General features: G+C 35.0%; 3 protein-coding genes across 5 annotated transcripts in view; 1 reads left to right on the top strand and 2 right to left on the bottom strand.

Moving 5' to 3' along the window:
• The window catches only part of arhgap29b (Rho GTPase activating protein 29b), a 76457-nt gene extending 37071 nt beyond the window's left edge, over positions 1 to 39386 (bottom strand). For 2 of the 3 annotated variants that reach the window (XM_056474165.1, XM_056474172.1), the window contains exons 1-4: positions 39269 to 39386; positions 34009 to 34359; positions 11481 to 11624; positions 1 to 4 (exon numbers count right to left, since the gene is read on the bottom strand). The exon at positions 1 to 4 is cut by the window's left edge and continues 93 nt beyond it. In XM_056474165.1, coding sequence (XP_056330140.1) covers positions 1 to 4; positions 11481 to 11624; positions 34009 to 34279 — 419 coding nt within the window. In that variant the 5' untranslated portion in view covers positions 34280 to 34359; positions 39269 to 39386. Of the gene's footprint in view, positions 5 to 631; positions 961 to 11480; positions 11625 to 34008; positions 34360 to 39268 lie in introns of those variants that run through there. The other variant, XM_056474180.1, reaches the window with a different exon arrangement.
• A 3747-nt stretch (positions 39387 to 43133) lies between these two features.
• abcd3b (ATP-binding cassette, sub-family D (ALD), member 3b) lies at positions 43134 to 61940 on the top strand. Its single transcript, XM_056474153.1, is given in 24 exon segments — positions 43134 to 43408; positions 43600 to 43636; positions 43947 to 44045; positions 44166 to 44254; positions 45182 to 45251; positions 45609 to 45706; positions 48126 to 48249; positions 48377 to 48433; positions 49851 to 49993; positions 50073 to 50142; positions 50509 to 50578; positions 51139 to 51150; positions 51153 to 51235; positions 51543 to 51634; positions 51768 to 51859; positions 52908 to 52977; positions 53130 to 53193; positions 54863 to 54940; positions 55060 to 55125; positions 55212 to 55301; positions 57040 to 57159; positions 57252 to 57356; positions 60177 to 60233; positions 60323 to 61940. Coding segments are annotated over 24 exon segments (1971 nt in total). The 5' UTR covers positions 43134 to 43301; the 3' UTR covers positions 60401 to 61940.
• Positions 61941 to 63813: 1873 nt separating this feature from the next.
• f3b (coagulation factor IIIb) lies at positions 63814 to 71648 on the bottom strand. Its single transcript, XM_056466197.1, is given in 6 exon segments — positions 63814 to 64286; positions 66739 to 66907; positions 70133 to 70314; positions 70406 to 70596; positions 71157 to 71280; positions 71488 to 71648. Coding segments are annotated over 6 exon segments (870 nt in total). The 5' UTR covers positions 71558 to 71648; the 3' UTR covers positions 63814 to 64152.
• Between the last annotated feature and the right edge of the window lie 441 nt (positions 71649 to 72089).

The raw sequence follows: 72089 nt of genomic DNA, 5'->3' as shown, positions 1-72089 counted from the left end.
ACGCCTGTGGGAAGTGATAAACCACCATGAGAAGTGCAGCCAAAAGTCACCAAAAGCACAATTCTTATTAGATGATGATGATGACGATGAGCAATGGGGCGTAAACATAGATCTCAATGCATTCGTGGAAATGTGAATCCATCAACAGCAAGGAACCCCTGCATAGCTATTAAGAACAGACAAGCAGATACAACACATACATATAATCCATTCATTCATTAATATGCAGACTTGTTCTCAACAAAATAGCACACAAAGAAAAGGAACTTCTACAGTTTCTTCCTTATTTAAATGCTGCTTTGTACTCAGGATGTGCTTCTCTAGAGTACAAAACAAACGCTGAAGAGTTTGCATGTAAATAAATCACGGGTTGCTTTACTTCCTAAATTGATTTCATTGTTTTGAGAAAAGGATGACCGGCAAGTTCCATGTTTTTAGCAGCCAGAAAGAAAGTGGACATCTTAATAAATCTTCATTTAAACACTCAGATTTGCAAAACCTTAGAGCGGCTATGAAACTTGCATACACCAAGAGCTTCCTGTCTGCTAGCCGCGTCTCTCCTTTACAGGAAACACTGACAAAACTCGCAAAACATCCAAAAGACGTTCGAACAACTTTCGCTGCAACTTACCAACTCCTTTGACTTGCACTTGCAGTGATATCCAAGCTCGATAAGGTAAAGCACAGATTGACGATAGTTAAAACTCCCCCAGAATTTCAGGAACTAACAGCACAGCCTAGTTTGCAATGATTCAATAGAGCCTGACTTCCACTTTTTTTCCTGACATGCAAGAAAAAGTGACGAGGCCACAAAAAGCAACATCTTCAGCTATAGTTTCCAGTTCCGCATAGTCTCTTTTTTTTGGTTGGTTGAATGTCACGCAAAACGCTCCGACTGACTCAACTGAAATCCATACTGTTATATAGATGAGCCGGTGCTGAGAAAGAAGTGCGTGGCTCTTGGTGCATGTCTCTCTGCTTTTGAATTCAGCCGTGCGACTCGATCGCCCCTGCAATGGAACGCTGACTTCTTCCTCAGGACATCCTGCAGCTCCACAACAATGCTTCCACTTCTGCCCCCTTCACAGCTCAGATACGGGAATGGCTACTTTTGGAAAGCAGGTTCTCTCAATGAAAAAAAAAAAAACCTTGAAAGCATGTTCTTGTGAAGAATTCTTTACAAATGCGTCATTACGTGGTCATTTAGATTTTTTTTGTCTTAAATCAGCGGGTTTTTGATGGAATCAATTTATCTTGTGATTAGTTTCTAAAGCTTTTATGACAGAATTATGGTATAATCATGATATTGAGCTAAGCTGCAAAAAAAGTTACTTTAACAGGAATGATATTGCTTTATTGTAGATGAATAGTCAGGGTAAACAAATGTTCCAACCAAATTAATGTAATGTAATGTGTATTTATATTGAGCATTTTATTGTGTATAGTCATACACCCAAAGAGTTTCAAAATCATTAGGAGGGGGTCTTACCACCAAAAGTTTGGAGCATCCAATTGGAGGATGTGACGGCAGCCACAGGACAACAGTGCAAGTGCGCTCACCACACACCAGATATAGGTGGAGTGGAGAGACAGTGATAGAGCGAATTCGGTGGATGGGGATGATTAGGAGGCCATGATGGGTAAGGGCCGATGGAGGTAATTTGACCAGGACACCAGGGTTACCAGAATTTGACCAGGACTAGGCATAGGACGATAACCGTTTTCAAGGTATACCGAGGTTTGGAAAAGTCAAGGTTTTAAAACAGTCAAACTTTTTTGCTCTCTCGTTCCTAAGGTATGTGTAAGATTTTTTATTTATTTATTTTTTTTTTGTTTGTTTTTTTAGGACAACAGTGTGTCCAGCATAGATATCCAAAGATATCCAAAGATGCCGGTTTAAATTGTAAAGAAATCAGTGTTTTTGAAACTAATGAAGACAGCAGGAGCCAATGATTCATTTGAATTATTTAGCTTGACATGTTTAATGTTACAAAATATTTTAAATGTTTCTCAAAGTAAAATATATTGTGTTCAAAAGGGAAAAATGTTTTTGTTTTTTACCCAGACATTTAAAAGAATATATTTTAGAGCAGTAAACACAATACAGAGAAACCATGATATTATTATGCAAGGTTATTATACCATCAGAATCTTATACCGGCCCATGCCTAAGCACCTTTACGAGAAAGCCATCGAATTTTTAATGACCACAGAGAGTCAGGACCTCAGTTTAATGTCTCATCTGAAAGTGCAAATTAAACTGCTCAATGGATTATAAAGTACAATAGGTAACACTTTACAATATAATAAAGTCTCATCATTAGTAAATGTCAGTTATGGATTTAAATCATTATTACAGCTATTGTAATATTAAATAAAATAAACAACTGAATTATATCAGTTAGTGGCAGTGTTGGAGGTAACACATTGCAAGTATGTCATAATATTACTTTTCTAATTAAGGAGTAAAGTAATGCATTACATTTAAAAAATTATAGTAATGTTAGAGTTACCTTTTTAAAAATGTAATGTTAATTAATTAGCTTTTAAAATATAAATTGCTTAATTAAAATTAATAAAATGACCATACTGAATTAGACACTTAGTGAGAGAATGCTCTTCTTGAGGTATAGACACACTGTAAATACGAGTAGGGTTTACTTGAAAAAAGCTAGGAAACTAATTTTACTCAGAAGAGGCTAGTGAGCCTTCAAAGGTTTGCCATATTAAAGACTAACCATAATTATTAGTACATTTAATTAGATGTTAAGTTTACTTGGGAATTCCAGGTAAATTTATTTACTTTTTCTAAGTACAATTAAATATTATAATGTAGTGATTTTGTTTTATACAAGAGTCCTGGTTACCTTTTTTTAGTTATCTTGAGTAAACTTTACTTTAAATTGTTAAACAAAATTTTATTTAAACCAAGATAGCAGAGCCTTATATTTCTGCGCTGGAAGTATTCTTATTATTCTGGACGCATCGAAGAAAAGTGGACAGTGACTTTACATAACTAATAAGACAAAAAGTACAAAAGTTTAATTAATCATTCATTAAACTTTCATTAATCTGTATATACTACATGTATAGCCATCAGGAGGTTCTCAAAAGATAACATTATCATAATTTATTTATTTATTTTTGATGTGTGTGTTTTTAAAGTAAATTAAGGTTGTACAATGTGTAGATAATTGCAGAGCTCCTCTATAAAAAAGAAGAAGAAAAAACCTGCAAGTTCTGAAAGATATCCATAGATATATACACTAGATAGCGCATACGGACCCTGAGCATGCGTCAATAGTGCTGCCACATTTGTACAGTGCTCCCAGGACAAAAGTCATTCAGCTGCACTAGTCAAGACCAAAGCAAATCTGAAGATGCTGGACTTTTGCGCTGCATACAGGTGTAGTAACAAGCAAAAAAAAAAAAAAAAAAAGCATAAAGGCAGAAGGTTTCATAAGTAAAATTTCATTATTTTTTATGATTTTGTATGTTACAAACTTTTGTGCTCAACAAGTAACGTTATTGATGATAATACAGTCTCTTACTGCAACAACGAAGTAGCACAAACTTGCACTAAATTCTAGGCTTAATGCTTGTTTTGTTGAATAAAATTCACAAACAATGTAAATTAAATTTGAAAACAAGACGTTGCGGTGCTAGAAACTTATTGTCAGCTAAATTAAGTAACAGCTAGTTTTTGAAGTAACTTATAAGGGTGTCTGAAAACATAACAGTGCCTGCACCTCAATATGCATACTTTCCACCTTAAATTATTGAATATTACATGTGCTATATACCATTTAGAGCAGAAACGTGGAAATGCACATTGAGATGTAGGGATATCAGCGTTTCACACAAGTCGTTCATAACAAAAATCCATTTACAAAAGAATCGCTCGATTCGTTAAAAGTAGAAGTAAAAGCAGGAGAGGGGGTGTGTTTCAGAATATGGACTAGATCAAATTTAACCAGGAGGGAGGATCAAACTTTTCCATGCACACAAACACATGCTCAATGTCTGCAATGCCCGTGCGGTCACTTATCCATCAATTTAGAACGGTGATGTAAAATTATAATTTTCGTGATTTAAAAAATATTTGCATACTGACCACCAGGAAAACTCCTGATCATGAAACTCTATGCGCACGCAGGCTGATAGGTCACCTAATCTGCTCCTGCATCATGAATGGTGCAGGAGATTGGTTGCTGCCACCTCGGCAGCCAATGAGCTTGCTCCTCATCAGTTTAAATGGTCCACATTGTTTTACGCTGTTAAGCTGCGGAGCGTTTTTGGAGACCCTCCTCACCCCAGCTCCACCTGTGTTAGATCTACTATGAGGGTTACATATTTTATGTTTGCAGCAACAGTGTGCTATATTTTCAAATGGCATGTCTGTGTATATACTGGCAGAAGCAGGTCTCAGTACTTGCTTTGCCCTCATAATCAAAGCAGCAGCAGCAGCAGCGTAACAGATCTATACCACCAAGTAGGGTTGTCGCGATACCATTAATTAATCTTACCATATTATACTAGCTAAAGTATCATGATACCAAGTAGTATTGCGATACTGTAATTCATAACTCAAATTCTAAAGAAAATTGTCAAAAATACTATATTTTATGTTATAATAAGCCTACTTGAATTTTATTTATAATTCCCTTAAGGCCAAAAAGTTATTATTTGCACGTCACTTTACCTAAAATGTATTCTTTTTGTTTATTTTGTAGATAACTGACCAACTAAAAATACATTAAAATAAAGATACAAATTATACCCAATAAAATGTGTTACAAAAAGAGCATTTTTTCTAACAAAATTAGGCTATATGAAGTGGTCAAAAAATGTTTAAATGTTTCCTGTTGCTATTTTGGGGTCTTCATTTATTTATTTTTTCAGTCTTATCAGGTAACAATTTTAAGTAATTCAAAATTTCACTTTGTGAGTGGTTCTTTTACAAGATTGTTGTGGTTGTTGTAGCTACTAAATCATTTTTGACAGGAGCAGAAATGAACCGATTGACATGTGTCGAACTGAAGCGTTAGAAAACATGCAATAGGTTTCCATAAAAGGCGCAAATTCTACACAGTTTTGCAACCCTAAAGAGCTCCACACACTATTAAAATAAAATGGTCTATTGTTGTACAAACTTGAGCATTTTAGTGACTTTTCCACAAGCAACATTATGTATTGCATATAACCCATTAATGACGATACTACCATTTACAAACTACTGTGGCACCGCCAGTATTTTGGAGCAATAGTACCACGATACTACAATAGTACCAGTAAATCGTGCAACCCTATCGCCAAGACCAAATACATTAACATTGCCATATAAATATCCATTACTATACTAAATCCCGAGAGTGTTCATGACAGAAATAGATATATGTGTATATATTTTGGGCTCCGTGTGGCCAGTGCTCCACTGCACCTTGGTCCCACATTCATTTCAAAGGAGTGCTACCCTGTACTAAAATGGTAGCTGTATTGACGCATACCTTCCAATATTCAGCAATAGCGTAGGTGATGTCTAATGAAAATATCTATAAAAGATATCAAGTAACTCAAAAGTAATGTAAATCATTACTTACCATAAAGAGTAACAAAGTAACGTAATTAGTTAGTAATTTGTAGCTTTTGGGAGGCATGCATTACTTTCTAAAGTAACTTTCCCCAACACTGTTTATTAGGCATTAACAATAAAACTACCACAGAATTTCCAGTCAGTATTTAAGCATGTAGTAGACCACATTACAGTCAAAAGTTCATGTTTTAACTATTAAGCTAAACTTTAGCTTAAAAATAATAAATAATAAAGAAGTCCCCAAGCATAGTGCTGTTAATGAAAATACATGTGAATGTTCTTATAAAAGCACTCTAAAAATGTATATAATAAATAATTATTCAAGGTATTTTGAAGTGCTTATGATATCAATATTGTGCTTTTTCATTTTCATAATATATTGAATTCTGGAATATTGGCATAGGTCCACAAACAAGAATGATTCTTACCATTCTTACTTTTTGAAAAAAAAAAAGTAACACATGCAGGCTTGAGTTTATCAGGTGCAATGAGTCATAAGATGGGACAAAATACCTGAGATAACAGAGTCTCATCCAGATCAGAAGCAAAGATAATAATACCGCGAGTCGGATGCCACTGACTCGCTCTAGACGTAGGCGGGGGAAGAAAGAATTTCAATAACTTGAGACACTTGACACTTTTATTGCTGCGCCCCTGAGAGATTCCTCGGCAAACTATGCAGCATTTTTCAATGTGACAGAGGAGGGGGAAAAATGTGCATCTGATTTCCTGATGTTCACCGCATTCTATCAAAAGAAAGACAGACGGCTGACATGGTTGCAGGGTGTTAAAATGGACGCGAATAGTGGAATGTCGGCCTTGCAGGTAACTTGAGGCGGGCATCTGAGGCGACCGGCCTTTCTACTCCACTTCCCCATTGAAAAAAGGCCTCGGCGTGTCAGAAAAGACACAATCCACATTATCTTCTGCTGTTAAGCTCTTCAGACATCCCTTTGACAGAAACAATGAAGAATCTGGCCCTGTCCGGGACACATGGGAGCTCAAGAGCGGTCACTGGCCCTCTAGTGGCAAAAGATGATACTCTAGTGACCACTTGAAACTTTAGAAAACAGCACAAATTGTGTGGATACCCAAAAAGAGACACTTTCAGTAAGTCAGTTAAAAGCAGAAGTCATCTGTTCCTGTTTTTAGTCTGCAAATCTGGCTGATAGGCACTGATGTGGATATTCCTGTGCTTGAGCCAGACAAATTATCATGATATTTTAGTCTGGGAGTGGGTGGTATGAGCCAAATTAATATCATGCTTTGAGTATATATTATACAGCCATGTAGAAATGTTGATTTGTTTTGAATCTTCAATCTTTAAACGTGTAAAGAATTTTCACTTTTTTCTGTTGTTGTTTTGAAACTTGATGGGTGCAAAAAAAGGGAATATTAATAACAAATGGATAATACATCTGCCATCAGAATAAAAACAACTGCTTCGCATTATATTACCCTTGAGATCAAAACATGTAAAAAAAAGATGATGGATTTATATAACCGACTGCTTCTGAGGAGGTGGGGAAACAATACTTAATAGATTAAAGGGACAGTTCAAGCAAAAGTGAAAACAGAGGAGACTTTTTTTTTTATCAGGACACAAATTTGTAGTCATTGTTAAAATTGTAAAAAATAAAAAAATCCAGTTTTATAGGGGCTGATTACACTAAACATGCTTTTTGCGTTGAGAGGCGCATATTTTGGTTTGGTTTACTAACGGCTGTGTGCTTGTGTGCCCTGCAATCCTTGTGTTTTAACCACCTGCCTCACTTCACATTTGCACTGCTGCGCGCTGTACGCTGGCAGCAACAAAAAAGCTTCACATCAGTCGCATCTTTCTTAATCCAATTAAATTTGTTGAGGTGTAATGAGGTGACAGCAGTGTTTGTGTTGTCAGGACGACTACAGAGATTTTAAAGATGGAGGAGAGACTAGCAGTCACTATTTCAAGTTATCCAGAGCTGTCTCACTTTACAAATCTTCATTCATACATTTTATTCTCTGCTTAGTCCCTTTATTAATCCGGGGTCGCCACAGCGGAATGAACCGCCAACTTATCCAGCACATGTTTGTGCTCTGGGATACATCCATACACACTCACTCACACTCATACACTACGGACAATTTAGCCTAGCCAATTCACATATACCACATGTCTTTGGACTGTGGGGGAAACTGGAGCACCCAGAGGAAACCCACGCGAATGCAGGGAGAACACAAACTTCACACAGAAATTCCAACTGACCCAGCCGAGGATCGAACCGATGACCTTCTTGCTGTGAGGCGACAGCACTACCTACTGCACCACTGCGATGCCTACTTTACAAATGTTAAATATCATCATCACAATTTTAACATGTTTTACATGTGTGTTTGGTGTGATCGGCCCCTTAGAGAGTTTAAATGTTTTACTTTACAAGGCGCATAACGCAATGTATCCTCAAGAGTCATGGGTATGAATTTTTCTTTTGCTTTTATATGATTGGTGAGTATTAAAGTGGAAACACTCATTCACTCAAAAATATTTTTCAATGCTTGTTCAAACTACTTATTCAAAATGAGTTGAATCAACACAATTCTTGTGGTATTTTTTGTCAGTTATTTTTGTTGTTGTTTTATGTTTAATCCAATAGAATTTGTAAAAACAATTAAAATAACTTAATAGATTTGTTTTGGAGCAATATGAAGGAATTGTGTGGAACCCAGCATTTTTGCAGTGTGGAGTTTCTTTTTTTATGAATCTCAAAGCATCACTGGGTCAGCTAATATTGTAATATTATCCAATTGACTCCTATTTGATTTGTTTAGCCGTTTATTTGTTTCCAAACCCCTCCTTAGTACGATGCTAATCTGCGCTAATTAGCTCAATGACCCAGTCTATTGCGATTGGTCGACTGCATTCACCACGAGAGATAGCCAGAGTGCATGCAGAGTAAGTGTGAGACCAGTGGAGGTGTGCATTGCTCTATTCTTAACCATAAGTAAAAACAGTGACACACATTCGGTATAATTCACACAGCGGTAAAAGCTGAACTATTTTGAAACTCGACAGCCGCAAGTAGGTAGGAACAGCTGCTGGTGCCATAGCAAAGACAAATGACAGCGGATCGCGAGCTCACAAGCGCTTTTATATCCATAAAGAAAGCGGCACGCGTCAAAATACAATTAAATACATAATTTGCAAGCTAGAGAAAACAAGGAGGCAACCATTTTAATCACACTTGAGTTACTTACACTTGTGAAATGGGGGAAGAAACTGATCCATGAACTATGTACTGTAAAGTTCCTGTCAAGCTCCCATACAACAAAAGTCTTTTCTGATCCTTCCTTTAACAAACGGCTTACAAATCCTCCGTTGCAGGGTAGATTATTGCATTAATCACCAGAACGTTCACTCATAACTGTTAACTCATCTTCACTCCCAAACACACCCACACTCTGATAGTGTTTGAAGGGAAAGGTGCGTTCACGTTTTACCGAATCCGGCACTTCATATTTGGTATTGTTTCATGTCGACGTTGATACGAACAGGTAAAAGATCCAAACAAACAACGAATCATTTAAAAAAAACGACTCTGAGTCAAATCTTTTATTTAAAAAAAAAAACAACAAACAATATTTTTAAACAAGGTGCACTTTCAGATTTAAACCACAGCTGGATGTTTCCATTCACTTACAGCTGTGTTACACACTGTACGGAAGGTCATTTTCAAAAACCCATAACAGGGGCTCTTTAATATAAATATTTAATTTTACTGAAAAAAGTGACCTATATCTTAAATGGCCTGAGTGGAGGTAAATTAACAGCAAATCTTCCATTTTTGGTGGTCTTTCCCTTTTCACGCCAAGTGTTATAAATAGTCTCATTGTTTTTGGTGATTGCAGCAATTGCTGAGATATAACTGGTATTTAGACCACAAGTGTTCAAAATGTGCAGCTTGTTCACATATCTTGGTTTTTCTTCTTTTCAGTGGGGATATTCATGCCAGATGGGAAACTCAAAGAGCTGTGCAGACGTTATGGTTTATGTAGAACTTTGGGTAACACTTTACTTGAAGGGGTGTTTATTTATTTTTTTATGGGTTTTTCAACTTTAATTTGTATAGGACAGTGGAGTATTCGGAGCAGAGAGAGGGGAAGGGTTGGCAAAGGACCTCGAGCCGGGAATTAAACTCAGGATGCCATGAGCACCATGGTGCTATAAAGTAGTCAACATTTGAAGTGGATCATTACCTTTCATCAAAGTTGTCCTAAAACTATTAAACAATACTCATACTTTTCCTAGGACAATTTTTAAAAACATATTTGATTCAATACTTTATGTTGGCGCACTTAACCACTAGGCTATTGGTGCCGACTTGAAGGGGTTGTTTAATAAGGCTGTCACAATGCCTTTATAATCATAACTTGTGAATAACATATGAACATAAAGGACATTTTGTTTATTCATGCTTATGACAGCTGTCAATAAGTGTTGTTTGCACAGTTATGGCATTTTAAATGCAAAAGGGACATTGTTTGAAATTTCTTTGCTATGACAACTTGACAATCAAACACAATGAGTTTATATATGTGTGTATATTATTTGGTTCTCACCTGACTAATCTAATTTAATGTTCATTCATCAATGATTATTTAGGATTATCTTTAATTGTAATGGAAATGGTTTGTGAGGTTTGGGGTTTGAAAGAGCTTCTGTGTTGTAATTGTTTGTTTTGCTTTTGCCTTTTTTCATTTTCCATGACCCCTTTGAAAATAAAATGTTGCATCTCAAGGGGTTATACTTTTAATAAATCGAAATGCATACCATCACGTCTTTTTCATGACAACTTGACATTACAACATATCTTGTCATAAATTTGTCATAAGCATTATTGTCATGAGACTATTATATTTTTTGTGGATATGCTGTGGATATTTTTCTGATCACCTTTTTCAGTGGAACAAACTGAATTTATCATAGAAAAAAGTGTCAATTTTCGGTCAAATAATTTTAAAACAGCACTATTCATATTTACTGTCATTTTAATGACTAACTCAGAGTCACAGAAGTCAAATGCCAAATTCCCTGACTTTTCCCTGATAGTCACAAACTAAAAAGCTGAATTTTCATGAACTATACGCCTTATTTTACACACAAGAATCTTCCTGTCTCGTTCTTTTCGATTCAGTTTTAGCAAAACAAAATAATTTAAGCTGCTTGATATTATAAACTGTATTTTTTTTATCATATTGTTTCAATATAATCGATTGACAGTTAACAAGCAATAAAAGAAAGGAACAAAATGGCATGAGAATCATGACAATAGACAAAACATGGCAAAAAATACTGTGTAGAAAAATTACATTTTAATAAATGTAAAGTAAAATTTGATGAACATCCTTGATATTCCATGACTTAGAAATAAATATTTCCTGACTTTTAATGTTTGGAATGAACCTTTCAAACTTCCATGACATTCCAGAACTTCCATGACGCGTCAAGAAAGACGTTGATGACACTCTTAAAACAACACAGTTGTAATGGCCTCATGACAATCATGTTTATGACAGATTTATGACACGTTATATTGTGTTGAAAATGTCAAGTTGTCATGAAAAAGACAGAATACGTTGTATTACATCAAGCTGCCATAAAGACAACTGAAACAATGTCACATTTTTAAAATAACATAATTGAGCGAATGACAGATGTCTAATTTATATTCATGACATGTGTCAAGTCATGATCTTAAAGGTTTCATGACAGTCTTAGGGACACTCCTTCAAAAAGAGTGTTAGCGAACTTTGTTCTAGCAATGTGACTGAAAACTGTAAATGCAAAAACAATGTAAGAGATTTTTCAGTTCTGAACAGTTTCTTAAATGAGAGGAGGAATGCTCACCTTTGACTTTAGCTATAACAGTCCCTGCGGCACCAAGGATTTCGGATGAGTTCAGTGCCTGGTGTTTGCCAATGACGGCCTTCAACACGTGGACCAGCTCCCCAAGACGCTCATTCACCACGTGCTGCGAGCACTCTTGACTTTCTGTGGGTGACAAAACAAACAGTCAGAGACCACAATCTCATCAGCTCAACTTCCTCATATTTTAGGGGGGATGCACGATTTTAAAACCATAAGGGAGAAACAGCAAAAGTAAAATCTGTTGTGGAGTCAGTTTTAATATACCCCTGTAAACTTCCCCGAATTGCACATGATAAAACGGTCATCGGAACATCTTAATGTTTCTTTTGTTTTTCGTTTCGTTTGGAGGCATGTGACAGTGCAAGCTAAGAGACTAAGAGATTATGTGCAGTGGTGTGGCTGAGATGCAGACGATGCTCCGTGTACTCGAGAGACGGTGGATGTTAAGATAAGAAAACAAGTCTGAGACAGACATGACAACAGCTCTGCACACTAATCTAGACGTGTAATAACAGATTTTATTTTTACTGATGCCGCAGTGTTATTGCAGTCACAATAAATGAGTTCAGAGAAATCCGACTTGCTTCTCTCCTTTTTTTTATATATAATTTTAAAGATTGCTTTGGTGAAGAAAGTGGATACTTCTACTATTTTGAGATGCAAAGGAATCAAAAGTGACAAAGCCATTCTGAATTCAAATTCAGTGGATGACAACATTATTAGCCGTTCTATAAAATTAATTATTTTTAAAAAGTGATGTTTAACAGAACAAGGACATTTTTCACAGTATTTCCTATTATATTTTTCTTTTGGAGAATGTCTAATTTATTTTAGTTTAATTTAATCTTATCTTAAATTTACTTTAGTTTAACTAAATTTAATTTTGTTTTGTTTTTTGCTTTTTTTATTAAAACAAAGCACTGTTGTCCAATGACTTGTCTAATAAACCAATCTTGCATACACTGTAAAAATTGCTGTAAAATTTACAGTATTACTGGCAATTTTAGTTGCCAGGAAAACTGAAATTTACAACAAGTGCACTGTACATCAACAATTACAATAGTGCTGTAGTTTTTACAGCACAATTGTTATTATAAATTTACATTGCACTTGTAAAGATTACAGTAAATTAACAATTACAACTGTGCTGTAGTTTTAAAATTGCCAGTAATACTGTAAGTTTTACAGCAATTTTAAAATGAACTTACAGCTCTGCACAAGAAGTTTGGCCAGAGGAGAAATGGTCATGCCTAGCCTGGTTGTTCTCGAGGTGTTTTTCCTTCACTTTCGTCAATTAGTAATGTTCGTTCATCACCACAATCGTCACTGCCTTGCTTGGTTTGGGACTTGTGAAGCTGCACATTGATGGATTTGCTCTTCAGTGTTTGGACTTTCAAGCAGTGAAATTTAAACCACACTAAACTGAACTAAACTGAACTTAAACTCCGAAAACTGGACTTACACAGTTTCAATTTACTAGAACTTCTGTATTAAGCTGCTTTGACACAATCTACTTTGTAAAAGCGCTATAGAAATAAAGATAAATTGAATAGAAGCTCTTAAAAATCTTGCAAAATAGATAAAATTAAAAGTTAAATATTATGTACTGTCATTATGGCAAAGATTAGTTATTCGAAATTAGTTATTACACCTGAAACTTGATGGAAAAAAGTGTTCCATTAAACAGCACTATTTAATATTTGAAATATTTGAAAAAGAATAAACATTTCACAAGAAAGCTAATAATTTTGCCTTGAACTGTATGTGTTAAACTCTATTCACCACAAAATGGTTTCCACAAAGATATTAGGCACTTTTTAACTTTCAAAACATTGTACTACAAAATTCAGTGTTACTATCATAGTAGTCACTCACATTTTAATTGTATAAAAACCAAAACCTTTATTTTAAATATTTCACAAAATGAATGGATTACTTTAGTTTTAATGGAATAAATGAAATCTTTGTGAGTTTCTCAGACAGAAACATTTGAAAAATCTCTCCAGCCTCACACTTTTGAATAGGAGTTTGTTTTGAATGCAGAGTGAGTCCAGTGGTGGAGCTATCTGAATGTTTTTGGGAAGTACCGAGCAAATGTGCCTTCCTCTGTCTTTACTAACTTCCATGTTTCTAAAATAAGCAGAAGTGAGTACACAACCCTAAAACTCAATGTAAATCCCCTTTAAACATTAATCTACACTACCTGACAAAAGTCTTGTCGCCTATGCAAGTTTTAGGAACAACTAATAATTTGAGTTCTAGTTGATCATTTGGTATCAAAAGTGGCTTATATGAAAGGCAAAGGCCTCTAGATTACACTTATTTTACCAAAATAAAAAATTATCAGGACAGTAAGGTCTGATTTTGCGTAGAAAAAAGTCTTGTCACTAAACAGAAATAATGTACAGTAAAGAATTTAAAGTCATGGTGCAGTGGAAAAAGAATTAATATTGTGTATGACTCCCATGAGCTTGGAGGACTGCATCTTTACATCTCTGCTTTGACTCAAATGACTTATTTAAAGAAACATCTGGAATGGCAAAGAAAGTGTTCTTGCAGTACTTCCAGAGTTCATCAAGATTCTTTGGATTCATCTTCAATGCCTCCTCCTTCATCTTTCCCCCAGACATGCTCAATAATGTTCATGTCTGGTGAATGGGCTGGGCAATTCTGGAACACCTTGACCTTGTTTGCTTTCAACTTTGATGTGGAGGCTGAAGTATGAGAAGCAGCGCTATCCTGCTGAAGAATGTGCCCTCTCCTGTGGTTTGTAATGCAATGGGCAGCACAAATGTCTTGATAGCTCAGGCTGTTGAAGTTGTCATCCGCTTTGCAGATCTCTCGCACACCCCCATTCTGAATGTAACCCTAAACCTAGATTTTTCCTTCACCAAACTTGACTGATTCCTGTGAGAATCTTGGGTCCATGCGGGTTCCAATAGGTCTTCTGCAGTATTTGTGATGATCAAGATGCAGTTCAACAGATAATTCATCTGAAAACTTTGCCACTTTTCCAAATGATCACCTACAAGTCAAGTTATTATTTGTTGCTCTTATAACTGGGATTGACGCCAAGACTTTTGTCAGGTACAGTACATGTCTTATGCGAATCAGACATTAAACAACATTAAATGAAAAAAGAAAATGCAGGGTGGGAACTGCTTTCATCCAACGCAATTGTTCAAAAAAAGTGGGCTTTTCATACCAAAATGGAGCCAGATTAAATGTTGGCTGCAGCACTGACTTAAAAAAGCTGTTTATCTTTTAACAAATAGCATGATAAGGAATGATTAAACACCAGAATCACTTGCAGCCAAAGAGAAGGTCAACTGTAGAGTAAATATTTTAAATTTGATGTTTACTTGAAAAGACCACCATGTTTTCTATACCTAAATGACAACGAACTTTTGCAAACTATTCATACCATTCTTAAAAAAAAAAAGTAAAAAATGTGTATAACTGTTTGGCATCCAAACAAACACCAAAAAATATTAATTTGAAACATTATCAAGATTTGTAATATTATTACACAAGCTATAAATATTTAGACTGTATGAACAGACATTTATGTTAAAAATCAATACTTGTCAATGAATGCCACTGTTGTTTGCGTCAGTATGAAGTGGACAGTCATTCGGCTGTGTGCAGCAGATGACTTCATATCTAGCTGAATGTTGGAGTTTTGATGGCAGAAGCATCTGTTTTTTATCCTCACTGCACAGATGTACATCATGCCACAGAGATGAGACAGGAGCTTTATGAGTGCACAGTTACAACGTGGAAGGTATGTGCGAGTTTGGCGGAAGAAAGAAAGGGGAAGAAAAAACTAGGAACCTCAAACTGTTCTGACAGTTCAGCATCTTCAGTTTATCATTCTGTATTTACCACCCGAAATGTGAAAACACATGGAAATCATACATGAACGTCGAAATCAGGAAAACAAAGTCGTGATTTTAAGAGTAGCACCAAAATGATAAGTAATGGATTGTTTATTGCTTGACCTCCTCGGCTGTTAATCTCTATTATCTCCTGTTTCTCCAAGTCAATTCCACGAATACATGCGTATTTATTACTAAGCAATGACCATCCATCCCAGGGCTTTAAGACTCAAATCAGTCACTTTTATTTATGTTTAAGTCAAAGTTAGGACCAAGTGGAAAGTGAAGACCTATTTTGGGAACATTTCTGAAATTCTCCAGAAATAAAAGAGGAAGGGTCAATAAACAAACACAAAAAATTGTAAATGGTATATTTCTGCATTTTCATTGGACAAAGGTCTGTTCTGTTTTCCAAATGAACACAATAAAATATGTGCTTATATTTGTTTTCAGGTGCATTTTTGAACATTTAACTAGTGTTAAGTGGATAATGGTAAATACAGATGGGTTCTGAAAAGCATTTTTTGGGCTTGTCCAAATTTATCTACTTCCAGAAATCATTTAGCCAGTACCCAAAGCCTCTCTGCTTACTGACCTTACTAAGGGTGTCAAAATAAATCGCTTCTATAATGTATCATGATTCAGTAGAGGGTGAATTAGTATCAGTTTAGTAACAGTCCATAACTTGTAATGATACAGATGGTTTTCTGACCATTCGTTCTTGTAGTAGCATACTATAGCGAGGGATGTGAGACACATGCGAGGATAATGAAAATGAACCAACTATTTTAGAAACCTCAATTCCAAGAACCCAGAGAACGGACTTGTGTTTTCGTGGAGACTGGCAAAGTTTTTGCCAGGTTACCTCGGAAGAACGTACTCGGGAGACCACGAGAACCAGTGTAAGAGCAAAAGTCATATGAGTTCTGTGAGAAATGAGATGCTGCGTTTTTCCAGATGGTCACATGACCTTCACTGCGCTTCCCCCCCTCCATTATTCAGAATCAGCCGCAATGACTTCTGGGACTTCTCGAGCAAGTTTTTTGATCAAGTCTGGATCGATGCATCCTTGATATTAAGAACACATCCGGGAACTTTTACACGTCCTTCGTTCTTGTGGTCTTGAGTTTTGAAATTGAACTATAGCAGTTGATGATGATGTTACACTAGAACACAAGGACGCAAGATCGCTGAAGAACGCATATTGAAAAACAGCCCTACATCTGGACACATTTCCTGCTTGTGAGTTTGCTGACACATTGAGTCTGACATTGAAGGTACAATAGGACCCAAGATCCCTTGCACACTGTAAATAAATCTCTACCACTTGTAAAACACAATGCTAAACCTGTAATTATCACTCGATTCATGTTTGATACATTTAAGAAGCAAATTTTCTTTCTGCAGCTAAATAAATTGAGGATACAGCATATTGTCAACGCATTGTAATATCGAATTGAACCCAAATCGATTACATGATAATCATAATCGAACCAAACGAAACCATGAGGCCTAGGGTTGGGTATCGTTTGAGGTTACTTCGATACCGGTGCTAAATCGATACTTTTAGAACGGTACTGGTGCCAAAACGGTGCCTGAACCAATACTTTTTAGCCACAAAATTATTTAACAAAAAAAAATGTATCATTATAATTTAACAAAATAAATATATATTTATAATAAGTTTAAAGTAAACATCAATTCATATTTTATTTATTTGAATTGCATTAATATATTTCTGCTATTAACATTACATTAGCTTACTACTAACCTGTGGAAAGACTGTCATCAAAATCAGGGAACACCTTTTTTCTGGGTTTGGGCCTTGTGACTACTTTTACATGGACATCAGTGATCTAATGATTTGCCTTAATCTGAATAAGACAATAATATGATTCAGGTGTTTACATGAGTTGCTTTTTGAATGTTACATTCATGATTCCCAGTTACATGTTATAGCACATAGATCCAGTAACGTCATTGCGTCACCAGCCTATAAATGTTTCCTCCGCAGTTAGTGTCTGTGGTCCTTTAAGATAATCAAAAATCACTGTTTACGTGGTTGACTCTTGATCAGAGTATTGTCTTAATCATATTAATATCAGAGTATTGGTGTTCATGTAAATGTACTCTCTGAAAGTGCCAGATGATGTCACAAAATGTCAAAGACAGTCCATTCCTCACCTTTAAGTTGATTCCATGAGCCCTCAAATTTCACAAGTTTGACACGTTTCCCCCCTTACACGCAACTTTTGTAAAAGCATCTGCTGCATGTTGGTGTGTCAGAATCCTTGCTTGTAAAATATAGCCATACTTTAGAATGCTTTAGTTTAAGCAAATTAGATGAATGCCATCATGCGTGTTGATGAAGGGAGTCACTCACTGCATGCGCCGTACTGCGGCACTTCTGGTGTGCGGCCTGCTTTACGTTCTTGTCGCAGCACCAGTGGCACCGTAATTAGCACCGAAATTCATATGCTGATTCGGTCCGGTGCATACCGGTTACAAAGGCAGCACCGGGTTTTGGTACCCAACCCTAATGAGGCCAGATTGGGTTCACACCACTAAACCCAACTCTGAAATACTACATCATGTGTTGCTGAATAACACTAGCAAAACATGATTTAAATGTGGCTATCTGAAATAATAAGTTTGGTTTGAAGGTGAAGATATACAAAAAAAAAAACACACAATATTCATGAAACCCACAGCTATTGGAATTATTTTGCAGCTATTATAAAAGAAATGAAAGCTGCTGTTTCAATATTACATTATGCCACCTGCTTTTGTGTTCATATGTAAATTGTGCAAGCTTATTTCAAGCTTATTATTAGATCCAAAAACCATAAAAACCCAGCCATAAAACCTTTCATAAGCCATGAAAGTGGTAAAAAGTGGACAAAAGAGACAGACTAAACAACAGGTGTAAAGGGGAATGTGCCTCTCAAGTCTGCTTGTGATCCGATCAACCAAAACACATCATAACACCTGGTGTACACAGGGCCAAAGTGTAGCAAACAAAAAAAAGCTAAGTGAGGATGACGTAAAAAGATACCTGCGGAAAAAAATGTGCTATTGGTCTTTTCAGCAAACAAAGAACTTGCAGATCTAAAATCCATAGGTGGGGGCAGGACAAAAACTTGTAGGTGGGAGTGGACAAAATCCCCAATCAGTCCCCAGTGTAGTGATACAATCCAAGAGAAGAGTTTTTTGGAAAACCAAATCTTATAATAAAGGAGTAAGATCACTAAAAGATCACAATCACCTCCCTTTTCCACATTGGTAACCAGGTGCGCTCCTTCAAACTGTCAGGATTAGCAGATTCCAGTGCGGTAAGAGGAGACTGTAGCCCCAGGGATTTTCAAGGGTGTCCTCTCTGACTTTGAAGTGTCCCTCAATCAGAAACCCTCCATCAGAAGCCCCCACCCCGGTTGTAGGTCTTCCCCTCTCTGCCCTCCTAATTACTGGTGAGGGGTCAAGTCCCAAGCAGCAAGTCACAGAAGACTTCTCTAATTAAAACTGCTTGGGAGAAGAACATTTTTTAATGATGATTATGGTGCGGTTTCATCTGAGAAGCACTACGGAAGTGCTGGTTTAATTTATATAGTGTGGCCTGACATACAGGACAGGACGATTTGAGTGACAAGGGGCAATCCACACCCCTAAAAGACTGATGGAATGTTGTGTCCGCCCAATAGGGGCCTAGCTCACAGGGGACTATGTCATGTGTCAGAGCTGATTGGGGTCCCGGGACGTCTTCATGCCAGCGTAGCAACCGGTGCTCTCCAATCCCGCTCTTACTCTGTTATGAATAATGCATCATTCAGGGCCCCCAAACACTTCAGTGCTGTCAAAACAATGGGATTTTAAAAAGTATGCATGAAAACTGCTCAGGGGGAACTGAGGGGCTTTGTTTCGGTGGGGATACCGCCAGAGAGGCACACACGCATTGTTCCGGACGAGTCCCCCACCGATGGCCCTCCGTCCAGGGTCTATTTCAGTCGGAGAACTCCAGCAGCGAGTCGCTGTCCCTCCCACGCTCAGCTTGCATGCCGGCCCAGCCACGCTTCACGCTCAGTCTCTTCATGTTTCACTTGTGCTCTTCGCCCGCCCCTCTGTCTCTGATCAGAACAGTTTAACATAATCTCACCCAACTGACAACAAGACTGCAGTGTGAGAACGAAGGACATTAATGACCCTGATTCCTTGTCTGCATCTCATCCACAAGAAAGTCAACACAGTTTTCTCGTGAACATTCGAGACTGATCTTGTTCCTAACAGGCCTCTGCGAGATATTTTGACAGATGTCTTGAATGTCTGAACAACATAGGCCTGTCTCAATAATCAATACAATTGATTCTAGGGTGGGAATCTTTAGGGATTCCCGATACAATCCAATACCAATTCTGGGAATCATTATTCAATTCTAAAAAATTTGATGACTCGAGGTTTCGATTTGAGGTTCGATTGTAATATCGAATTGAACCCAAATTGATTACATGATAATCGTAATCGAACCAAACTAAACAATAATACCAGAGTAGGTTCACACCACTAAACCCAACTCTGAAATACTAGACCATGTGTTTCTGAATAACACTAGCAAAACATGATTTTAACGTATCTGAAATAGTAAGTTTGGTTTGAAGGTGAAGATATACAAAAAAGAACTGGTACACAATCACAAATAACATTAAAGGGCACCTATGGTGAAAAATCTACTTTTCAAGCTGTTTGGACAGAAATGTGTGTAAGTGTAGTCTATAAACTGTCATATTAGGGTGAAATAAACACTCCCAGTCCTTTTTTTTCCAAAGTTAACAACATAAAAACGGTGGACCAATTGGTCCACAACGACCGCAACTTTATGTAGGAGTGCGGTCCCCCCGCCCACCAATATTGATTGACAGCTGTGCGCATTAACATGTCCAGTAGTCATGTGTATAATCATATAAACAAGACAGGACGAGCGCAAAGCAACCGGGAATAAAAGGTGTGTTCAGTTCGCTAGGATCATCAATCATCATCAAACGTGATCAAGAGTGAGTTTCACAAGTTTATAATCTTTTAAAACAGTGCATGTGCGTAATGAATTACAGCGATTCACTTTAGATGCACTTAATCAGCACAGCCGCGTGTCAGAATAATTATAAAAGAAAACGCTTCAGTCCCGGTTTGTGGACGTTAAATCAGGTTTATTTTGTACATTAACATAACAGATATCCATACAGCAGTGGATATTACCAGTATCATGTCACATATGCGTGCAAAACGAGTGCAAAGCTTAATGCGCTGTCTCTCTCTCTCTCTGTGTCTGTGTGTCTGCTGCGCTATGTGTGTGTGTGTGTGTGTGTGTGTGTGTGTGTGTATGTCTGCGCTATGTGTCTGTGCTATGTGTGTGTGTTTCCTCGCTGTGTGTGTGCGTGATCTTTGTAATGGCATTGTGTGTGACTTATTGTTGCAATTCCACAAAAAATGCATCAAATACTGATTGTTAAAGTTCTTACTGTAGTATTTCTCACACACGTTACGTGAGATCTGCTTCCTGAGGGCGGCGATTGCTGACAGGCACATGGGAACGGTGGGCGGGGAGGACTAGCCTTAAAGGGCCAGTTCAAAAAAACAGCAAAAACTTTTTTCCAGCTATAATATAGACACTTCAAACAGCTATAATAAATAATCTGATGGGTGTTTTGAGCTGACACTTAAAAGGTGATTTATACTTCTGCGTCAAGAGATTGGCATGACCCACGGCACCTGCCTTGTGCGTAGCCGTGTATTTATACTTATGCATGAGTTTGTGTTGCTCTGCTCTAACACTTCCGAAACGCTCGCTGGCAGTAGGTTTATATGTTCCTCTGTGTCGAGTTTAATGTACATGTAGCTCAAACTCGCTCATTCAGAGGTGGGAACCGGCGGACGAGCAACAACTTTAACCATAAGGTAAACACAAAATAAAAGTTTCCACCCTGAGCTCCTTTTACGGGACTCAACACTTGTAAACACTCACTCCATCGGGCTCTCGGTTTTCAGCATCACCCACACTCGTCACAGCTAACCAAGCTGACCCATCACAGAGCTTGCAATATGCATCATTGCGACATGTAGTTACTTTTTTTGAGAGGAGCGTCAGCGTCGGTGTCAGTCACGACAAGGGCTATGCAACTGTGTGCAGGCTGCTGCTCCAGAGCATATGTGTGCAAGTATAAATCAGCTTTAAGAATGAAAAGGTTTTGACTCTTGGTAAGGTTTATGCCTATTTGCATTATTATGCTCCTGTTTAATCAATAAATAATCAGTGGAATACGTGAACTTCAAATTAAAATAATATCACTTATTGCAGTAATTTCTGTGACAACATATCGGAAAACAATAAAAATTATTTACTGTGACAGACCTGGAACAACAGGCTTTTAGCTCACAGGAACAATATGCAACAGGCTGTTATTGAATTACTGGCCTGAAGGGCCATCAGATTTATGACACTTGAATTGGACGTCACAGGACTCATCTGACTGTGCTTAACGTTTCGCTGAAAACACACTGAAATTTAAGCCCATTTTTGTTTCTTTATGTCATTATGACCATGACACTGAGCTTTTACAAGTAATTAAAACATTTCTCACACGTAAACATGTCTGCAGTGTGTATATTTGAATAATAATCCAAATTAAATCTGTTAATTGTACAAAGCAATTGTGTGTTGAATTAAACCAATCAAATCATATGCAATTTTTAAAACGTATATCTAGTGAAGCGTCAGAGTTTGGGTGAATGACAGAAATCTCTGATTTAATTAAAAATCTTCATTTGTTTTTTTATATAACATTTAACGCATTTGGAATGATATAAGGGTTAGTAAATAATTACACAATTACACAATATAAACAGATACAGGACACCTTTAATTATTAAGACACTAATAGTGAAATACAGTAAATCAGCTGTATTTAAAAGTTTCCAAAGACGGAAACTAAGACGTCACACTTCTCCTGAGAAAAAAGGTTGTGAATTTTTTGGTCCTAGCATACGTCTCAAATGTTCCCTTGAAAAGTAGCTGCTTGACACAATGTCATCACACACTTCAAAGCTTTTACGCACGACTGCTGGCATTTCCTCTGTTACTAACAACAGGTAATCAATAGGCACGTCTCGACCTGCCTTCCTTGTGTTTTGCCCAAAGCGGCAGACGAGCTTAGAGACGTACTGTTGTGATTCATCCTTGAGAAAGCAGCGCTGGGTTTGTCATTGTGCCTGTCAGCCTTCCTCACACCGTTCCACTTCTCTTTTACGGGAACATTACGAGCATTCTTTGAAGTGCAGGAAATTAGCAAAGACTAGACTGTCCCATTAGCACGTTAGGGAAACCGAATGAACCGAAAGCATCACTCTAAGCCAGCAAGTCACACTTTTTGTCTTCATATTGAGTTCATTTACATAATTCATCCAGCCAAACCAAAATAAGCTCTATCGAAAGGCCTCAATTTGACGTGCACCCATAAAAATGTGCCCTCTCAAGTCAGCACTAATGATGGCCCTGTACTTGCTCGGATTTCATGGGCCAACTGGCACATCCCCATGACCAATCTGCTGAACTGCGGCTGTAAATCCACACCCCAGGAAACGCTACCCAACCACGAGCCCACACAAAAACATCCCTCACCTTCAGTGGGAAAGTTACAGCCCAACAAATCTCTCTACTCCACTTCACAAGCGCAGCGAGCCATTATATCGCCTACCACGGGGTTTCTGCAATGGTGCCACCCGCAACACTCTGTGAAGAAACCTCGTTTCAGGAGGGTGGCTGTCTTTTTCTTTTTTTTCTCCACTTTTTCAATTTGGAAGGTTTTGTTCATATCCCCAGATTAACACCACTACAATATGCCAAAGGGGCCTCTACAGCAGACCTCCAGTGGGCTGGTACATTCACGAAAACAATCTGTCGACCAGACACAGCTATGAGAAAACACTCTCTTTTTTTATGCTCGAGTCTCTCGCTTGTTTTACTTCTATCAGGCTGCAGTTGACTGACAAACTTTTGAGAATGATGAAAATTAAATATAATCTACCACCTTCACTAACCGCTGAACTTTAAAACAAGATTATCTGAGTTTTTGAAACCTAATTTAAGACTTGTTAAATAAAATGAATACTGTATGTCCACTCCATACATATGAACAAACATATATGCCAAGGTTTCCGCTACATTCATTCTTCCATGGTGGGGCGCCACACCAAAATTCATCCCATCACGGCTACATTACAGCTTCTCATTCAAAACATTCAGACGTTTTGTTTTTTTAAATAGCAGGTTATAATCACACCAACACGTATTAAATGGTAAGTGAATTATAACAGAGCGAACTTTTCTGTAATCGTAGTAGTGTTGTGCGTTATTTGTTTAACCCTTTAAGGTGACATGCTGACTCACTGACAACAGGTGCGTGAAGCGTGAGGCTAGCAAACATGACGTAGCTTTCAGTTAAGATAAACACACAGTTTCCATAATTATTGTTTATAAGTAAAGGTCTATGCCTCTGCATACAATGATTTTTTCTTGCTTGAGTTTATTGCCGTTTCACTTCACTTCAGGATGCATCAAAGCTGCTCTGTAGGTCTATTGGAGACATTCATAAATATTCCTAGCAAATCTAATAAATCTTGAAGACATACTTGTTACATAAACGCACTTTAGCAGTGTTTATTTGAGAGTGCACAAGAAAATCTGCAATTTAGCAGCGCATATTTGAGGGCATGCAAGAAGTTTTGTGCACGAACAGAGGAAACTCTCATGCTCGTATTACATAAATGCGATCTCGTCTTGTTACACTGCGCTCACAACATTTGTCATTGAAATAACGCCATAGGTAGTTGGTCGATCTGTGTAAAGGGCCCAACAGAGTCTGCAGCCACAGCTGGAAAAAATCCTAGAGGAAACTCTGTGTACAGTGGTCCCTCGTTATTTGCGGGAGTTGTTCTAAAAATAACCCGCTGTAGGGTGAAATCTGCAAAGTAGTCCGCTTTATTTTTTGCAACTATTATAGATGTTTTAAGCCTGTAAAACGCCTCACTACACACTTTTTACACTTTTCTAAGACTGGCATTAACATTTTCACACTTTTATCTCGTTTAAACACTCTCAAAGTTCAAACCTTCATAGAAAAATAAGTCCAGTCTTATAGAATGAAACCAAAGATCAAAACCACTTGATCTTCATTCATTTATTTTGTAATGGCGCCCTATAGCCGCGCAACTTCTTTCTTCTTTAGCATGTCCAGAAGTTCAACTTTATGTTCAATGTTTAGCATTTTCATCTGCCTTTTGTGTGCTACCACAGGTGCCTTTGACGGTGCAGAACATTTCGTTGACATTGTGGGGAGAAAACTTGCAAACATACAGTCCAACACTTCACACTACTAGCGATTGAAGATTTATGTAAATTTGACAAGGTGAACGCATTCTGTACTGTACATGAGACTCAGCACGGAGGAGATTGATTAAAAATGGTAGGGCTGGGCGATTAATCTAAATCGACATTCAGAACCTATAATCAAGATGGGAAAATTACCCACTTTGCAGCCAAATCTGATCTCTGGACAGGTAGGACGATGGACCCATTCTTGAGCCCTACTTTGCACTAAATTGACAATGATTGTAAGCTGCGCCAGAGATGCCTTGAGACGTCATACTTTCCATTACATTAAAATTATTATTTACATTGAAATATTTGTTTACAGAAGATGCAAAAAACACAATGTTTAAATTATTATTTACAGGATATACAAGAGTTATTTTAATTAGAAGAGATACTGCTTTATTTTCTAATTTTAATATGAAAAGCACTGAAAATAATTAATTTTTTATCCAAAAGTGCAAGCTATTTATTTTCACTTTTTATATGAAAACATGACTGTTGGTTTTAGGCAATGTGTGTTTAATATTGATGTTCAATAAATAATCATAGATAATCGATAGTGTGTGTTTCCTTCAATTATTTTAAAATCAAGTAATGCACCCTTCATTCAAAAATCTGTCACTTGTAATATGAGCATATTTACTGTAGAAAACCAGTCAGAGAACTATGAAGGCAACCACCCCCCACCCCCCCAAAAAAACTATATATATATATATATATATATATATATATATATATATATATATATATATATATATATATATATATATATATATATATATATATATATATATATATATATATATATATATATATATAAATAATCATTCATTAATCGTAATCGAGGTAAAATGTTTCATTAATCGAGATTTTGATTTTAGTATGCTTTCTGTAAAGTTTTTTTTAACGTAACTTAAACTTGACTAACTTAGGGTGTTTTCACACTAGCACTTTTGGTCTGCACCCGGGTCCGTTTGAGTACGGTACGTTTAGCTAGTGTGAACGTGTCTTCTGAACTCGGGTGCACAAGTGTGAAAGCACCCTTAAACTCCTCTCTGATGATTCTAAATGAACTTAATGCAGTTACAACACTCTTTTTGTGACACTCACATAACAAAGGTTAAAAGCAAGTCTAGACTAAATCATGTAGTTGACTCCTCACCAGAGTTTCACCAACCAGGCCTGTGGTCCTGGGATACCCATACATTACAGTCTTGAGAGACCCATTTTGTGCACCAACGATAGTCCTGCTGCGTTTATATGTGGTCGTCACTCCCAAAACACAGTGTGTACGTGTCCAATCTTTGTGAGCCATAATAAGAGCTTTACGACTAGAGGAAAATAACTCTGTTGGAGGACTATTTTTTAACAAAGCCTAAAAAAAGAATGAGACGTGCTAATTTTAAGATAGAGATTGTAATGTGGACTCCAATCTGTTAAAGTTCCCACGCTTAAAGGCTGAGAAAGTCTTATAAAAATCAAAGCTTTTCATGCGTGGACTACAAATTATGTTTAGGTCAAAATTATTAGCCCCTTTAAGCTACGTATTTATTTCGATAGTCTACAGAACAAACCATCATTATACAATAACTTGCCTAATTACCCTAACCTGCCTAGTTAACCTAATTAACCTAGTTAAGCTTTTAAATGTCACTTTAAGCTGTATAGAAGTGTCTTGAAAAATATCTAGCTAAATATTATTTACTGTCATCATGGAAAAAATAAAATAAATCAGTTATTAGAAATGAGTTATTAAAACTATTATGATTAGAAACGTGTTTAACTCTCTGTTAAACAGAAATTGGGGAAAAAATAAAAAAGGGGGGCTAATAATTCTGACCTTAACTGTATTAGATTTAAGTTTACTCCAAGCGAAGATTTTTTATAAAATGTGGACCCCCTTTCAATACTTACTTAACCAGGTGGACCTTTCAAACCATTGTTGGTGTCTTATTGTATCGTTCAGATGTCTTACATTTCGGCAACAATTAACAAATTGTTTTATCAGCACACACTGGAAAGCTGTGAAATGCAAGGTACAAAAATATGTACTGAACATTGTTATTATTTGTTTTTTTACGTTATAATTATGTATTGTTATTATTTTATATCTTTTTAACCATTTGTTGGGTTGCTGATGTCTCAATATTTAAAAATAAGTATAAATTTTTATTTATATTTTTAATATATTTTTATTTAATTTTAATTTAATTTAAAAAAATATTTATTATTTTATTTTGTTTATTTGTTTTGTTTATTTGTTTTGTTTATTTTTATTTTTTTTTTTTTTATTTTATTTTATTTTATTTTATTTTATTTTATTTTATTTTATTTTATTTTATTTTATTTTATTTTATTTTATTTTATTTTATTTTATTTTATTTTATTTTATTTTATTTATTCAGTAGTTCAAACAAAACCCAATAAATATATTTTGGAAAAAAAAGATGTGTGGGTCTGCAGAGTTAGGAATTTAGGTTGACAGCTTAAGTTTGTGTTATTCAAGCCCTTTACTATTATTTAATTATAGCTGTAGAAAATTGTTACGATAAGGAACAACTACCTGTGACTAGAAATATATTACATTTTTAACTAGTTGGGTCAGCAAAAGGTCAGCAAGGCCAGTGCACCTTGAATAAATATGTTTAAACAAAATAAAGGGTGTTCTATATAGGCATGGGACGATAACCGTTTTCAAGGTATACTGTGGTTTGGAAAAGTCAAGGTTTTAAATCTTTCAAAAAATAAAAAATATAATGTTTTCAAGGGGAGGAAAATTGTTGTTTTAAATGTTTTGACAGTTAAAAAGAATATATTTTAGAGTAGTCGGGGATACTGTGATACCGTGAAACCGTGATATTTTTATCCAAGATTATCTTATACCGGTTCATGCCTATTTCTATATGAACTATGGTAAATCAGTCCACAAACCCGGTGCATGACAAAGTGAAAGACTTCCTGGCTGTTATCAAAACACTTTTTAAATGCAGAGCACTTAAGTGGAACTCTTCTTCCACAGCACATTCTTTCAGCTGCCCACATGTTGAGCGTGAACAGGCCACAATACACTTCCACACGCTCTAGATGTGCTTTGCTAAAAATCACAGGGGGAATTATTTGATATTTATCCATTCCAGGAAAAACACCCCACCCTGCTGAATATCCAACTGTCACGGGAGTACAACATTACTTTAAAAACACCTCAATGTTGGATTCGAAGAAAAATCACGCTAGGAATGACTCCCTGATGTGTTTTGACAACAGAACATTTCTGACATTCTCAACATGATCGACGGCATAATAGTTTTACAAGGAAAGATGATAATAAAAAAGGAACCTGCAATAAGTAAAGAAAATTTGACTATGACAACTTTGCGCAACTTCCTCAAGCTGTCAGAAAGTCAAACAACCACAACATGAAAAGGTAGCTTTAAAATCAAATGTAATAATCAGCAAGGAAGAGTCATTTATTCACGTGTCGAACACCTAACAACAGTCAATCGGAGGCTCCATAGCAACAAGTGAACATTTGTTCTGAAGGAATGCGGGGTATGCAGGAGGAGGGGGTTTCATGGAGGAGGAGGAGGAATCACCGACCAGAAGAGTTTGGTCACACCGATCAAAGTGATGAGCCAACTGAAAACACAGCGACTGCACTTTTCTCCTAAACACTTCCCAACCCACTCGTTTCTAGCTTTAATTGACTACCTTGTTTCAACAAAAGTCTCAAGCAGACATTCCATCTGACGAACTGAGCAAATAAGTAGTACAGGTGTAGCAGTGTTGATCCTTGCTTGGGTAAAACAACAGCAAGGGAGGTGAGGAGAGCTGTGATGATCAATCTCTGCGCAGACAGGATGAATCTAGACATTTAGTGGGTCAGTGAGCATCTCCTCCGCTCGGACGGAATAAAGCAGTGGAGATTGGTCAAAAGCATGTGCTTGAGAAAGTGTCATCCAGGGCGCTTGACAGAGACCTGTGTGGAGAATCTTACTCAGCAGCGATACTTAACCAGCCAGCTGAACATCTGAAACAGCTAGAATCCGTTTTAATTGGAAAGGCTGCGCTTACTGAGCAGCTGAGACACAGGAACAGCTGCTTAAGTTCAGCAAATATGCACACAATCTAAATCCGGATTATTACGATTATTTATGCCCATTGTTTTGTTGGTATTTGTCCTTTTGTAGTCGTCAGCTGCTGCATTTGACAGAAAAAGGATTAAAGTTATAATACTGTGGCAGTTTTTTTGTGAGTCTACTTGCTTCCTGTAATGCTTTGGCAATACGTAGAAAAGTATTTCATGTAAGCAATTTAAATGTAAAGTCATTTCTTGAGGGAACTGCAGGAAGTACGTTTACAAGAAACACACTTACAATCCAGCTACAGCTGGTTTCTGTGTTTAATGTGCGTTCTTTTCTACTAAAGTGACCTAAAGAATATGCCAACATAGATTCAAATAGAATTGCCTTTTCTTTTCTGAGTATATGCACACGATACTGAGGCCAACTACAGTCTGACTAATTTGTAAATGGTTGGCAAAGTTGAGATAACACTCACTTTACTTATTTTACTTATTGTGGTTAGAACACCATTTGTGTGCTCACCATTACAGATGATTTTTTTTTTAATACAGTAAAAATGTTTTACAACTTTTAAACAATTTCACAATTGAAAATAATTGCCTTTCATTTCAGGATATTTTAACATGTATTTTACTAAATCTACTTGATGATGACTGGGTATGCAAAGGTTAACAGATTTCATTACTAACCACGCTTTAATTCGTCACAGTTAATTAATCGTAAAGGTTTCTCAACACCGTGTTTCTGCACCGAACAAAACTGCTACCTTCAGCTAAACAAAGTTATGCCAACTGTGCGCTAGTTTAAATTTCCGAGCTTGTACACTGAGGCTAATACTCACACACACTGGATTAACTATGGCTGAGGCTATTAACTAAGTGTTCACGTTGAATTTTTAGTTTTTCTGCAACATATATTGCGATATGAATACAATTTCACAATATGGATTGAATAGCTCTGTTCGGGAGGGGTGATTGATTTAGATTGATAGGGGTGATTTTGTAAGGGCGTGAATCATGTACCGGTATATAAAAAATAATAAACAAATCGCAAGCAAGAATATTTACAATAGAGCAACAAAAAAAAAAGATTTATTTACTTTTTTGTTTTTCAGGACAACAGTATATCCAGCAGAAAAGAAAAGAAATGAAGACAACATGAGTTAATAATTCGTTTGAATTATTTAGCCTAACATATTTACTGTTCCAAAATATTTTAAATGTTTCCTAAATTAAAATATAGTGTGTACAAAAGGGTAAAAGGTTTTGTTTTTACCCAGACATATAAAAAGAATATATTTTAGAGCAGTAATCACAATCAAGAGAAACCGTGATATTTATATCCAACGTTATCATACCGTCAGAATCTTTTATCGGCCTATGACTAATTCAGGTATGAAATTTTAATATTTAAATGTAAGATAACACTTTATAGTCTTCATTGAATTAATATGTCAGTAAAAATAATCTTCATTAAAGTTACAAATTTTGTACGTTATGAGCCTGAATGCTTTACACTTTCTTGAAATGCCTTAAAAGTGCATGCAAACGATAAAGTTTCACTTTGTTGTGGTTATACTTTACAATGACTCCACTAATCTCATCCATTCTTAATGGTTGATCAACTGTTGTACGAGTGGGCGCAGCCATTTGAATCTTTTTGGCTCAAGACTTCCGGTATCATTCACCTCCATTCATTTTTAGAGGTTAAAAACAGCTCATTATGCTGTTTTAAGTTGCAAACTGATATTTTCTTATTATATTATTCTACTTTTTATGTATAGTCATGCAAACGCTAGTTTGTAGAGCAAGTAGTTTGATCGTTTTCTGCTGTTTATTATTCCTAGTCATTTCTCCCATAGGCAACTTAATCGGAAGTTCTAAAACGATCGCAAAAACAAACGCACTTCCGGATTGAAGAATAAGGTCAATAATCCCAACTCAACATTGCATATCCTGCGATGTGACTATTGCAGCTGTCCACATTGCAATATCGATGCTGAAACGACATATATTGTTACCCTAACCCTATTATTATTATCAATATTATGAAAACAGTGAGGTTTTTTTCCCGTCAGGGATTTGATGATAAATAGGACATTCTAAAGATCAGCCTTTATTATAATTTAACATCTGAACAACTATGTAAACATATTTACTGGCACATTTGATCAAAATGCATGCATCCAAGCTAGACATAGGCCGGTGTAAGATGGTATGATAAAAATATCACAATTTCATAGTATGATAGTGATTACTACTCTAAAATATGTCTTTTTAAATGTCTAGGTAAAAAAAAACAACAACTTTTCCGCTGTTGAACACTATATATATTTTATTTTAAGAAACATTTAAAATATATTGGAACAGTCGCTTTTGGTGTGGAGGGTCCTTTTCTGTCAGAGATACTGTTGCCCTAAAAAACTAAATAAAATAGTCGCAAAAAAACGCATGTATATAAAAAAATATATATATAATAATAATAATAAACTGTTCATGTACTGTAGGAACAGTATATCAGAAAATTCTGGTGGTTTAAAAACCTTGACTTTCCAAACCATGATGAAACCGGTTATCGTCCCATGCCTGATCCAAACAAACATTACTAAACCCAAACTTTAGATCTTTGCCAAAAATAATAAACAAAACACAAACTGGAATTATTATAATGACAAGACCAAAGCATTTATGATATTTATAAAGAAGAATTGCTGATTAAATATTTAAAAAATGAGCATTTAAACATACATTTAATCAGAAGCATCTACACTTGTTTTGCTAGTGACCCCTATTTTAGGTGGTCTAATGTTTTTTTGCAAAAAAACAAAAACATCTTAGTTCCCTGCTGGGGGTGGGACAGTTTGGCTATTCTTGGATGGGAAAGTATTTAAAAGTCTATACACCACAAACCATAATTGGCCAGTCAACTATCTATACTCCACGGGTCTATCATAAATGCTGTATTTACTGTGGATGACAATATAATAAGGGCTTTCCATTCTTTCATCACAGCAACGGTTTCTCTAAAGGGAAGGATCTAACAGGAACATCATCGTCTAGCTGTTTCCAATAATGCAGAACGGGAACACACAGTTTCCCATAAAGTACATTGAAAAAGCAAACAGGAATATCCAACAACCTGCTCTGTGTATCATGTACAGTGTATCATGTATTTGTGAAACGGGGGGGTTGTGTTCTACAAGGAGGCTGATTTTAGAGATGCCTTGTGCAGCAGAAAAGATATTCTCTCAGCAGAATGGCAGGAGTTACCCATGGCATCCTGACACACGTGGCACTCCTCCAGTGATGGGAATGAGGAAGACTAACATAGCTTAGAAACCTTCTACATCATCAGAATAGGCTGACACACACACACAGCTGACCCACATGCATATTTAAAAGTAACTGACACAACATGAATTGCAATACCACAAGATCAACCACAGTTTCACTTATAGGCCTAAAAAAATGTAGATGATAAACTGATTATGATTTAATATGCTGTTTAACTCTTATTCAACAAAGACACGTAATTAAATCATGATAAAGTACAAGAAATGCATTACGTATGTTGTGTAGTCTGCGGCTATAGCTTAGTGGTTAGGCGCTCACAGTGACCCAAGTTCAATTCCCGGCTCGATTCCCAGTCCTTTGCTAATCCTTTCCCTATCTCGGCTACCAACACTTTCCTGTCTGTAAAATCTCTACTAGTGTGTTGTGAAACTAAAAATATCCTTTAAAATAGGTATTCAATTAAAGTATTAGTATTAAACCACAATTTCAGGTTTAGTTCCATAAGTTAACATGTTAAACAGTTCACCAAGTCACACTGAAGCCTAGGACACACATCAAAGTACTAGCAGTGACGTAAAACAACTGTGTTGTCACCTTGAACTGGCTGTGTCTGCTCCTATCTGGGTCAAAAAATTGCACTTGAACACACCAAACAGATGACAGCTGACTGAAACTGGAACCTGCATCCTTCTCATGCGTGAGAGGATATACTTTTCCATACCTGCAGGTGGCAGTAATCGGTGTTGTGATTCCAAAAGGGGATACCGGAACTAGTGCTGCACACATACAAACTGTTTGTTTCTGAAGGGTTTACCATCCAAAGCTTCGAAGGCATAAGGATGAGCCCCTCCGAATGGAACACATTGTTAACAACCAAACAACTTACAAAGGACCACAGTGGCCCGAAATGGGCAAAAGTTGTACCCTTATAAGTTCTTGATTCTGAAGACCCTCCAACATGGCCGTTTTGAAGCATTTTAGTTTAAAATGACACTTCAATATGGCGGCCTTAAAGCGGTAACCATGCAAATATGACTAATAATCTGATAATTCATGCCATTTGCATATATTTGAGAAAAGTGACAAAATGAGAACAAGCTTTCTTTGTGCTCTGTCTTGACTTGTGCCATTTGCTTGGTTTTGTCTTTTTTACATTTTTTTACCGTTCCCCAAGCTCCAATTTGCAATCTGAACAGTAGCTGAGCAGCCAATTAGAATGCTCTCTCACCAAAATGAGCCCGACCAAACAAAAAACTAGACCGATGGATGCTCACTGATGGCCCAATGGCTGACCATCTCCACATTCCTCTATACCAGGGATGCCTAAACTCGGTCCTGAAGGGCCAGAGTCATGCAGAGTTTAGTTCCAAGCCCAAGTAGACACAACTGAGCCAGCTAATCAAGCTCTTACTAGGTATGCTAGAAACTTCCAAGCTGGTTTGTTAAAGGAAGTTGGAGCTAAACTCTGCAGAACACCGGCCCTCCAGGAGTTTGGGCACCACTGCTCTATACTGTTGCTAAATGATACCATTAACTTCCACTATTCAAAAAGAAAATAAAAGTAAAAAACAAACTTAAATTCATAGACAATTTTGTTATTTTGCATATTCATAGAACTGATGAACTTCTCAACGTTATTATATTATATAGACATAGCCAGAGTATTCCAACAATGCCATAAAATACAGAAATACATAACTTGATATTTCCAGTGTAGACTGCTTTATTCCCATTTGTCACATGACCACAGTGTTTTCGCAACTTTTGCGTTTTAAAATTTCACAACATTATATCAGCCCTAGCTCCAAGTGCTATAGAAAGAATAAAACAGAAGCTCACCTTTGGCGTGAAAAGCCTCTTTTAGGCTTAGCAGCACATCAGAAAACTTGCGCACATCATTGACCAGTTGCATGATGTATTCGGGATCCCCTCCCGATGTGGTGATGTTGTGGTCCAGGCCCATAGCGTTGAGGGGGTTTGTCTTAGAGCTGCGGCCCATTTCTAGGGTTTTGACGGACGCAGTAGGCAAAGACACGGGGATGATGGGCTGGGAGAGACGAGCACCGCTTGTCATGCGTTTATTCCCACTGTTGTTGCCCTGACGGAACATTCCAGCAGCAGCTTCTGCCGTTACTGAGCCGCTTCAGCCGCAGAACCGAGAGCCCTCCTGCCAGTGGAGAACTGAGGGCACTGTGGGTGGGGAAAAAAAAGATGATTATCAATAAAACAGCTAATGAAAACATAACCTAAGCAGAAGGATTTTATATAAGATTGTATGACGGTGCTGCACGATATATATATTTTTTAATTAAACATTAATATATATGTATATTTGGGGTCCCCCCGACACATTTTCGTTGTGGCCTGTGTTATTTGCAGTGCATTTCTCTATTTGCATGTGTTGTGTGTATTTTCATGCACATGCTTAGTCAGATATTGATGAATTAATGTTTACTATTTGCACCTCCATGAAATCTAATAAACAATCTATAAACTTTTTGGGGTCCCCTGACATGTTTTCGTTGTGGTCTGTGCTATTTGCAGTGCATTTCTGTATTTGCATGAATTATGAGCATTTTCACACGTAACAATCTATAAATACAATAAAGAAAAAGATATAATTGAAATAAAATGTTTTATCATTTCTCGAGTCTAACAGTATTCAAATACAGTAACTGAATAGTAAAAATAAAATGAATCGTAGGTAACGTCACAATTGGTACAATTTCTTATACCGTAATGCTTTTAAAACCATTATACTATCAAAGGCATCAAAAACACATGCAAATGATAAATTATAATGCAAACTCAACATTGCATATCCTGCGAAGTGACTATTACAAATAATCACATTGCGATATAGATGCTGAAAAGATATATATTGCGCAGCCCTAGTATGACAGAATAAAGATATTAATACTTTAATTCCGTACAGTCGTATTAAATTGATCTAAAGTGTCAGTGAATGGATTTATAATAACAAACTATTTCTGTTTCTAAAATAATAAATTACATTTTGAACTTCCACATAAATTGCACAACTGTTTTGAACTTTAGCTTTGTTTCCATCCAAAGATGCAAAATAAATGTATGTGCATAAATGGAATATTGTATATAAGACATGCGACTAAAGCAGCGTTTCCTTCCAAGTAGTCAAAGAGAACAAAATCGTCACTTCCTGATAAACTGGCACATACTGTAATATCAAAAGTAAAAAACGGAATTTGCTGCGGTAGGAGATGCTGCGTGAGTTTTTTCTTTATTTAATTAATGACTTACGCTGACATGCGATGAACGCATGGCATTTAAAGGTGTCGGACACAGAGCACGACGCTCTTAACAGTTTTGGAGGTAATTATTAATATAATAACACTAATACTAAAATTGTTAAGGCATTTTAGAATGACCAAAACAATATTTCAGATGTTTTACAATGTGCTCAGCCTGCTGGTTTGTCCATTCACACACATTTTTACCATCACATGATCTCTTATAGCAAAATCACATGACCTTTTTTTAATGCGCATACCAGAATTTGTTCAGTAAAAGTGCTTCCATTGCAGTTTATGTGCATCTTTTCTTATCGAATAAAAAGTTTATCATGTTCAGTTATGCGAATATGTTTTTATGCGCATTTTCAAAATTTATTCGCATCTTGCCGTTTCCATCAACCTTTTTTATGCGCATATCCAAAATGCTCATAAAAATAGGTAGATGGAAACAAAGCTAATGATAATATCAATATTAATAATAAAAACTGAGCACCAAATCAGCATATTAGAATGATTTCTGAAAGATCATGTGACACTGAAGACTGGGGTAATGGTTGCTAAAATTCAGTAATAATATGCCGTATATATATATATATATATGTATATATATATATATATATATATATATATATATATATATATATATATATATATATATATATATATATATATATATATATATATATATATATATATATATATATATATATATATATATATATGAAATAATATTTCACAATATTATTCTTGATTTTTTTCATTCAGTAAAATTTGATTTTTGAGATTGATGAAATTGAGCTTTAATTTCAGTTTTAAATATACAGTGCTCAGCACATACAAGTACACCCCCCACAAATCTATCTTTTAAATTCATATTTTTAACAGGAAACTATACAATATTATATTTGTGCACATACATTAGATTAGTCAGTACTGAAGCAAAATCTGGAGCTTATCTAACAAAATAACTTAAAATAATGGTCCAAAAGCTAATACACCCAAACTTTTATGTTATAGAAAAATATTAAATGAGCAATTCCACCATTATGGATGTGACATTTGCAGTAAAATCTCAAAACATAAATTCCCAGAGAAAGTATATCTTAAGATTATATTGAAACATCTGTTTATACTTTCAAAACTACCAATCATAGAGTTATAGGAGCAGAAAAAGATCAATCTGTAAACATTTTAATATTTTAAATGAAGAAAATAAACATGCCTTATGGATGTGACAAAAAAAAGTCTGCGAGTTTACAGTAAACAACATACTTTGTCGAAATTCTGTGGAATAAACTGCACAATCCAAAAGAAATAATGCTAATTAAAAGCATAAGAGTCAACTCATTATAGAATAAAAATGATTGATTTTATTTTATTTTACATTTTTTGCATTTATAAGGAAAAATCTTCATTATGGATGTGACAGATGTGAAATTGGCACTTGTGTGATTTCGGTAAGACAAATTTAATAGTTTGAAAACATTAACAGAGACATTTTTGAGTATTTTTAAATCACTGTAAAATACTTGCTTACACAAAAAAAAAGCAGAAACAGTTTTGATATTTTGGCAAAAACTTAATTTTTTTTCATGGCAAGGTTGATATTTGCATGAAATTGTTAAAATACAAATTTTAAAAAGGGGAAAAAAACAAGAGTAGCACAAAAAAAAATTATTTGTTGAAATTTTGTAGGTTGTATTTTTTTTTTTTGCAATATTTTGCTTGAATTTACAGTAATTGTATTATCTTTCAATTTCTAAATATGTTTGGTGACTAAAATATTATTTTAATAAATATATCTGTTTAACAAATCTGTTTTGTTTAAATGCACCAAAATACATTGCCTATATTCACTGAGAAATAGATAAAAATGTTCATTTTCAAAGCAAAAAAAAAAAAAACCTGTACCCATTCTAATGATATTTGAGTTTTAATGAAGCAAAATGCTCAGGCTGTGCAAGAAACTGAACATTATTTACAACATTTTAACTCTGACAAAGCTTAAGCTTAGAATTCTACTAAAAAAGTTATCTCTGAGAGTGAATGAACACCAAATGATCATTTTCAGCTGAACACTCCCTTTAAAATACAGAGTTACTGCCTATTTATTAACTATGATGATGGATTGACTTAAAGGGATAGTTCACCCAAAACTAAAATTATGTCATCATTCACTCACCCTTTACTTGTTCCAAACCTGTTTGAGTTTCTTTCTTCTATTAAACACAAAAGGAAATATTTTGAATAAAGCCAAAAAATTGTCACCCTTGACCTTCATAGTATTTATTGTTTCTACTATGGAAGTCAACATTTACAGATTTTCAGCTTTCTTCAAAATATCTTCATTTGTGTTCAACAGAGGAAAGAAACTCATAAAGGTTATAACCACTTGAGGGTTAGTAAACAGTGAGTAAATACTCATTTTTAGGTGAATTGTCCCTTTTAAAAATTGGTACTTTGCATGTAATAAAATGTTTTTTATACATTACAAGTATTTTAAAATAATTTTCTGCCATACTTCAGTCCAGACTTGCTCTTTATTTTGATGTAGAATGAAATCCTACAAATCTAATCACAGGTGCATTCTATGAATAACGACACTGGAGAGGTAACTAAAGGTTTTACGTTTATAAAAAAAAAAAAAAAATCACTTGACTATTACTCTGAACATCAGACAGGTTATCTGAACATCAGACAGGTTATCTGAACATCATCAAAGTTTCTTAATCTAGATTTCGGGAATGGGTTAAGGGTGCATGTCAATTAATTTCAGATAAAACATCAGCTTTTATATACTTATAAAATATGCAGTTCTGGAAACATCCTGCCACATTACATTGAGGTAAAGTTAGTTGTATATTTGCATATTCATTCAGTGACAACTTGTCACACGCTCCCTATATTGTTTACCATGGTACTTTTGAATATTCGGTCTGAAATCCCATGTAAATATGACTTGAAAGCAACATTAGCACTATTTAATTAACTTTGAACAATGTATTTTGATTGTCATTGGCAGCTAAAATGATTTCTATTATATTATTAAGAAAAAAGTCTGAATGTGCGCATATAAAACAAACTTTACCTTAAGCCACATGACCAGTGTATCAAAAAAATCTATAGTTGGTTTTCGAAACAAACAGGAACTACAATTTAAAAACCAGTTTCCCCAAGCCACAAGTGCTTACAACATTCAAGCTCTTCAGCATTATCATGATGATCCACCAGCAACAAGAACTCATGCCCTCAGACAGCCTGACCCATTATCTACTGAAGCCTCATGCTTTCACATGTAATTTTGTAGCCATGCAGTGTTTGAATGTGCAGTGTGTTTACGTGACTGCCTTTGTCTTCAGCTGCAGAATGCGAGTAATGCAACGATCTTTATCATTCAATAGGGGTTTGACACCTGTCACTCATAACAATCCCTCTCGGTTGTAGTCAGTGATGGGAGAGGAAATGGACATTCATAAAACGGACATAAGGTAAAATTTGGTAAGCTATGATTTGTCAGAATTAAAAGTGAAGCATTTGGGTTGACACGTTTGGCTCTTTAACAGTTAACCACAATTAACACAGTCATGTTAAGTAGCTTATTGTATTTAATTATAGCTTAAGTATTTAATTTTCTGACATTTAAAAAAAAAACACGTTTGACTTGGCAAACCGAATATAATGATAGACAATTTCTCTCAATGCTGTAATTGTTTCTCCACTTTACATCCCCCATACACTTTAGCGCTGCTAGCTATAGCCGCTTCACATTTATAAATTTTTAGCAGTTAGTTTTTGTGCTTTTAGCATCTCAAACGAACAGTACTTACTCGAATTGCTGGTCATACTGAAGAATCATGGAGGTAAATCCTTTGTAAATCCATGAAATGATCTCTAAAAGACGCTCGCGCACAGATCGCTGTTCACATCACAACTGAAGAGAGGAAAACTAACTGCGGGGACTGACTGACTGACTCAAAACTTACTCACGTGACCTCAAAGCAAACTTCCTATTGGCTGGCAGAGAGGGCTCAACAAGCCGCTTGTTTTCCTCGTCAAAATTACATGTGCTGCCCTGGGACTGGAGTTGAGTACAATGGAGGAGATCGGTGGCTTTCAAACTAGGACCCAGGGACCCCATAGGGGTGCTAGGGAGTCCGTGGAAAAGCATAACACTAAAAAATAAAAAACTAATGTAAACAAACAAATAAAAAAATAGTTTACGCATCATTTATTTAATAAACAGTAAAATATGTAACTTACTTAACTTGAAATATACAAATAAATAAAACATTGGAAGAAAATCATTAATTAAAAAAAAGATTAAGAAATTACCCAGCGTTTGGTTAAAATCAGTTATTACATTAATTTTTAGAACAAACGTTAACAAAAAAAAATGGTTTATTGTCTTTTTGGTACATATATATTTTTGTATACATGTATATTTCGGTTTCCAGTATTAGATTGTGGCTGGAAGGGCATCCATTGCGTGAAACATATGCTGGAATAGTTGGCAGTTCATTCCGCTGTGGCGACCCCTGATAAACACAGAAATGTATATTGCAATTTATTTGTATTTCAATTGTACTGTGTGATTCATCAAGATAAGCTTTTGTATTATAACTTTAATATATATTTTTTAAATAATTGCGTTGTTTTACATTTCTAAATTACCATTCAATCATTCATTCATCCTCTTTTCAGCTTAGTCCCTTTATTAATCAGGGGTCGCCACAGCGGAATGAACCGCCATCTTATCCAGCATATGTTTTACACAGCGGATGCCCTTCCAGTTGCCGAACAGTACTGGGAAACATCCATACACACATACATTATGGCTAATTTAGATTATTCAATTCACCTATTGCGCATGTCTTTGAACTGTGGGAGAAACCGGAGCACCCGGAGGAAACCGACGCGAATATGGGGAGAACATGCAAACTCCACACAGAAATGCCAACTGACCCAGCCCGAACTCGAACCAGCGACCTTCTTGCTGTGAGGCGACGGTGCTAACCACTGCACCAACTTGTCACCCTTTCATTTTATAGCTTTAATAAATTTATTTGGCCAGATGGTATCTGCGGACATTTTTTGCTATTTCTGCGGAGAATTTTGGTAAAAATCTGCGGATTTCTGCGGAATTATTTTGGGAGTATCATAACTAAAACCCTATTACGTAAAATAAAAGATAATATCTTTTTAACTTTTATTTAATGTTTAAAATGCAAATCCAATTAGATTCACTTTGTTTGGTAAACAAAGCAAGCCTCTCATATAATATCTCTACTAAAGGACAGAAAATATTACTGTACAAACTGCATTGTACATAAATCAGATGAACATTTTCATATTAGTCAATAGTATTACTGAAATTAATTAAAAACCTCAATAAATATAGATTTACACACATTTACTCAAGTAAATAAACAGAGTTAATGATGGGCTAAAAATCTGCAGAATTCTGTGCGCGCATTAAAAGACTTTTAATGACTCAATGTCTCTTGGAAACATCATCCATTTCAAATTGTGCTTCATTCAGGTGAGTGTGCTTGACAAACCACCTGTAGAAACACTTTTCTCTCTTATGCACCTGACCAATGACTGTAAAAAATTACAGACAAAAGTATTAATAATATGTGAACATGTCCATCATGCATGTTTTATTTTGAATTAATATTTCTCTTAAATGAGCATAAACAGCTAGGCTACTTAAGTAATCCAATGCTTTCATCAGCCTAACAGGTGAATGGACTTGACAAGCCACCTGTAGAAACACTCTTCTCCCTTATGCACCTGACACTTTATCTAAACTCCATCTTACAACAACTCAGTAAGGAAAACGATGTTTACTTTAAATGTACCACAATCATGTTGCACTGCTTGCTTCAACCTTAAATAACTATTGCACAATATTAAGCCTTAAATACCTCTTTTGCACAATATTCATCTTTAAAACAATTTTGTTCAGTCTCATGAAGTACTTGTATACCCTGTCTTATGTGTATAGTTAAGTATCATATAGTATACTTACAGTTGAAGTCAGAATAATTAACCCCCCTGAATTATTAGCCCCCTGTTTCTTTTTTTCCCCAATTTCTGTTTAACTGAGAGCAGATTTTTCCACACATTTCTAATAATAATAGTTTTAATAACTCATTTCATTTCTATTAACTGATTTATTTTATCTTTGCCCTGATGACAGTAAATAATATTTAACTAGATATTTTTCAAGACACTTCTATACAGCTTAAAGTGACATTTAAAGGCTTAACTAGGTTAATTAGGTTAACTAGGCAGGTTAGGGTAATTAGACAAGTTATTGTTTAACAGTGGTTTGTTTTGTAGACTATCGAACAAAAATATAGCTTAAAGGGGCTAATAATTTTGACCTTAAAATGGTTCATAAAAAATGTAAAACTGCTTTTATTCTTGCCGAAATAAAACAAGTAAGACTTTTACCAGAAGAAAAAATATTATCAGACAGACTGTGAATAATTTTTTGGTCTGTTAAACATCATTTAGGAAATATTTAAAAATGAAAAAAATTCAAAGGGGGCTAATAATTCTGACTTCAACAATATATATATTATTAAAAAGCTCTTATGTCCAGTGTTGATTAATCTATGTTTCATTGTTGTCTTGCAAGACATGACATTTGTTCCTCTGTATGTCCACACATGTAGTGGAATGACGATAAAGCTCGACTTGACTTGACTTGACTTGACTTGACTTGACTTGACTTGACTCAGTCATATTCAGAGTATTCTCCGAAAATGTAATATTATGAAAGTCTAAAGTACTATTTGGAAAACATTTTGTTTCTATTAAGTTATATTATCATACATTTTTCTACTGGGACCCAGGGACCCCACAGGGGGGCGCAAGGGAGTGCTAGGGAAGGAAAAAAGCATTAAACTATAAAAAAAAAAAAAGGGTAAACAAACAAATAAAAAAACACCATATGTACTTAATTTACTTATTTAACAATAATATATTTTACTTTACTAAGACGAATAAACACATTTGCATAAAACAGACAAATAAATAAAACATTGGATTAAATCATATAATAATTATAGTTATAATATTTATTTAAAAATAGATTTGAATTATCCAAAGTTTGGTAAAAATCAGTTATTACGTTAACTTGTAGAACAAACGTAAACCAAAAAAAATGTGTTATTCATTAGGATAAACTTTCATATTTTACATTTATTTATTTGTTTAAAAATAATTATGTTGTTTTACCTTGTTAAATGATCATTGTTTATTTAACTACTGCTTATTATTATTATTTTTGTTGTTGTTGTTGTTGTTGATGATGATGATGATGATGATGATGATGATGATGATGATGATGATGATGATGATGATGATATATTGTGCACTTCCATCTACACCAAGCGATTTCAATCTTTTGGAAACCACAGACCCCAAAATATAATCATCCTCTCTAGAAAATAAATTAATGTCTAACGTTAAAGTACTATTTGGAAAAATTTCGCTTTTATTACATTTATTTATTTATTTATTTATTTATAGTTTAATAGTATTATGGTATATTAATATACGTTTTCTACTCACTTTAATTAATTTGTTCATTCTGACAGCAGCTTTAAAGAATGACGTGACTCTGGCGACACCTCGCGGCTCAATAGATCGTTACGCTTTAATATACATTCGTGTGCGTGATATCTCTAAGGTGTGAGTGTAAGGTGTGTGTCTTTCTGTGTACTTCGGCATGTAGACCTATAGAAACTCACCGTTAACGGTCGTGCTTTAAAAAAAATAACAGGAAGAAATCTACCGCGTGGGTCCTACGTTGCCCACCGTCGCTTCCTGATTGGTTTCGTCTTGAACATGGCGGCTGTTAGTAAGTATCTGACAGCCGGCAATTCCTCCATCGCAGGTGCTTTGCTGTTCGCCGCTTATGTGTTAAAACAAAGACTGTCAACGGAAACCCATGGGTAAGAGCATTCATTCTTTATATGCCTGTTGGCTTTTATTTACCCGTTGACCGGTGTAACCTCTTCGACATTGAAACATCATTGACAGGCGACACATTCATTTATTCACCGGTAACATGAATATGGAAATATGATACATTATAAAAAGGAGACTTGTTGACTTATGCTTTTATTCACGTGTTTATTTATAGAGAGAAAGGCTCGTCAAAACCACTGCTGGACAATGAGGTAAAATATACCATAGTACATAATCATACGTATTTTGTTGACAAAAATGTTATATGTAACCTAATTACATACGTGTGTGTGTGTGTGTGTGTGTGTAAATGGCTATTTTGGAAAATATATATTGCATAAAATACATGATATAGATTTGAATCCAAACATAAACTTGTATGTCTTGTAATTTGCATATATTATCATATATCAGACTTCTATATGGGAATTCTGATATTGATAATAATGTTTTTGTCTGTCATTATTTATGTATGTATGTGTAATAAACATCAGTAAAGCTAGATTATATTTTAATTTTCAGAAGGACAGAAAGACGGATAAGGCAGCAGTGGACAATGTTTTCTTCAAGCGGATTTGTCATATCTTGAAAATCCTGATGCCACGGGCTTTTTGCAAAGAGGTAAGCCTTTGATTGAACTTATTTGCTGTCATTTATCAGGTAATTCAATCTAAGTAAATACTTCAAGGCAAACTCGTTTAATAAATGCATCTACTATTGATTGTTTGTTTTCTGTTCCAGTCAGGATATTTGCTTCTGATCGCTGTCATGCTCGTTGCCAGAACATACTGCGATGTCTGGATGATACATAATGGGACCATGATTGAGAGGTAGGCATGGGCCGGTATAAGATTCTGGCAGTATGATAACCTTGGATAAAAATCACAGTTCGACGGTATTGTTATTACTGCTCTAAGATATATTCTTTTTATTTTCTTTTTTTCTGGGTGAAAAACTAAAACTTTTTTCTTCTTTGAACACAATTTTATTTTGAGAAACATTTTAAGTATTTTGGAGCAGTAAACGTATATAATAAATGATTCAAATGAATAATAGACTTCACTTGTCTTCATTAGTTTAAAAAAAACTCAGATTTCTTACAAGTTTAAAATGCATTGGCGATATCATTGGATATCTTTTCTGCTGGAGAGACTGTTGTCATAAAAAAGTGAATAAAAAAATCTCACACATACCTTAGGAACATTATAGCGAAAAAAATTTGGCCGTTTTAAAACCTTGACATTTCCAAACCACAGTATACCTTGAAAACGGTTATCATCCCATGCTTATTGAGAGGTGTGCAGAAATCTGTGATCTTCCAATAGATTTCTCACATGCGGTTTTGACTGTAAGATCACAATCTCTTGTTTTGTGTGTAATACGCAAAGTATTACCTTTTAGCGAAGCTTTTGCATTCAGATATAATATATCGTGTTGATCTAATCTGATTTGATCTTGAATCGTGATTGTAGCCAAATGTTTTTGTAAGTTCCTAGAAGGCCTGTCCTCCATCTTTTCCTATACTGGTTGTGTTATTTTGTAACCTGGTGCATTTCTCTGTGGTGAGATTTTCCTTTGGGTGTCGTTGCCAGCAAAACATGCCTGATCACTTAAATGTTGTCTGTCCTGTTTTTCTTGTACTGTGTGTAAAGGACAAGCACAAAATGACTGTTATTTAATGTGCGTGTGTGCGTGTGTGTGTGTGTGTGTGTGTGTGTGTGTGTGTGTGTGTGTGTGTGTGTGTGTGTGTGTTGCAGTGCAATCATTGGACGATCGACGACTACTTTTAAAAGATACTTGGTCAACTTTATCACAGTCATGCCTTTTGTAAGTGGACTAAACTTTGGACAGAGTCACTGTGACCTGCTTTACAAGTCTGTTGACACGGCATTGTTCATATCAGTTAGAAGTCGATAAAAAAAATAGATGGTAGTTAGTAATTAGGGGATCATATTATTACATTACCAATAAAGGGGTAAGAATATAGTATATTCATGTTCTATTTAAAGTTAAGTAACTTTATCATAAACTGTGATTATGCATTATAGATGTATTAATGCAGAACTAATTATTTTAGTCATTGTTTATATTCAGTAGTAGGAGAGTGATATCTTGTTACTGTACTGCACATTAACTAATAGCCATGCATATTTCATACATATGTATTTTTGCTTGCCTCCTCAGATATCTCTAGTGAATAACTTCTTAAAGCTGGGAATTAATGAACTGAAACTGTGTTTTAGAGTGAGACTGACCAATCACCTGTACAATGACTACTTGTCGTAAGTTATATTAATAACCTACAGTAGTTAATGATGCTCTGAATCTGTTGTATTTCTGTTCTTTTTATTTTCTGTCTATAGACTCCGTCTAACATTTTACCTGTTCTTATAGTCACCGTATAACATATAATACCTTGTCTTTACTATATGTGATGCAACAAGATTCCAGCTATAAGCAAACACCACAAAAATATTTAAATACTATAGACATTCATTTAAATATCTACACTCCCAACAAAATGGTAAGGGTTATAATGTAATTGATACATATTTAACCAATTTAACATCATTAAAATTAGCCTGCTACTAGAACTAGCCTGGCCGAGTCACTCACTTTCATTTTCAAACCGTTTGCTAGTTAATTTATTTTCAAGATCTGTGGTAAATTATCTGCTGCTGTTTTCAACGTGGCAGTAAATGTCATGTAAAATGGCGCTCCAACTTACATTGGTAGCATTTAACACTGTAAAATGCACATAGTCTTTACCTGAGGTGATAATGGTCTTTGTAGTTTATGCTGATGTTTTGCTGCGACGTTGAGATATTAGAAACTGTTTCTAAAATAGAAATCTTGCACATCGTCATTGCAGATGGTTAGGACAAAAACTCGTTTTAGCATGAAACATACCTTTTTTACGTGTCGCAGTGCCACATCATGTGTAGTTAGGACATTGTAATACAAAAATCTATTGGCTCGTTTCCACTGACTGGTACGGTACGGTTCGGTTTGGTACGGGTCACCTTTATCAGGCTTGCGTTTCCACTAACAAGGGTACCCTTTTGGTGGGCGTGGTGTATGACAGAAAGTTTCAGTCGACGTCATTCTCGCTCGAGGAAATGTCTACAATAAAGCTGTACAGGTCGCTCACATATCATATGAGAAGCACTTCTCACAAAACAGATGCTTTACACACATAAATACTTCTGTATAAATGTTTATTATTAACTTTTCTATGAACATGAGTTAATTATAACTGCAGATCAATGACAGTGCGAAACAGCCTACTGTAACATCTGTAATTATATTAAATAACTAAATAAATGAACATATTAAACCACATACAGCCCTTTTACAGTCATTACCGATATGTTACCAACTACAGAAGAACTACATATAGCGACATTTCGTCCGTTATTAGTTAAACAAACAACACAAAATATAGCCTACAGATTCAGTGAAAACCTCTTCTCTGTGTCTGTAATCTTCAGCAGCACATTAGCCTCTGTTAGACAGTATTCCCTCATTCTCAGTTCATATTAGTCCAAAAGGTGAAGAATATGTTAGTTTAACATGGAATTTTGTTCAGTTTGCTGAAAAAATAATGTGCTCCTTTATTCTGGCTTCTCCTTTGTTTCTTCACGCTTCTCTCGCGTTTGTCAGTGTTTGACAGGATCGGGTTTCAAAAGCACGTCAATGATCAAGCGCACGGTATTATCATCAGCTTAAGAAGTTTGTTATTTCAGATATAATGTTAGACGCGCGCAAGCGCTAGCAAGAAAGCGAAACCGCTCACGCTCAGACTGGCTCGTAAAAAAACTACGGGGCACAGGGTAAATCTGCTCTTCTTCTTGGCTTTGTGGCTGTTTGTCAAGACGACGGCAAGGTTTGTTTGAGCCCAGATCGACCATGGCTCGTTATTATATGTATTTATAATTCCGCTAAAATCTCTCGCTGTGTATTTCAAACATGGCAGGTTTTATGTTTTCATTCTGGCTTGTTGTGTAAGCGAATGACGTATCTCTGTAAACCAATAGCGTTCCGCTGCGCGTGTGGCTCCGCCTTTTGGTACCCTTTCTCGTGTTTGGTACCCTTTTGAAAGGGTGCCGAAAAAGTGGTACAGTACGGTTCGGTTCGGTATGCTTTTTGACAGTGGAAACGGCCATAAAAGCGTACCAAACCGAACCGTACCATACCGTACCACTCAGTGGAAACGGGCCATAATTGGTGCCATTTTAAAATTACCATTAATTATGAAAGTCTTTTAAAGGTCAGCTTAAAGGAGTCATGCATTGCTTAATCAATTTTACCATGTTATAATTTTTTGTTTTATTAGTAATAAATTCATTTATATTATTGTATTAACATCTTGGAATTAACCTATTTTGAATAATATTTAATAATCCTATCAAAAAGGTATGTTTCATAGAGAGGTTAAAATCAAGACAGAAAATAGTTAATTGCATTTAGACTAGTGCATTTTTGTTTTAAAGCAGCGTTTTAGAATGAAAATAATATCATTCATACTGCCACTTTTACTGTAGTTCAGAAAAATGATTTCCGTTCACACTATTCAACCTAAAACACATGATACCTGACCATTCACACTCACTGGGCATGCATATAGTCTTGACAGCCAACTTTGTAACATCTCGATTAATTTGCTCTGTTTAATAAATCTGGTCTTCTATTTTACAAAAGGGGGTTCACATACTATCAGATTGGCAACCTGGACAACCGCATTGCCAACCCAGACCAGCTGATAACCCAAGATGTGGAGAAGTTCTGTAACAGTGTGGTGGACCTCTATTCCAATGTCAGCAAGGTAATACAGCACTCATTGTGTAACAGCCAAAAATAAAAGAGTAAAAAATAAAGCATTTCTTGTAATCTCAAACCGTATATTAAGATCTTAAATCAGAGCCTCTCTGTTCTTTTCTTTTTTCCTCCAGCCTCTACTCGACATACTGATCTACGTCTTCAAACTGAACACAGCCATTGGTAGTCTTGTAAGTGTTTTTGATTTTCATTTTCACAGCTTTTAAAATATCTTCTTTGGGGTATTTTTATTCATGTAAATACACAGATTCATGTATTTTCTGACCTGTGTCACGTTTTACAGTTATGTTTTTACACATACAATACAAGTTCTTGTTGATCTGAGCTTGTAAAGGAATCCCAGTTGTTAATAATATAAAAGACAGTAGCTGCTTTTCTACTGTCATGCAAAACGGTTCTTAAGACCCGTTCACACCAAGCACGAGAGCTGTAATAATATCAAAAAGCACATTGTTTTAAAAATCATTCTAAATATACAACAACAGCAGAGTTCAGACCACATTTATAACAATAAAGATGTAGAGAAATGGTTTCAAACTTTCAGAATTATTTTTTTTTCTCAGCTAATGAACGATCAAATACTAAAGCTACAGACGACATTGTGGATAAGCTCACTGCGTGATGTTAAGCTCTCTTTTTTGAAGATTATATAAAGGTCATGACTGTCTAGAAAAGAATTGCTTATACCATGGGAAAGAATGATTAAAAAAATACATGCAAGTTATGCACACCAGACTAGTAAATTAAAGTATGAAAATAAACATACCTCGGGTATCTAGTGCGAGTTATGGTACCTTTGAAATTTTTGTGGAAAATAATTTTTTAAATGCATTTGATTAGATTAATACATTCGTAAATAAAGATTTAAGATAAAGATTAAAGATTTAGGACATCTGCTGGTTACAATTAAATGGGATGATGCTGAAAGAAAAAATCGAATCAAAATAAACAGATTTGTATTGCTCGACGGTGTATGCTCGAGCAAATGTATTTAGAAAATATATTTGACTATATATATATATAGTCTAAAAACCAGTAATATCTGATCATCGTCCATATTGCTATTTAGATTACACTTGCTTGACCAAGGCACATTATTATTGCATTCATACTGTTCCATGATCAGCACCACCTTGATACTTGACAACGTATCAATAACGATAAGCGGATAATGTTAGCATATTAATTAAACAATTTTAAAAAACGTGAAATAAAAAGAAAACTTAAACTGATAGTCAGAATTACGTAAATATAATAGTTTGTATTTATTGTGGCAAAATAGTTTATAATTTATAGTATTTTTTTTAATCCTGCTTCTAATGTTTACAAATCTTATATGTATTCTATTATTAACATTACGGACTATTTGGCGTTCTAATTGCTACTTTGTTAGATAAATGACATGCAATGCTAAATGTTAAAATGTGTATGACTGTTCTATTATTATTGTTATTAATTACTATTAGTGCTGTTTCTATTATTGTGCGTCTAAGTGTCCCTTATGGATGGGGTAGTGGTTTGCAACCCTCTATCCTCCTTTTCTGTCCTCAGCCAATCACATTTGTGCATCTTCACACTCTTCTGTAGGGTCCTGCTACTTTGCTTGGTTATCTGCTGTTGTCCGGTTTGCTCCTGACAAGGCTGCGCAGGCCGATCGGGAAGATGACCGTGACGGAGCAGAGGTACGAGGGCGAATACAGATACGTCAACTCTCGCCTCATCACTAACAGGTATGTATAACTCTTTACCTGGATGTTTTCTTTCTGTTTTTATATGAGGGTAATGCATGATTTCTGCATACCGTTTCAGTGAGGAGATTGCATTTTATAACGGCAACTTAAGAGAAAAGCAAACCATTATTGGAACCTTCCAGAAACTGGTAAGGAAATATTTATGGTACTATTAAAGGGATAGTTCACCCCAATTTTTTTTTACTCACACTGAAATGTTACAAAAATTTTAGTTTTTTTTGGTCAGTTGAGCACAAAAGCAGATATTTTGAGAATGTTGTAACCAGTAGCTATCGACATTAAAAGTAAGACAAATACTAGGGAAGTGAAGGTTACAGGTTTCCAACATTTTTCAAAATATATTCTTTTGAGTTCAGCAGATGAAAGAAAGTCAGATATGAAGCAGGTAGAGGATGAGCAAATGATGACAAAATTAGCATTTTAGGTGAACTATCCCTTTAACTAGTCCACACATGATGCTGGTGAAGATTTCAATCAGACTTGTTTTTTCTTAGGTGGACCACTTGAGTCGCTTTATACACTTTCGGTTCTCAATGGGAGTCATGGACAGCATCATAGCCAAATGTAAGCAGATATTTTATACAACTGTAGATGGCGACAAAATCCAAATTAAAATCAAATTTGTCCCTGTTTACTGTTTGAATTAAATTTTTGGTGATTATTTGTTAACATAATTATGTAAAAACAATGATGTTTTATATTGATGACGAGTGAAGACACACTATATTCTCATTGGTCAGATTCTGTAATAACAAGAATGGTGCGTGTTAAGTGGTGTATTTATTCATTTATTTATTTATTACACGTTTAAATATTAAATAATCTTTATATTGAACATCTAATAGTCAAATGAACATGAATATATTTATAAAAAATAATATGTTTGGACAAGTATCTTTTAAATAATAATGTTTGGGGAAAAAAAAACATTCTATTTCAAATAAATAAAATACAACATTTTATATACACAAACTATATTGGAGGGAAATGCACACGCTGTGCAGAAGCTATTTTGGTACTTTTAAAGCTTTCATATTGCCGATATTATATTTGTTTATTAATTTTATATATATATATTTTAATAGATTTAATTTTTTTGAACAATTTTTGTGTTGATTCTCCAGATATAGCAATGGCGGTGGGTATCTGGTTATCAGCCGGCCGTTTTTGGACCTTTCAAACCAACGGCACATTAACAGCACATACGCTGAGCGACTAGAAGTGAGTATTTTTTTACATTTTATGTTATTTATATTTTATTTACCAATATCTGATTGTATTTATTATTGTTATTTGTGAACTGGTAGCAGTTTACAAATTAAGGTGTATATCTTTATACAGTGGCAGGATGTCACTGTTTGTACATCCAGATAATAGTTAGCTTGTAATGACTGACCTTTGATCTCACCAGATTGATATGTCATCATTGTCTTTATCAAATGGATTTATTGGCTCACTAAGGATTTCCTTAGACCAATATTTGCACAGAAGATAGTAGTTGTGGTGTGTTTTTGTTTTTTGTCTGCAGGACTACTACCAGAGCGGCCGGATGTTGATGAGCCTGGCTCAGGCTTTAGGAAGGATCGTCTTAGCAGGAAGAGAGATGACCAGACTCTCTGGGTGAGTGTTTTTGACTCCAGTGCTTCTATTAATATCCATCCATCACTTATACCTTTATCAGTGCTCACCTGCGCTCTGGCATTCACCTGCTTCAGTGTTTGTGTTTTATCTGAAATCTTCATCCATTTGTTAGGTTCACTGCACGAATCACAGAAATACAAGAAGTCCTGAAGGAGCTGAATTCCGGCAAATATGAGCGAACCATGGTGACACAGCGAATAAAAGGTTGTTTTTTCAAGCATTTGTGGATTTGTCAAATGAATCCATTCAAATGCAAAGGAGTTTTATCTTTTTTTTAAAGGAAGTAACATTTTTAAGTACTTTGTGCTTAGTAAACTTTGTTAGTTTGATCAAAAGTCATGTGATGCCTTATGCTGCTTTTGTTTAAAGCAAACATCATGCTAATGCTGACGCTGCTCAAGAAACCAAGACTATCTTATTATGCAAGATGAAAACAGTGCTTCCTTTTGAATTTCCAGGACTTTAAGAAAACTAAATTTAAAGAATATAAACACAATTGGGCGACGCAGTGGCGCAGTAGGTAGTGCTGTTGCCTCACAGCAAGAAGGTCGCTGACTCGATCCTCGGCTGGGTCAGTTGCCGTTCCTGTGGGGAGTTTGCATGTTCTCCCTGCGTTTGCCTGGGTTTCCTCCACGTGCTCTGGTTTCCCCCACAGTCCAAAGACATGTGGCACAGGTGAATTGGGTAGGCTAAATTGTCCGTAGTGTGTGTGAATAAGTGTGTATGTGTTTCCCAGTGATGGGTTGCAGCTGGAAGAGCATCCGCTGCATAAAACAAGTGCTGGATAAGTTGGTGGTTCATTCCGCTGTGGCGACCCCAGATTAATAAAGGGACTGAGCCGAAAAGAAAATGAATGTATGAATAAACAGAATTAATTTTACTTGTCATTACTGATCAATTTAATAAATTCTTTGATATTACGATTTGTAGTATTTGAATAAAACTCTATTTTTGGCTTTATTCTGTAAACTTTTGATGAAATTTAATTCTATATTAAAATAAAAATGTTGTCAGTGGTGCCGTATTTTCAGAAATGTTTATATTTATTTCTAGACAGCACAATACTAGTGTTTGAACTAACAATTTAACAATTTTATTCAACACAAACCAATAATTTCTGAGAATTTTCAGTTTTCTCTCTCTCTCTCTCTCTCTTCTCTCTCCTCTCCTCTCTCTGTCTCTCTCTCTCTCTCTCTCTCTCTCTCTCTCTCTCTCTCTCTCTCTCTCTCTCTCTCTCTCTCTCTCTTAACAGACACCGCAGTAGAAAAAATCCCTCTTATCCCCGGGAGAGGTGAAATCATCATTGCAGACAATACAATCAAGTAAATTACCAAACAAACATCAACCAAGCCATCATAGTAACCTACTTAAAATTTGTGCATTCATGTAGTAATTTTTCTTAAATGTAGAGTAGACCTCATCTGTCTGTCCAGCATCTCATTAGTGCTTCACATTGAACTGTATTCTTTCTCAGGTTTGAACACATTCCTTTAGCGACACCCAATGGAGACATCCTGATCAGAGACTTGTCATTTGAGGTTAGTGCTCCATAAATTAAGGTTTCCTCAGTCTAAACCTGTCATCTGGATTGTAAAAGAGACGGGTTTCCCACAGGTAATGGAATTTTAAAAGGTTTATAAAAGACGTTGAAAGTCAGGGAATTTTAAATGTTTTTTGCCTAGGTCACAGTGAGTCAGTGATTTCTGTTATTAAATGAACATTTGATTTTCCATTTATCAAAAATCAATTTCATGTTTTCATTGTGTTCTAATGCCTTCTGTTTTAAAGGTGTATCCTATATTAGGTGGCATAAATAGCCACTGATCAAATTTAAACTATTAGGTTACGAGTTACTGTTAAGTTTTGACTTTTTTGCCTCTGCATTTAGTATTTAGTTGCAGATTTAAAGTTTAAGATTGGTGTAAAAGATTCATAATTTAATGTAACAGTCAATGTTTTATTAATGTTATAATCGGATCGAGATTAACAAGCCCCTTGAATTAAATAAGGCAATTCAATCTAACTTTCAGTCCAGCTTTGATTTGGGCTTAACACCATGTCCTAAACAGATGTGACATAACTACATCACTATAAAGATAATGTTGACTCAACTTAAAATGCAGAGCTTTTTTTAGTTGACTCAACTTATATTGAGTCAAGTGAAGTACTTGGGTTAAAAGTAGTCAACTCAAAAAAGCTGTGCAACAAGTTGCCTTACAATTTTAAGTCGAGTCTACTTTTTTTTACAGTGATGTAATTAAAGATATTCAGCACCTATAGAAAATCATAATACCCTTTGAAAATCTATACCTTTACACACAATAAACCCTGCTTACAAAAGACCTTCATAATAATGTTTGTAGAAAGACACAAGTTAGGAGAAGGCTACAAAAACTATGTAGTATGTGATTTGATTTCAGGCTGTATGACAAATAAAGTCATTATTTCAAAGGGGTATAATGATTTTCTATAGGTACTGTGTTTTCCTTTTTGTCTGCTCAGTGCTTGCATGTCACGAAAATTTAGCTTTTTATTCAGTGAAAGTCAGGGAACTTAATATTTGGCTTAGAGTGTATGCCTTGAAAAAGGTCCATAATAGCCATTGAAAGTCAGGGAGTTTTATATGTTTATTTTTGTCTAAATCATGCAATTTCAGGGCTTTTTCTTTGTCATTTTAAATTTTTTCATTTAGCTAATTTTTTTTTTTATACGTCATTTGCTTGTTGTTATGGTTAGACTATTTTAAGTGCTGTTTCAATCCTTTCTCGCTTGACAATCAGCAATCACTTAAAGTTCACGCCAAACTCTCTCATGATTCACTTGTTCCAAACGTGTTTGAGTTTCTTTCTTCTGTTAAACACAAAAGAAGATATTTAAAAAAAAAAAACCTGTAGCCATTGATGTCCATAGTACTTCTTTTATCATCTATGATAGTCCATGGTTACAGGTTTTCAGCTTTCTTCAAAATATATTTTTTGTGTGTTTGTTCAACAGTATAAAGAAACTCATAAAGGTATGGAACCACCTGAGAGAAAGTAAATAGTGTGTCTGCTTTTGTAGTCATTATAGGTCAAGAAAATTGAGCATTTTAGTCAGTGAAGGCAGCAAAAATCAGGGAATTTGATGTGTGGCGTAAAGTAGGAAACTTGAATCTAGTCTTTTGATCTGGTTTTTGGTAACTGTCCATTGTCTCTCCTTACATTTAAGGTGTTATCTGGGACAAATGTGTTGGTCTGTGGCCCAAACGGATGTGGCAAGAGTTCCCTCTTCAGAGTCCTGGGAGAGGTTTGGGCTGCTTTCCACTAGAAATATGACTAGCTTTACAAACCATTGAGATTTGTTTTACATTCATGCATGTAATACTACACTATATATACTTGCATTATTTTTCTCTACTTGCCCAGTTGTGGCCATTGTGTGGAGGAAAACTGACAAAACCAGAGCGAGGGAAGCTCTTCTATGTTCCTCAGGTGGGCCTGTTTACATGCTCATACTGTAAAAGCAGGTAACAGTACCACATTTTTAAGACACATTAATTTATTTGTTTTTTCTTCAGAGGCCCTATATGACTTTGGGCTCCCTTAGAGATCAAGTGATCTATCCCGACACGCATGAAGACCAGATGAAGAAAAGAACATCTGATCGGGTGAGTTTCAGAATCAAAAACAGAGTGAAAGGAGATGTGCTGCATGATAACGCTTTAGTTTGTACTAAAGTGAGAGCTCTGGCATCATTTAATCGCCCTCATGTTTTTATCTGTAACACAATAAGGGACAGATGATTAGGGTCACAACAATTACAATATGCAAATGAGATTTAATTTAATGAAAGTTGTGCTAATTAGCAGACACTTTTCACATTAGGGGATTTGGGGAATCTCTTTGCATCACTCCATTATTCAGAAAAGAAACTGCAAATAAAATAAATAATAAATAAAATGTTCAGACATATTGTGTATGAATATATCTCTGTCAAAATGTCAGAATACAGGTATGAGTGATGATAAAGTTCAATGTCAAGTTAAGTGCTGCTGAAGTGGAGATTTGAGTTAGTGCTTGAAAGAGAAGACCTACAGATTATAAAGTGCAACAAAAGAAACATTTCAAAAGGTGTATTTTGGATCGTTTCTTTGCATTCGGCTGCACATGGCAGTATTGGATGTTCTGTAACACCTAGACCTTTATCTAGAAACAATTTGTTTCATTTTGATCATTATTAAAGTGTTTTTGTTTTGTAAATGTAATTTTTTATATGAAAACTATTACCGTGGTTGAGTAATTGTGTAGCAAACGATTAGGAAAAAGTAACAAATATAATTAAAAGTAGAAACAAAAATAGATATTTAATTGGTAATATTGACAATGTATGTTTTTATGTGATCTGTCTGTAAAAGATGATGAGTATAAACCCTACCTGAGCAGCATAAGTGCAGTGTACAGTACTTCAATGGAGGGACAGAAAAGTCCTCCATTTGACAGCATGTATGAACACAGGTGCATGACATGTACTCGATAGAAAGATTTGTTTTGTGTCTGCCCATTTTCTCTCCAAAAGTTCATTATAAAATTTTTTTGTTATTAATATAGAGTAGCCGATACATTTTAATGTAATGCTCAAGTTTCATGGCCTATAGTTTTGATCAGTGCAGGTGATTCCAAAAACACCAGCGTACATGTAAACAAATCAGGCTCTAGCTTGTAATCAATAATAAGGGTCTCATCTGACCTAAAATATAAAACTGTTTTTGAGGTTTTACTCTTGGTATCTAAAAATGAAGTCTGTATAAATTAATTAACAGAGGAGCAAGGTTTTATCCCAATTTTCAGCATGACATTGATGTGTATACTTTAGTTTAGAGTGTGTTTCTCATCAAGATAAACTGCCCTTTTAAAGGTCTCGTGAAATTAAAATAACGATGCTTGTAAGAGTATTATCAGTATTAAGCGGGTCCATAAGCTAGTGTGCTCCAAAACAGTGACAAAATTTTGCATTTAGAAGACATAAAACTGATATAAACATCCAAAGCTTGCGGTTTGTCACTCCCACCTAAATGAAAGTGAAAATCTAAATGAAAATCTTGACCAATCAAATGCTCTCTAGTATCTGACATGCCCCACCCCCTTAAATATGCTTCTCACTTGCTTTTCATTTGATGCGCTTGATCTCAACCACTCTCACTTGCAGAGCTGTGATAAAAAAGAAACGCTATTGGCTGTTTTTTAAAAATGGGTGGAGCTACTCTGTCTCACACTCTCTTTATGTTTTATTATGTCAAACATCGAATAAAACTACACAATTCAAAGCACTTCATGTGACCTTTAAGAAATGTGCTTGAAAAAGATAGGGTTGCTATTATTTACAATCTGCTACTTAATTGTGGTCAGGTGCTAAAGGAGTACCTGGACAATGTCCAGCTGGGTCATATCCTGGAGAGAGAGGGCAGCTGGGAAAGCGTGCAGGACTGGATGGATGTCCTCAGTGGAGGAGAGAAACAGAGGATGGCTGTAAGATCAACTCTCTAAATCTGACATTTTGCTCTCTTTACTTTATCATAAGCAAAATCGATGAGGGTCTTCTCTTTTTCTGAACCGCACAGATGGCTCGTCTGTTCTACCACAAGCCCCAGTTTGCCATTCTGGACGAGTGCACCAGTGCTGTGAGCGTGGATGTGGAGGACTTCATCTACAGCCACTGTCGAAAGGTAGTCACATGTTTTAGGATGATGTAGTTTGAGAGATCAACTCAAGGCAAATGCTTCAAAATCCGGTTTCAGTAGTGAGTCGTTCTCAGCAGCCTTTTTAAAAATGCTGCAAAAGCCGGAGCAGTAAATCTGTAACAGAATCTGCGTGTGCTGAAAAACTCAGATTTCTGCTTATTTTTTAGCCCATTACTGAGTCTATTTATTTACTCATGGAATTATGTGTAAATATTAGGGATGTCCCAATCAGGTTTTTTTGCCCTCGAGTCCGAATCATTTGATTTTGAGTATGTACCGATAATGAAACCCGATCAGATACTACTATAATACATAAAAAAGAATAAAGAAGAGCGAAGAAACAGATCCAAGATGTTCTTTATTTTTTATTTATTTCACCTTATTTTAACATTTAACAACTCTGTTAACAATCAGAGCACTTCTGTGAGGTAACTTGAACAATCAAGTAATAAATAACATCAATTCGTCACTTTTAGACTTTAAAATCAATAAAAAGGGATTTTATAGACAGTTTACATTTTTATGTGTACATGTATGAATCTAAAGAATTATATTTACAGGTTTTGTAAACCTTGCTTTGCCTTCAGATCACTTAAAATAAGTTTTTAACTTACTCTGAAAAAAAGTGGACTTTGAAGGACTCACCTGCAGCCTCTGAAATGAGACACAGCTGTACTTGCGTTTTATACTTCCAGCTGCTTCCGTGTTCTACTTTGCCAGCATTTAAACAATAGCGTGTCTGCAACAAAGTGATGTTACTCTTTACTTGTGTATTAGAAAGAGGTCTAACCTCTGTGCCACCGCATAACTATAGATGTGTTAAACAATAATGAGAATATATATATATATATATATATCGGAATCCAACGTTACCTCCCGATCTGTGTGTGTGTATATATATATATATAATATATATATTATATATATATATATTATATGTATATATGTATGTATATGTATATATATATATATATATATATATATATATATAATATATATATATATATATATATGTATATGTATATGTATATGTATATGTATTATATATGTATATATAATATATATTATATATATTATATATATATATATATATATATATATATATATATATATATATACACACACAGATCGGGAGGTAACGTTGGATTCCGATCAAGTCTGAAACAACAAGATCGGACTCGATTTCCGATCACGTGATCGGATCTGGACATCCCTAGTAAAAAAAAAATATATTTATTCTGTTTTTATGTTTATTTTTTTGTTATATCGTTAACTTATATACAAATGTTTATAGGATTTAATTACAATACATTTTGTAAAGTAATATCTGTCATCTAGTACAGTTTTTCTCAACCACGTACCTGGAGGACCATCAGAACTGCATGTTTTGGATGTCTTCTTTGCCTATCACACCCATTACAGGTCTTTCAGCCTCTGCTAATGAGCTGATGATCTGAATCAGGTGTGTTTGGTTAAGGAGACATGGAACATGTGCAGAGCTGGTGGTCCTCCAGGAATGGGATTGAGAAACACTGGTTTATAGATATATTATATGAGAGCCTTACTTTGTTTACCAAACAATTAGATCTAATTGGATTGCATTGTAAACATTAAATAAAAGTTAAAAAGTAGTTTTTTTTATTCCAAAGTTTTTAGTTACTATATTTGCAAAATCATTCTGCATAAATCTGCAGATTTTGTTCAAAAATCTGTGCAGAAATGGCAAAAAATGTTCACGGATTCTGTCTGGCCCTGAATATGGCAGATATAATATAATATAAAATAATATAATATAATAAATATAATGCACAAATAAATGCATATGCTCTCTGATAATATAAATACAGCTGTAGAAAAAACAAGAGACCATTTGACAAGGTATTAATTTATAGTTATGTCTTTGAGTAAAAGTAACAATAAATGTTGCTATTGTTGTAAACATCTGATAACATTTTTTCCTAATTTCAAATTAATTTCTTGTCAATTAGATTTCTTTTAGTGTAAAATAACAAAAAAGTGACATGTTTTCAGACTAATGTTCAAAAACCAATGTTTTATGTCAAATGTAATGTAATGTAAAAATTAAATTTATATATGGTGGAAAAATACTGATTTTCAAATCACAACAAATGAAAACATTTATAATTTTGACTGATAGAAAACAAAAATGCTCTAAATGGCAATATTCTGAGTTAAAGAAATGTTCTCAGACTTTTATTGAATATAAAATAAATATTAACATTTTACTCAAACCTATACATAATAAATCCAGAAAGAAAAATGAGAATTCAAGTTTTGATCTTTTAAAGTCTTTCCAGAACTGTATATTTTAGCACTGCTGCATCTTTGAGTAGTGTTTTTTTACGTTACTATGACCTGTACTGGGGTGGCATGGTGGCTCAGTGGTTAGCACTGTTGCTTCACAGCAAGATGTTGCTGGTTTGAGCCCCGGCTGAGTCAGTTGGCATTTCTGTGCAGCATTTGCATGTTTTCACCGTGTTCATGTGGGTTTCCTCCGGGTGTAGGTGAATTGAATAAACTAAATTGGCCCGTAGTTGGCTGTTTCCCAGTGTTGGGTTGTAGCTGGAAGGGCATCCGCTTTGTTAAATACTGTATATGCTGGATAAGTTGGCAGTTCATTCTGCTGTGGCGCGACCCCTGATTAATAAAAATACTTAGTCGAAGGAAAATGAATGAATGAATGGCCTGTACTATATTAAGTGCGTAAACCAGTTAGTTTGATCAGTATTTAAATATTAAGGAATGTTTCTAGAAGCTTCTGTTTCCTCTTTTTTTATTTTTTAGGTTGGCATCACTCTGTTCACAGTCTCCCATAGGAAATCACTGTGGAAGCATCATGAGGTAGAACCTTGCTATTGTATTTCATTATACAGTTTGCTAAATTTATTACAAAAAACACTCTTAAAATGGTCAATTCATCTATTCTACAGTATTACCTGCACATGGATGGAAGAGGAAACTACGAGTTTAAACCCATCACGAAGGAAACGGTGGAGTTCGGATCATAGTATTGACGTTAGGCCTTATTCATGAGCAAATCTTTGCGTAAATCATCTTTAAATTAATACTAGCTGCCGTGGAAAAGATGTCTGAGGATGGTTTCATGCAGAAATTTGCTTGTGTAATTAATAAAGCCTAAATACAGATCAGAAATCATTCCCAATCTTAAGAAAAACTTAAATATTTGTATTATAACATAACAGCTTTTCTTCATTTGAGGGAAAGGATTGTCACCGTGGATAAATATCTCTCAGGGAGAGGTTAGTTTCGCTTTATCTGAAAACAGTTTTGTAAGGAGTAAATCTGGGTTATCTCTCTTTTTTTTTTTTTTATTCACACATTTTTGTAATATAAAAGTAGTGATTTTTATTTTTGGTATTTGGAGGATGTCACTGGGAAATGTTTGTTTATAACATTGTTGCATGTCACTGGTACGATAATGAGCACACCATAAAACTAGGGCTGGGCGATTAATCGAAATTAAATCACAAACGAGATGAAGCATTTGTCATGCACATCTTGTCAGGGAAGCAAAGTTGTTTGATCCACTGAAGGCCAGAGGGCGCTCTTGCGGAACTCCCAACACCCAAGAAGAAGAAACCCAGGAAATCCCGATAGAGTTCCATTATTAACAGAATATTTCGCTGCTTTCGTCGCTTTAGCAAGATTTATTTAAGAGAAGCATTTCTTTTAGACTCTGAACTGAAGTTATAAAGTGAGATTGAAGTAAAAATATGTTTCGAATTATATGTGGAAAATCATGTGCAGAATAACTACAGTATTTAAGAGCCATATTTCATTGAGACGCTACGCAAACAGCTGTCAGTCAATGTCACGGAACGATTATATCTGTCATTATTAGACAATTACATTGATTTTGATTTTAAATGTGATTTTGCGTAGTTTGTCAGTGTTTACTACAAGTTGAACGCGGATTTACTGACAAAATGTGATTAATTGCCCAGCTCTATGTACAGTAAATCACAAAAAAAACTGTATTATTTAAAGAGATAGTTCCCCCAAAAATTTTAAACATAATATTAATTCACTCACCCTCAGGCCGTCGGAAATGAAGGAGACTTTCTTTTTTGTCTTTAACAGTTAATATTAAAACAGTGTTACCTAAATCCATTGTTATTGGTGTTAATTTTGAGGTGAACTATCACTTTAAGTGTAATGAGCTGTCTTTATGTATAGGGAAATTAATGTTAGGATATGATGAAGTCAAATAATATGTTTGAAAATACTGGATATTTATATACTGTATGAACAGAAATAGTGCCTTACTGATGTATTTTACCGAATTACAAAATATACAAAGAATAACTGAAATTGTCTTGTATTTTTTTTGTTGCAAAAATATACAGCAGTCAACAATTGAGGTGGATGAAAAACGTTTCTTTTCAAACAACAAGCAAGGCTGTGGTTAAATAGTTTTAATTAGGACAACTATGATAAAAGGTTTTGATCCACTTCAAATGTTGACAACTGAATATTATATAGGCACTTTTTCAGTGACTCATTTTGAATCTACACTAGCTGATAAAATAATAACTTGACTTCTCGTTGATCATTTGGAAAAGTGGCAGAAGTTCGAATTTTTTTTTTTTTTTTTTTTTCTTCTGATGAATCATCTGTTGAACTGCATCCCAATTATCACAAATACTGCAGAAGACCTACTGGAGCCCACATAGAATCAAGATTCCCATAGATATCAGTCAAGTTTGGTGAAGGATAAAATCATGGTTTGGGGTTACATTCAGTATGGGGGCGTGCGAGATAGCTGCAGAGTGGATGGCAACATCAACAGCCTGACGTATGAAGACATTTGTGCTGCCCCTTACATTACAAACCAGAGGAGAGGGCAAATTCTTCAGCAGGATAGCGCTGCTAATCATACTTCAGCCTCCACATCAAAGTTCCTGAAAGCAAAGTAGGTCAAGGTGCTCCAGGATTGGCCAGCCAAGTCACCAGACATGAACATTATTGAGCACATCTGGGGTAAGATGAAGGCATTGAGGATGAATCCAAAGAATCTTGATGAACTGTGGGAGTCCTGTATGAATGCTTTTTTTTGCCATTCCAGATGACTTTATTAATACGTTTCTTGAGTCACTGCAGATGTATGGATGCAGTCCTCCAAGCTCATTGAAGTCATACACAATATTAATTCTTTTTCCACTGCACCATGACTTTATATTCTATATTGTACATTATTTCTGTTAAGTGACAAGACTTTTGTCTAAGCAAAATCAGACCTTACTGTCCTAATAATTAAAAATCAAGACATGATCAGATTAGTATTTTGGTAAAAATAAGTGTACTCTAGAGGCCTTTGCCTTTCATATAAGGCACTTCTGATGCCAAATGATGAACTTGAAGTCAAGTTATTATTAGTTGTTCCTAAAACTTGGATAGACAAGACTTTTGTCAGGTAGTGTACACTTGTTTTGAGAGGTCTGTTTTTTTTTTTTTTTTTTTTTCTAGGTTGAATAAATTACCTCTTTTGAAAGTCTCTGTTATGACGTTCACATGTGCACAACTTCTGCTTGTTTACATTTCAGTTTATTTCGTGCTTCATCCAGAAAGACACCAGACTGTAGACAAGACTTTAGCATCTGTACTGCTGCTAACCACAAGGGTGAGCTACTGAGACGAGAATGCAAGACTAAGTTGGTCTTGGCCAGTGAGTCTCTCTTTATGTTTTTAATTGTCAGATTGTGTTGCACAACTTTAGCGATATTTCATAGTCATTAGGGATTTTTTTTCATGAACAAAAATACCAGAAAGAGAAAAACTGCTGCCGTGAAATTGCACATTCCTTCTCGTTTTTTGATTGTGCAATTCCTTTAACAATTGTCATTATGTACCTAACAATGGTCATTTACCATTTAAACTGCCCCACCAAGAAAAACATTTTTGGATTGCATTTCTTAACTTTTAATGTCGCTAGTAACACACTCCATGCATTTTTTTTTTCAAAACATCCCATAATTTCTAAAATACCAGCCTCTACCAAATGGCTGATAAGTTGGTTTATGGTAAAAGTACTGGAATTAATAGATATAATATGAATAATCTGAAAATATGAAGTGTAAGAGCAATTCATTTAAAAACAATCCAAATAAAACATTTCTGAACACCAAATCATCTTTATTTTTTGAAGTATGCCCTGTTTTCTGGTTTTTGTTTTAACAAGAAAACCAAAAGTGTAGTAGTGCAACAGGATTTGTTTGTTTGGTTTTGTGTAAACTAACAATGCTGTGTGTGTAAACCATTATTTAAAACAGTCACACTTTAAATTACTTTAACTACCTGCTCTACTAAATGGTTGACCATATTTTCACTGTTTTAAATGAGTGTTAGTTAAAAAACAGAACAAGTCAGGAAATGTTTAATAATTTATTTGACTTATGTAATGAAGCTCCAAAAAGTATGATTTTTACATTAAAAAAAAAAATCTACATTTCATAAATCTCTGTCTCTCGATATAAAACTATTTATACAAACACAAAAGCCGCATCCATCTATATATTTCCACAGAATGTAATAAATAAGTCTGTTTATTAAATACGCTGTTCTGTTCACTCATAAAAAAATAATAATAAAGTATAGGCCGATATGTATAACATATCATGTAGTGTTAGTGTTTCACAGAAACCAGGTCAGCTGCAGTACAGCACTGGATTAGGTCTCGTTCACAGTCCAGCTGTGCGTCCCGTTCTCCACTCCACCAGCAGGCATTCCTCCATCTCTGAGCTCAGACTATGGTTTCCTTGGCTGTGGGTGTTTGTCTTTGTGCTCGTTTACAGCACACCACAATCAGAACGATTACAGCAATCACAAAAACCAGGGTGGCGAGCGCTGCTCCTCCAATCACAGCCAGTCCGTACTCTAAAGAAAAGATCAAAACAGGGATTTTATTCAACAGAGTCCAGCGTTCATTTTTAGTTGAATGAACGCCTTTGTTGGTGTAGGATTACAGTGTGGATTACGAAACCGGGTTGGAAAAAGAACTGGAAGGACAGATGTACCAGGTTGAATATCCTGGAAAAATATTTGAGTTGCTCAAATCCTCCTCAAGTTAAAGTTCTGTTTTATTTGTATAAAAGGTGAATGATAAAGAAGAGCGTCTACATTAAGAAAAAATGTAGAGAATTTGTATTTATTTTGATTAATAGATTTGGGAAAGAATTCATAAAAACATTCAAATGTAATGACGAATAATCAACTAATTTTAATAATAACAAAAATTTATTAAAATAAATAAATTACTAATATATCAATACAAGAATTAAAATAAAGTTTACAAAATGTTGCAATGAAAAATTAAGAAATATACTAATTATTATTAAATAAATAAACAAAAAAACAAACAACAGAAACAATTACCCTTAAATTTTATTTTTAAATTATAGGTAGGTAGGCAGACAGATTGATAGACAGAAAAGTAGGTAGGTAGGTAAATAGATAGACAGACAGACAGGTAGAGAGAGAGAGAGAGATAGCACTTTTGCTATTTTAAGGAAAGAAAAATACGGTTTGCGCCCCGGCACATGGTCTAACAGGGTTGTGCTTATTCTCTTAATGAGTTATATAGGTGTGTTTTGAGCATAACATTTATTAAACCAATCAGAGTCTCAACTCCCTTTCCCTTTAAGAGTCAGTTGCGTCTTGCCATGTCGCATTTCCTATTTACATAGCAGACTTTTGTAAGTGGAAAAACTGAACGCTTCACTAGCGAGAAAACAGTTGAACAGAGTATCTGCAGCACGAGAATAAGGAGCGAGCCTCCTCCATTCGGCCTCTTTACTTTCTCTTTTTCATGGATAAGGAAACAGTGTTGTAGGCACTCCACTGAAGACATCCATTAGCCTACATATTTAATTTTGTTTATTAAGCACAACGATTGGTTTCAAAACTATTTCTAAATTCAGTTTTCATTTCCACCAAATGAATAAATGAACAATAATAACGAAGTGTGGTTTAGAAGTGCGAGTTATATCCAAACACATGTCCTATGCCCCATATGGTCCAAAACCTGACAGGTGGACAAATCTAAACTTGTTTTAATGAAACAAATATAAATATGCTTATAATAATAACAACAACAACAACAACAACAACATTATACAAAAGCAAGTTGTCGTGAATAAACTGAAAAAGCCCCCTGAAATGAAGGCATGAAGGCATTGGTTTTTATAATTATGCAGAAAGTAATTTTAGTAATAGTTTAATCCTTTAATTCTTTTTTATTTGTAAATATATTTGCGTATTGCTGTACATCCTGTGTGTATCAAGCAATGTGTAAGCGAGGCGCACAACTAACACGCTCTTCACTGAACTATAGACCTGCATTCAACCTCAAAATAGCAACGCTCCAACAATGCACCTTAACACACCTCCTGTTATTGATCTGCACACCCATGAGTCCACAAAGTGCCGCAAATGGATTTGCTATTAAAACAACGTGGTGGAAAACGGGAAAATTAGGGTTGCGCTGGTCTGAAAATAGCAACATGTCGGGTCAAACACATCTTGCGCTTTATTGCACCACGTGTATGATGGTGAATATGCACAAAAAAATGTTTTAATATATTTAGTAAATTTAAAAATACTTTATTATTACTTCATAAATAAACAAACAAACAAACAGTAAAAGTGTTTTATTTAATAAGACTAAATTAATAAGTAAATAGACAGATACATAAACATCTACGAAGCGAGAGCGCTTCTCATCTGTTAAACTGAACAGTCACATAATCAATGATGTAAGTGTGCCCAGGTCTGGTAGGTAAAAAAATGCAATGTGAGTGCAGGCCGAGGGGAGAGGGGCATGGTTCAAGGCAACTGTACCTAGTGTGAGCACGCCCTTAAAAAAAATGTATGAACTTTAAAAATGTTTACAAAAGTTTTTATAATTTAATAACTTAAAATGTTTAATAACTTAAAATGTAATTCATAATGTATATTTTCTGTTAAATAAACAACCCCATTTCATTGACCCTGAAATACTGCAAAACTGAAAACTTAAGGTGCAGAAACATTTTCCCACACAACTGAATGGAGCCAGTCATGCACAGCTGTCAGTGTCTGAGTAATGTATCTATGTGTGTGTGTGTGTGTGTGTGTGTGTGTGATAGTGTCATCCTCCCTCCTCTGCTCTGCTCTGTTAGCTGACCCTCTTCTGGCCTCTTCATGCTAACAACCTTCCTGTTTTCCATAATACTGGCAATTCTAGACAGCTCCATCTTTGAGCAAAACTTGAATCATTTGGAGACTCTGATACTGCTTTGTAATGGATGCAACACCCTATTAAAATGGCAGAACTAGGGGTTCAGCTTACCCTCAAACAGGCTTTTGCTTTCCTGTGGTGAACATTTGGGAAGGCTCCACTCTCCGAGCCTGTTGTCTCCTTTCCGGTTGGGAACGTAAGCCGCCACACTGAAGCAGTAACTCTGATCCTCATCCAGCCTGTTAAACTCTGCTCGGCTCTCCTCAACCACTTTGATTTTCTGTAAACCAACCAATCAACATGTTAGGACTGCAATTTGGAGGGTCTTCAACAAATAAAAATTCACTGCAGGGATGTAAAATACTATTATTTTGGGGAATTTACACTTTAATCAGTTATTATATAGTTGAAGCCAGAATTATTAGCCCCCTCTGTTAATTTTTTTCACCTATTTCTGTTTAGCGGAGAGCAGATTTTTTCAGCACATTTCTAAACATAACAGTTTTAATAACTCCTTTCTAATAACTGATTTATTTTAAGTAATAAATATAGTAAATAATATTTTACTAGATATTTTTCAAGATACTAGTATTCAGCTTAGTGACATTTAAAGACTTAACTAGGTTATTTAGGCAGGTTAGGGTAATTAGGCTATAAGTTATTGTGTAACGATGGTTTGTTCTCTAGACTAATAGGCTAATAATATTGACCTTAAAATGGCTTTTAAAATGTAAAAAAAAAGTTGCTTTTATTCTAGCTGAAATAACAAATAAGACTTTCTCCAGAAGACAAAAATATAATCAGACATACTGTGAAAAATTCCTTGCCCTGATAAACATAATTTGAGAAATATTTTAAAAATAAATAAATAAAAAAAGCGCAAATAATTTGACTTCAACTGTACACTGACAAATTTTCTTAAGAAGAAACTATTTTTACTCTGTACAATTTCATTTAAAATAAAATTAGCAAGTAACATTTCTACATTTTATTTTCTTCCACCTTATGCATACAAAATATAGTAAAGTGACAATCAAATACGTGTGCTTAACACGTACCAACCAAATGCCTCTTACATGCCATCGTTTCAGCTTGCTAAATATGGGATTAGATTTGTGCCAGAATGGTAACCATACATTTTTAAAAGCGCAAACAAAATCTTTCAAAACAAAAACACAGTAGTAGTACATTCAGTTGTTTTTGCAAAAGTTACATCAACAAACAATGCAGTTTGTTTGATAATTATGTACTTTTTGGTTTTTTCTCATTTATCAATGCATATTTTGGTTTGTTATCAAAAAAAAGTTTCATAAAATTTTTTTGGCACAAATCTAATCCCATATCCACGGGGTCTTAAAAGTCTTAAATTTCAAAAACATCTTAAATTCACAGAAACGTTGACTTGTATGTCTTAAATCATTTTAAACGGGTCTTAAATTTCAAATGTCCATGTAAAGCTACCCAATCAGTTCAACACCCATTCAGTCACCAACTGTCCATCTAAAAAATACTCTATTTATAACTCTATTTAGCAGTATGGTTTAATTATCTTCATCAAAATAACATTTGTGAGTTCTTCATGTATTTATAAAGTTTTTAGATGGTTTGCTTGTTTTGACACACTATTTAAGTATTATTCAAGTAATTTGTTTTGTTTTTTAATGGGGGAAAGTAAACATCTTCAGGGTTTAGTTTAAGTCTATAAAGCTGAAATTTTATTCATAATGGTCTTAAAAAGTCTTAAATTTGACTTGAAACTTTTAAAAGATATATATCTGGCAAAAAAGTGGTATCTTTTTGTTTGTTTTATTTTTTGAAAAAAGCTCTAAAATGACAACATAAGGAAATGAGGATGATGCATCACCAGTAGTTTACACAATGAAACATAAATATAATTTTTCAAAGACAGTACTATAAATTGTTATTCTCAGAGAAACAGAATTTCAAGCGTTTTATTTACCATAGCTGTATTATTATGAAAAAAACTGAATAAAACTGAATGAATGTTTACGCTTTTAAAAATGTATGTTTGCCATTCTGGCACAAATCTAATCCCATAGTTTCAAGTCAAATTTAAGACCATTATGAGTGAAATTTCAGCTTTATATAGACTTAAACTAAACCCTGAGGATTTTTACCTTTCCTTTACCTTTATTAAAAAAAAATAATTGAATTACTTTAATAATACTTAAACAATGTGTCAAGCAAACCATACAAATGCTTTGTAAATACATGAAGAACTCGCAAATGTTATTTTGAAGATGATAATTGAACCATACTGGTAAATAATTAAAAAAGTTTATTTTTTTTCCATGGATAGTTGGTGAATGTATGGGTGTTAGAACAAAACAAATATCAATATGTTACTCAAACTCTGTCTAACACATTGGCCAAATGAAAAAGGTTGACTGAAAAAAAAATGCAGAGATAAGAATTTAATTTACAGTTAATATTTTAGTGCCAATAATACAATCGATATTTGATTGCCGTTTTTGTTTTACATTCATGTACTCATGAAATGTTACAAATGTCCAAAAAGTATTTAAATGAAACTGTTAAATTAGCTGCAAATCAGGTTTAGTAGGAAGATCTAAAAATTAGGGATAAAAATTTTTGCAGCCGATACAGAGTACTGATTCCTTGTCATGGTGATCAGCCGATACCAAGTACTCATTCTGATGCTTCAAGCTTTATAGTGCATAAAGCACATTTTCAGTCCAAGTATGATACTTAAGCTTAAGATACCATTTAGTGTCATGTCATGGTCAGAAGCAACTTTGCAGAACAAAATAGATAAAACTGATTTTTTTTAAACTGCAAAAGAAAATCACTAATAAAGCAATTTAGAAGCATTGCAAATCATGGAAGAAGATTTCAACATGTCCCAATGAAGTTTGGAGCACATATTTCATGCATAAGGAGTTAAAATGCACACCTATAAATCTATCACTTCATTAAGAGGAAATAGGTCCATAAACTACTGCTTATTACAATAAGTTACATTATTAAAGTAAAAAAATGAAAAAAACATTTTAGCTTTTTTTCCCCCAAATATTTCCAGCCAGGATTTAATGAACTTGCAATATTGTTGAAGACACATAACTTTCAGTTCTGATTTGTAAAAAGATTTAAGTTCTTGTGTGTCCTCGTAAAGGACTCGTACACAAACAATTGTGATTGGTTCATGTGATCGGCCAGATTAGTGAGTACCAATCGAGTCATGAAATGTGATTATCAGCCGATACCAATCTCTGGCTGATCGATTGGAGAATCCATACTAAAAACAAAATCATTTTATAAAAACAACAGTTTTACTGATGCTTCATTAAAAAAAGGATATCTCTTTAAGAAGAATCCTACATCTGATTGTTGTTTGCACTTGATTTTTTGCTTTTGACCTTTGCCAATGTGTTTATTGTCCTTAATATGCGTATCTGCCAAATAACTCGTTTCTTTTTTTTTTTTTTTTTTACACCTTGTGTCTAGTAAGAAAGTGTGCCGTTACTTACTTTCCTGTGCTTCCAGCTTTGCTGTAGGCAATCTTGTACTTAAGATTTTTCTTAAAAACGTCACGAATGTTCAGAGATCTGCCGTCTTTGTGCAGAGCAGTGATGGGGTCTTGGATGGTCAGCACAAGCTTCTTGTCCACGCTCACCGTCAACTTGAACTGAGGTCTTCCTATTAAAGCTACAAGAAAGGAACAAAATTAGTGGACTTAATATATGACTTGAGGTACTACTCTAGCATGCGAGCTGAAAAGATGTGGTCAGACACTCACTGTCATCATAAGGACGGAAGGTCTTTGATCTGCTGTATGGAGGCTCCATGTGGTCAATATTCATCCCGCGCAAGGGCTCTGAGAGCACCTCGGCCGAATAAACCTCATTTACATCCAAATCATTGGTCAGGTCGCACTCGGTCTCTGTGCTTCTAATGCAGTGAGGGTTTCTCTGTTTGTCACGATTAGTTCTGGAGAGAGAATAATAAAAAGCCATTATTTTGTGACTAAAAATCCTACTTTGATGTCCACATCAAATTACACACCTAATGTTGACTACTTTTAATATTTCAAATAACTTTAGTGAAACATATTGGTGAAAATGTTCCATCATCATTCAGAGTAACACAGACCTGTACTTATTAAAATATATATAAGAATACATGATCATACTAAATACTTTTGCATTTTAAATAATCAAGAAAATGAAAAAGTATATAGATTTAAATGACAATTTATTAGTACTTTAGATTGTCCTTTTATCTTGAAAAGATGGTCATTAATTCTTGTTCTAAATATGCCTGACAAGATTTTTTTGTACATAAACTGTTTTTATACTGATTGACATTTTAGTGGAAGTATAAATCATTGTATAGATAGATAGATAGATAAAGTATTTTGTTTAGAAAATAAATCATATTTCAGATGTACTGTACACATTTGTTTCATCCTAAATGTTGCTCACTTTTTAATTTTATTTATTAAAACTCAGCATATTAAAGCAGTTTGAATGAGATATCCGTGTACTTGCCTTGAGAATTCAACTGTATATGTGTGGTTGACAGGTTTGGGTCCCCAAGACAGGATTGTTTTGAAATTGTAAGATGTCCATGAAACATTTGTTGCTTTGGTAAGTCTGACCACATCCATTGATGCTAAAAACCACACACACAAAACTTCAAATCAGTACAATATAAAATCATCATGTTCTTGGGTTTCCATTACTACTACTAAGATGCAGCATACGTATCTGAAGTTTACAGCTCTATATAATGCTGTACTGTACTGTTTTAAACAGTTCGTATTTGATAAGTGTACTTCACAGCATTTTAGAAACCAACCCTAAAACAGTTATTTCTTACCTGGAGATCCGTTTGCGAGAGCAAGCCAAGCAAGGAAAAGTGCCGAAAACATTACAGTCTGAATTCCCATCGTTTGTGACAGCAAACAGTGCAATTTACGCGTAATATTTTTAATCCAGTTTATTCCTCAGATGAACGTTTGTCAATAAGCCCGTCCTGCAGTCGCCAGCCTTTATAATGTGCGAGAACTGAGACTCGCTCGTCATGAGTCATGGAAAACGCCCCGCCCCTTTCTTCACTTTGGGATTTTGTCACTGGCTGGGCATCTCGCGTATTACGCGCCGTATGGCCATATATGGTTATCCGACTACCGGTTTAATGCAGATATTCCAAAAGTCCCAAGCATGTAGTGTATAACCTGTGACAAACGTCTAAAGAAAGTTCTGCTTTAGTTTTCTGACATTTCATCAGGTTGTTTAGTCATATACATTTATGTTTTGACTGCTTTTACTGTGCCGTGCAGGTATAGGTAAATGTACAGGTTTCATTCCTTTAAAACCTGTTTTAACACATTTTTAACAGTTTTGTATTAATTTTATTCTTTGTTGCTTTTATTTTCTTATACTTGTTTCTTTTATTCCTCTTTATGTAAAGCGTTTAGA

Source organism: Danio aesculapii, chromosome 2, assembly GCF_903798145.1.
Source record: "Danio aesculapii chromosome 2, fDanAes4.1, whole genome shotgun sequence".
Classification (NCBI taxonomy): Eukaryota; Metazoa; Chordata; class Actinopteri; order Cypriniformes; family Danionidae; genus Danio; species Danio aesculapii.
Note: the sequence above shows the minus strand (reverse complement) of the source record. Positions and strands in the feature narration are given on the sequence as shown.